We start from the raw sequence: 52,593 nt of genomic DNA, 5'->3' as shown, positions 1-52,593 counted from the left end.
TTTAAGTCTCTGAAACCTGACAGGAGCTTTTCTTAATACAAATAAATAAATAAATAAATAAATAAATAAATATCCACTAAGTTCCACCAATACAGGACTGATTTAAGTAAAGACCAGTATCTTCATACAATGGAATACCATAAAATTATCAACAAATAGTACACAGTATGGATGGTCTCTAGATCTTACATCGAAAAATCTCCAAGACCCATTCAGAAAAGCAAGAAAAAAGGAAGGGGGTGGATAAACTCTATCTGAGGTGCTTACGTATGCATTAAGAGGAATACAGAAGAAACTAAGAAGAGAAAGGTTGAAAACAGGGAAGATGGTGACAAGCAGAGGCATATCTAGGCCTGAAGCTTATACAATTTGGGGCAGCTTCTTTAAGAAAAAGAATGTGAATGTATGAGTGCAATATTAGTTCAGAGCTTTGGAAGGGACTCTTGGAAGGGGTTCTAAGCTTAAGCTTTGCTAGCTTCATGGTAAATCCACTACTGGGGACAAGTAGGAAAGGGAGAATATTAAAAAAAAAAATTTTGAAAGCTGATTGAAATCTGAGTCATTTATATCTATTCATAAAACTTAATTTAAAAAAATCAATGTATTTGCCAAAATAGCTCTGGAGAAAGAGAACTCACTAGGTGACCAGGCCTCATGAAAAATGTGGGTTCCTATAACCAAATTCATAAAAGGAACATTGCAAAAATGACAACAGTAACCACGGAAATATAACATTTCACCAATTACATTAGGAAAGTTAAAAAGTTTTAAAGGCTGGGTGTGGTGGCTCATGCCTGTAATCTCAGCACCTTGGGAGGCTGAGGTGGGAGGATCACCTGAGCCCAGGAGTTCAAGACTACCTTGGGCAACATGAGGAAACCGTCTACAAAAAGTAAAAAATCAGCCATGCATAGTGGTGAATTCCTGTGGGAGGCTGAGATGGGAGGATTACTTGAGCCTGGGAAGTCGAGGCTGCAGTGAGCTGTAATCACGCCATTGCCCTCCACCCTGGGCAACAAAGTGAGACTCCGTCTCAGGAAAAAAAAAAAAAAAAGTTTTAAAAATGCACAGTTAGTGAGAGCGTGGAGTGTCATACATTGCTGTAATTTGGTATAAATGACCTCCATGAAGAACAGTTTGCCAAAGTCTCCCACAATTACAAATGCACCATTTGACACAGCAATTCTACTTCCAGGAATACATTCCACAGGTAGACTAGCATGTGTGCTACGCAACAGATGTAAAGGTTATTCACTGCAGCATTGTTTGTACTACCAAACTACTGGGAAAAATGTCAATAGGAGACTACACCCACTCAATAAAATCTTGTACAGCTGAAAAATAAATAAGGAAGCTCTTTATGTGCTCATATAGAACAATCTTCAACCTATATTTTTAAGTGAAAAATGCAAGTTTTGAAATATTCTGTGGACTATCGTTGATGTAATATATTTCCGGCAAGTGCAAAATATTTTTGGAAGCATTTCACAAACAATTCGTAATACTGGGGCCTTGAGAGAAGATAATCGGATAGCTGGGAAACGTGTGGAGGGAGACATTTACTTCTGTGCTTTTAGCTTTTGAAGGATGTCAATGTGTAACTTTTTCAAAATATGTTTTGAAGATAAACACAGATCTTTAATATTTGCAAAATTCACACCAGCCCTAAATTCTAATCAAGCCTGAGACTGTTCAAAGGGGTGCCTAGTGAAGCCCCAAACCTTCACATCAATTCCACGTTTGATGCAGATCAAACTAGGGATAAGAAAGGTTGAAAACATTGGGCATTTTTTCCCCTCCACTGGAGGGTATACTACTTACATTAAAAAGACGGATTATTTATTAAATGATTCAATGATTTCATGATTCTAAATAAAACCTTTTCCAGGGACTTTTTTTTTTTTTGAGATGGGGTCTCACTCTGTCACCCAGTCTGGAGTGTAGTGGTGTGATTATAGTTCATTACAACCTCAAACGCCTGGGCTAAAGTGATCCTCCTGCCTTAGCCTCTGTTCCAGTTCTTCTGTGAGCTCCCTATCCAATGCTTTAGATTCTTAGATTCTCAATAATGAAGGGACCTCCTTTTCCCAAGCCCTGTATCAATGAACTCTATCAAGAAGAGAGGTGTCTGATTCGCCAGAGGAGACAGAAAAGAACATTGGTACCCAGTGAGTGTTCCTTTATTTAGAAGGCAAGATCCCTTGGGACATGGTTAAAATCCAAACCTGAGGACACACATTCTAAAAGAAATGAGTCTGAGATGGGAAGAATATTGGATCCTAAGTATGGTAATTATTCTAAAAAGAAGAAAGTTGCCACTGCCAGCCTGGGCAACATAGACAGACCCCACCTCTACAAAAAATTAGCTGGGTATAGTGGCACACTATGCTACTTGGGAGGCTGATGCAGGAGAATTACTTGAGCCTGGGACTTCGAGACTGTAGTGAGCTATGATCACACCACTGCACTCCAGCCTGGGTGACAGAGTAAGACCCTATCTCAAAAGTCAAACAAAGAAAGCTACAGCTGGTGGAGAATGCTAACTCCACCCTCATACAATTAGAATATATGAGAAGTCCTTTGCTACTAATAGATTGTGCATTCTAAGAGTGATTTAGAGCTACGAAGGCATATCAAGATTTACTTTTTTTTAAGATGACTAAAATTTTCAGAGCAAGCTTGTGATCTGATGCACTTATTTCCACAAGATGGTGCTATAGCTTCTGCTAAGTACAAAACTCACATTTCCTTTAGGAACTAGAAATACAAAATACATTTCTAATTGAGAACCAAATCTGCATGCACTCTGGCGAGTCTGTTAAAGAAACACATTGTGCAAAAACGTCCCGGTGGAGGTGGAGGTTGATTTGGGCCTAAAGGGTGAAGATGGTTCCAGGTAATAATACCTTCCACCACCTCCACACATACCTGAGTTGATGTCTCAAGGCTTCATGCAGCCTTCAGCTTCCTCTTTGTCCAAAATGCTGCTCCTCCTATCAGGTGTGTGTGTGTGTGTGTGTGTGTGTGTGACATGGGATTGAGGAGTGTGTGTGTGTGTGTGTGTGTGTGTGTGTGTGTGACATGGGATTGAGGAGTGGCCCAGAGCTCCCACCACCATAGAAATGCAGCTCCCACGGCCACCCACACTTCCACCCAGGGGAGATCAAGCCTCGCCCCTTCAATGGAGCCTTTCCTTGCCACTCTGTCCCATGTGAATCACACCTGCCTAGGGATACAAGTAATAATGCAACAGAATGTTTTAGAATACCATTTTTCCGTTTCCATCTAAGTGTGCCAAGTTTTGGCAGGGGGGCAGAGTCCATTTTACAGCCCACAGCAATGAGGATCCTACCTTGAATTTATCCAGTGATGCTGTCACAAACACTGGCAATCTTGAGTAAGTATTCAGTCACCTTGGTTGGCAGCCTGGGTGACTGGGAGGATGCTGGCCCCGGTTGGCCACTACTTGGACCTAGAAATATGCTAAGTCATCACCTCTTTGGAGTTGTTTGATCATCTCTAACAGGATAGGATTAAACTGTCCTGATTTTTCTTAATGTCTTGTTTTAATGACTTTAACATCTTCAGTATCCCTCTCCTGACAGAGTCATAGAAGTGAGAACATTTGTATCACAAGGGAAATAGAAGGATGTTCCTGCTAAAGTGAATGGCACCTCCCTTCCTATTCATCTTTATTCTTAAAAAAAAAAAAAAAAAAAATTTGGCCGGGCATGGTGGCTTACGCCTGTAATCCCAACACTTTGGGAGGCCAAGGTGGGTGGATCATTTGAGATCAGGAGTTGGAGATCAGTCTGACCAACATGGTGAAACACCACCTCTATTAAAATCACAAAAATTAGCCGGGAGTGGTGGTGGGCACCTATAGTCCCAGCTACTCAGGAGGCTGAGACAGGAGAATCGCTTGAACCTGGGAGGTGGAGGTTGCAGTGAGCTGAGATCACACCACTGCACTCCAGCCTGGGTGACAGAGCGAGACTCCTTCTCAAAAAGAAAAATTTTTTTTTTTAAATAGAGATGGGGTCTCACTATGTTTCCCAAGCTGGTCTTGAATTCCCGGGTTCAAGCAATCCTTCCGGCCTCCACCTCCCAAAGTGCTGGGATTACAGGAGTGAGCCACTACGCTGGCCTCATCTTTATTCTTGTCTCCATTTTTCTCTATTCTATTCTGTGTCTCTGTGCCTTGGCGGTCAAAAATGTGACATAGCTAAACAGTCAGTCCTCCTCATCCACAGGATCCACATCATAGCTTCAACCAACAATGGATCAAAAATATTCAGGAAAAAAAAATGGATGGTTGTGTCTGTACTGAAAATGTACAGGCTTTTTTTCTTGTTATTGTTCCCGAAACAACACAGTATAATGACTATTTTCATAGGATTTACATTGTAGTAGGTATTAATCTAGAGATGTCTTAAAGTATACAGGAGGATGTGCATAGGTTATAGGCAAAAACTAAGCCATTTTATGTCAGAGACTTGAGCATCTGGGGATTTTGGTATCTGTGGGGGGTGGGAAGGGTCCTTGGAATCAATCTCCTAGGATGACTGGACATGGGGGATCACTCCTGCTCTCTTTTGCTACCATATCCTCTCCACTGCCACAGAGGTAAGGGCAGGGTAAGTGGAAGCCTAGGACCACAGAGACAACAGGATACTCTAGGCTCACCATCAAGAGTAGAGGAGGAAACCTGTTGAGCTGCTCTAGGAGTAGAGGCTGCCTTTTGGAAGATGAGTGGATAACATGGATTAGGATGGAAGAGAATACTCATACCTAAGAACAATCACTGACTGGGGACTTTGACAGTGGATGGAACACCTCAAGAAATAGGCATCAAGGACCTGAGATGAGGGATGAGGCCAAAGACTTTCTATCAGCAAAAAGGAAGGACAGAGTTAGGCCGAACTAAGGACATTTCTGTGTTCAAAATAAATAGCATGCTGTTATTGGGTTTGTCTTATATTATTATGTCTATCAGAAGAAGAATACACAAAGATACAACTTACTTACTTATACATACTTATAACTTACTTATACAACTTACCTACTATGTCTATCCAAAGAATACACAAAGATACAATTTATTCTTTGAATAGCAGCAGATTTTAGTCTAAAATAGATAAGATACAAAAAAAAGTAACGAGTATTTTCTAGCTTCTCCCAAATAGAAAAAAATATATATATATATATGTATAAAATGATTTAAAAAAAAATTTGGCTTTAAGCCCTCATCACAGGAATTCTTGGAACCCTCTCTCTTCCGACCGATGTAAGATGCAGTATAAACATCTTCGTATGTGTCAGTATGTATTTGTGTGTTTTGGGTTCTCATCTGATACCAAAAAGAGTACAATATTACTCATAAATATATACACAGAGACACATACATTTAATAAAATAAATTCAAGACAGATTTTAAAATAGGGCAATAGAAAAATAAGAACAGAAGGTATAAAAGTTCACAAAATATACTTTACAATACATCTTTGAAAGGTAGGTTACAATTTTGCTATTCAATTCTATTCTCCAATTCAGAAGGGAAGTGTGAGCGGTATAAATTTTCCTCAGACTAGCCTTGCTTTCTCAGTTTATTCTAGAACTTATGCTAATACAACTTGTTGTTCAGATGCAATTTCCATAACCTTCTAACTTGAGAAAACAGAAGCACCATCTTCAAGGATAAAAGTCAGTTGAAATTCAGTTTCCCACTCAAATATACTTCCCACCAATAATTACCTAATGTCCTACAATTCACTGGGTGTGGGAATTTCTACTCTCTCCTATCTCAGGGTTAGTTTGATGCCTACCTGCAGTTTTCTTTCAGAGGTTAAAGGGTAATGACTGCCTCCCTTTATTGAATAATGTTAACTTGGATATTCTGGGGACTCATTTGTTTCTTATATAAAACCAAACCTTGACAGATTACCTTGATATGCAGTGAGTAGTGGAATTAGTGAGTCCCTAACTTTTGCAATGAATAGCACCCCCCCAAATGCCATAAAAAGTTAGAGATGAAACAGAAAGGAGAACAAAGACGAGGGTGATTGTATTAGTCCATTTTCACACTGCTGAAAAAGACATACCCGAGACTGGAGAGAAAAAGAGGTTTGATTGGACTTACAGTTGCATGTGGCTGGGGAGGACTCAGAATCACGGTAGGAGGCAAAAGGCACTTCTTACATGGCAGCGGCAAGAGAAAATGAGAGAGAAGCAAAGGCAGAAACCCCTGATAAACCCATCAGATCTCCTAAGACTTATTCACTATCACAAGAATAGCATGGGAAGGGCCGGCCCCCATTATTCAATTATCTCCCCCTGGGTCCCTCCCACAACACCTGGGAATTCTGGGAGATAACATTCAAGTTGAGATGTGGGTGGGGGCACAGCCAAACCATATCATTCTGTCCCTGGCCCCTCCAAATCTCATGTTCTCACATTTCAAAACCAATCATGCCTTCCAAACAGTCCCCCAAAGTCTTAACTCATCTCAGCATTAACCCAAAAGTCCATAGTCCAAAGTCTCATCTGAGACAAGGCAAGTCCCTTCTACCCATGATCCTGTAAAATCAAAAGCAAGCTAGTTACTTCCTACATACAATGGGGGTACAGGTATTGGGTAAATACAGCCGTTGCAAATGGGAGAAGCTGGCCAAAACAAAGGGGTTAGAGGCCCCATGCCAATCCAAAATCCAGCAGGGCCGTCAAATTATAACGTTCCAAGATGATCTCCTCCGACTCCATGTCTCACATCCAGGTCACACTGATGCAAGAGGTAGGTTCCCATAATCTTGGGCAGCTCTGCCCCTGTGGCTTCACAGGGTACAGCCCCCTGTCCTGGCTGCTCTCACAGGCTGCTGTTGAGGATCTGTGGCTTTTCCAGGTGCACGGCACAAGCTGTCGGTGGATCTACCATTCTGGGGTCTAGAGAATGGTGGCCCTCTTCGCACAGCTCCACTAGGCGGTGCCCTAGTAGGGATTCTGTGTGGGGGCTCTGAGCCCACATTTCCCTTCACAGTACCCTAGCAGAGATTCTCCATGAGGGCCCTGCCCCTGAAGCAAACTTTTGCCTGGGCATCCAGGTGATTCCATATATCTTCTGAACTCTAGATGGAGGTTCCCAAACCTCAATTCTTGACTTCCATGCACCTGCAGGCTCAACACCACACGGAAGCTGCCAAGGTTTGGTGCTTACACCTTCTGAAACCATGGGCAGAGCTGTACCTTGGCCCCTTTTAGCAATGGCTGGAGCAGCTGGGATGCAGGGCACCAAGTCCCTAGGCTGCACACAGCATGGGGACCCTGGGCCTGGCCCACAAAGCCATTTTTTCCTCCTAGTCTTCAGGGTCTGTGATGGGAGGGGCTGCCATGAAGACCTATGACATGCCCTGGAGACATTTTCCCCAATGTCTTGGGGATTAACATTCAGCTCCCAGTTACTTATGCAAATTTCTGCAGCCAGCTTGAATTTCTCCTCAAAAAAATAGGTTTGTCTCTTCTGCTGCATTAACTGGCTGCAAATTTTCCAAACTTTTATGCTGTTTCCCTTTTAAAACAAAATGCTTTTAACAGCACCGAAGTCACCTCTTGAATGCTTTGCTGCTTAGAAATTTCTTCCGCCAGATACACTAAATCATCTCTCTCAAGTTCAAAGTTCCACAAATTTCTATGGTGGGGCAAAATGCCACCAGTCTCTTTGCTAAAACATAACAACAGTCATCTTTGCTCTAGTTCCCTACAAGTTCCTCATCTCCATCTGAGACTACATCAGCCTGGACCTTACTTTCCTTATCATTATCAGCATTTTTGTCAAAGCCATTCAACAAGTCTTTAGGAAGTTCCAAACTTTTCCACACTTTCTTGTCTTCTTCTGAGCCCTCCAAACTGTTTCAACCTCTACTTGTTAGCCAGTTCCAAAGTTGCTTCCACATTTTCAGGTATCTTTTTAGCAGTGTCCCACTCTACGTGTACCAATTTACTGTATTAGTCCGTTTTCATACTGCTGATAATGACATATCCGACACTGGGAAGAAAAAGAGGTTTAATTGGACTTACAGTTGCACATGGCTGGGGAGGCCTCAGAATCATGGTGGGAGGCAAAAGGCACTTCTTACATGGTGACGGCAAGAGAAAATGAAAGAGAAGCAAAAGCAGAAACTGCTGATAAACCCATCAGATCTTGTGAGCTTAATTCACTATCATGAGAATAGCATGGGAATTCATCATTGAATCAATCATTGAAAAGAATGATTTGGTAGAGGTTTGGTAAATAAGCAGAGAAAGATAGGGAGAGCATATCAGATTCAATTACCTCCCTGTGGGTCCCTCCTATGACACATGGGAATTCTGGGAGATACAATTCAAGTTGAGATTTGGGTGAGGACACAGCCAAATCATATCAGGGACAGTCATTGTTTCTCTGCTCTCATATTTATGGCAAGATTCATTGTTCACTCATCTGGTCTCCATAGTTAGAACACTTCTTTGAAAATACTTTAACCAGATTCATAATATTTTATAAGACATGTTATAAACTGAATGTTTGTGTCCTTTCCTCCACCCTCCCATTCATATAGGAAGCTCTAACCTCAATGCAATGGTATTGGGAGGTGGGGCCTTTGGAAAATAACTGTGCTTAGATGAGGTCAGAAGGGTAGATCTCCCTTGATAGATTAGTGCCCTTATAACTAGAGGAAGAGACACTAGACCTTCCTCTCTGCAGAATATGAGAAGGCAGCCATCTGCAAGTCAGGAAGAGAGCTCCCATCATGAGTCAAATCTATTGGTATCTTGATCTTGGACTTACTAGCCTCCAGAACCGTGAGAAATAAGTGTCTGTTGTTTGAGCCAACCAGCCTATGGGATTTGGTTACAGCAACCCAAGATGACTAATATAACAACTTTACAACTGAGCAAATACATATATAAATTTACAGATGAATAGAAATATTATTTCCTTTTCTAGAACCACATGACCAGTATAGGATCAAAATCTCATTCTCTTCATGGTGAACTTACTCAATTATTTGTTCAACTTAGTCAATTATTTGCTAACTGATCGCCTACTCCATGCTAGAAGCTATGCTCAGCTTTGAGTCACAAAGATAGAGAATATACGGTACCAAATCCTAAGAAGCTTGCAATGGAAAATAAGCAGATAAGAAAATAAAAATAAATGTTACAATATCACAGCATTAAAAATGTACTAACAGAAGGCTATATTGAATATGTTATGGTGCCACAGAATGAAAGATAACCATTCTATTTGGAGAAGTCAGGAAAGGTTTCAGAGACAAGGTAACATGAATTCATCATTGAAAAGAATTAAGAGGTTTGATAAATAGACAGAGAAAGGTAGGAAGAGCATTTTAGACACAGAGAATACTGTCTAGCAAGATCCAGGAATAAAAAAAGAATTGGCATATAATGGTGTGACAAACAATCAGGTATGGCTTGAGCACAAAGCATGTACGGTAGAGACAGAAAAAGATAGTGACCAAAGGGGAGCCTGGGAATGAAGGCAGGAGTTAGACTGTGAAAGGCCTTCATATTGTACTCAGTACAATTTTTGTAAAATAAATGAACTCTCATTTTAAAAGCCTAACTTTCCTTTGTGTGTTGCCTTTGCCTTTGTCTAACATTACCAAGAGCACCTATACCTATGTGTCCCATCTTGCTCCAGTCCTAAGGGTAGCTGGGTCTTGGTATTCAAATTCTCTTTTCCGCTTTTAGGGATCCAAGCTGGGCTCATCAGCAGTTAGCAGGTCTAAGTGCTTGCTTCATTTCTGAGGAGAAGAAAGTACCAGGAAGACAACCAATCCTATGGTACTTCGTAACTATGGCTAGGAGAGCCAAGTCAAGCTTTTTAGTCTGACCACCAGTCTGGCAATGAAGGCTTCCAAAATGGATGTGTAAATTTGAGCTAAGAGTAGGTGTCCAGAAGAAGCCATAGTAAATAGCAAAAAGCTATGTTCAAAAACATCTATGTGGTATGAGGAAAACTGGGGAGGGTACCAGCTAAGGCTAATTGAACCACTTTGGGGAATTAATGGATCACACCCAGGAAGATAGTCATGTAAAGGAACAGGCTGCCCCTTCCCTTCGTCCTTGTGGTGGGGTGTCTACTGGAGCCGTCGTGGATGTTGCCATGAAGTCTGTATGGACCCAAATATCAGAGCAGCCCATTCTGCTTTATGTATCCTGCTCATTCATTCATTCATTCAACAAGCATTCATTGATCAGTTACCATGCGATGTTTTAAACACTGGGAATACAGAGACAAAAGATACAGCCTCTGCTCTTGAGAAACACAGCATAGTGAATAAATTAAAATCAAGAACATTTCTCTAGACAAGGAAAACTCACTAGAAAAACAGAATTGAAAAATAAGATTTAATTCACAATAGCATAATATAAAGTACTGATAACCTTATTTAATAAAAAACATAAAAAGTTTTAAATTAGTCTAAAGAACATATAAGATTAGAAGAATAATTGGGGAGACACTCTATACTTTTGGGAAGGATGGTTTATTATCATAAAATCTCAATTCTCCCCCAAATTAACCTCAAGTAAGATTTCAGCTGGGTTTTCTGAGGATCTCTGAAAACCTCTATAATCTACATGGAACAATAAAGGTCCACAAATAACTAAATAAATGTCAAGAAAGAGAAGTAAAGTAGAGGTAGGGGAGGGAATGTCCCAACCAAATCCATAGATGTACTACAAAGCCACTGTCCTAGAAACAATTTCAAGCAAGAACATTTAAACGGACAAGTAGAACAGAACAGAGAGCAAGCGACAGAAATAGACTGATCTACTTCTAAGTATGTAATACGTAATAAAGTTGGTAGCATAAATCAAGAAAAGATGAAAATTGGAGTTTAAAACCTGACATAATAATAAACTGACATAATTAAGTATCTACTCAATATCATTAGACTAAATAGACTCAGGATGGAAAATAAAGCTGTTAAGATAATATAGAAGAATTAGCGTGTGGCAAAATTGTTACACGTTTCTGTTCAGCTTACTAGGAGACAGTGTTTTCAATATCTAAAACTCCCAGACAACCAAGATTGAGATTATACAAGCGACAGGGCCAGATCTGCATCTCAAAAAGATCACCTAAGGGTGCAGCAAATTGTGTCTACTCTTTCTCTTCTTTTTCTTTTTCTTTTTGAGATAGGGTCTCATTCTGTCACCCAGGCTGGAGTACATGAATTCACCATGACATGAGTACATTGATCATGACATGATCATGGCTCACGGCAGCCTCAACCTCCTCAGCTCAAGCCATCCTTCCACCTCAGCTTCTGCAAGGCAAAAGAAAGTTTTGCAAGGATACAAGAAAGTTTTGCAAGGTAACAAGAAAATGAGAGTAACTCAACACAAAAGTAGACAAAGGCATGATAGGCAATGTGAACAATAACATGACAACAAATTTACTGAGATCCTCAACCCACTAGTAACTAGAGAAATGAAAATTAAACAGCAGCGAAATACTGCTTTGAAGCTACTCAACTGATCAAAATATGCCCAGTGTTGGTGGGGACATGGGGCTACAGAGACTTTTGCACCATAATGAACACACAGTCCGTGCAGCCAGTCTAGTGAGCAATAGCCAGGATTTGGCTAAATAAGCACACCATCGCTTTCCAACCCCAGAATTCCAATCCTGGATGTTCATATCCCAAAGAAATTCTCACACAGGTCCTTAAAGGATGTATACAAGGCTGCTCATCACAGCATTGCTTGTGATACAGGGAAGGTGAAAGGATTTGGGTGGCCACCACTGAAAGTGAGGATAGGTAAAATATGATGAATTCAGACTGTGGAACACCAAGCACTGGTTAGAAGCAAAAGACTACAGATACACAAAGGAAAATGAGTAGATGTTTAAAACTCATCCTAATTTTAAAAAGTAAAAAATGCAAAGTCGATAGAAGACAGTATTTATGTAAATTAAAAACACATACAAACAGTACAGAATTTGTTACAAGAAGAAAGGAATAAGTAAAATAAGGCAGAAGCCTTGAACAAACCAAAGAAACCAAACGATAGTGTGCATGAAGACTTCAAGTAATTCTATTTTCTGCATCTGCCCTCCCCCAATTTACCAAAATAGGTAAATTGTAATAAAACCTACAAAGTGCCTTTATAGAGATTAGCTCTAGTGCTCGCTTCAGCAGCACATATACCACATAAATTTATACACACACACACACACACACACGCATATAAATAGATTAGTTTAGCTCTAAAGGGTGTGGATGTTTGGAGAAGAGAATAAGAAAAGGCTTCACCAAGAAGGTGACAACAGAGATGGATCTTGGAGGACTTGTTAGAGTTTATAGAAAGTAGGGAAAAGGGGAGTGTAATCTGAGGGCAACTGTAAAAGCAAAGGTTTCTAAATACAAGCAAAAGATAAGAAAGGAGAGAATAGGCTGGGTGTAGTGGCTCATACCTACATCCCAGCACCTTGGGAGGCTGAGGTGGGAGGATCACTTGAGCCCTGGAGTTTGAGAGCAGTCTGTGCAACACAGTGAGACTCCAGGTCTACAAAAAATTTTAAAATGAGCCAGGTGTGGTGGTGCATGCCCGTAGTCCCAGCCATTTGGGAGGCCAAGGTGGAAGGATAGCTTTAGCCCAGGAGGTTGAGGCAGCAGTAGGCCATGATCAGGTTACTGCACTCCAGCCTGGGTGACAGAATGAGACCCCATCTCAAAAAGAGAAAGAAGGGAAAGAATTGATACAACTTGCTGCACCTTTAAGTGATCTTTTTGAGATGCAAATCTGACCCTGTCACTCTCCCTTAGATCCTTCAATGGATTACCTTGCCCTCAAAATAAAGATCAAATTCCTTAATATGGTCTACCAGGCCCACGTGATCCCTGGTCTCTGCTCACATCTTCAGTTTCATCTTGTGCTATGGTATTTCCACCTCTGTCCTCCAGATCTGAAATTCTCTAGCTTTCCTTCAATGACACTCCTACCTCCAAATTACAGATTTCTCAACCCTCCAGAAGAGGTCATTTCAGGTCTCAGGTTATATATATATATATAAAACTACAATTTTGATGGATGCTAAAAAGTGTGAACTCAAAAGTACCTGAGACAAGTCTCAAAGAAAGTTTAGAAAGCACTAATATATAGTAATATAATATATAGTATACAATACATACTATATATAATATAATATATGCTATAATATATACTATATAATATATACATTCAGAAATCAAAATAAAAATCTAAGGCCTCCTAACCATCTGAAAGGACCCCTCCTCTAGGCCAAGGGCATTCCAAAGTTAAGCTGCAAAACTGTTTCAGGCCATGATGGAAGTGGGAGTCAGACATGCCTCATTATGCCCTCCTCTTTTTTGCAATTCAAGGAAAAGCTGAGCGGCATTAACACCAACACAGACCTAAGGTCTGATAAGAAACATTTACCATCTATTCTCTCTGAAACCTGCTACTCAGAAGCTTCGTCTACATGATAATACCTTGGTCTCCACAACCCCTTAACATATCCCAGACATTCCTTTCTATTGATGATAATTATTTTGTCCAGTTACTAATCAGAAAATTTATAAATCTACCTATGACCTGCAAGCCCTCCTACGCCCACCCTCAAATTGTACCCACCCTTCCAGATTGAACCAATGTAAACCTTACATGTATTGGTTGATGTATTATGTCTCCCCAAAGTGTATAAAAGCAAGCTGTGCCCTGACCACCTTGGGCACATGTCATCGGAACCGCCTGAGACCGTGTCATGGGTGCATCCTTAACTTTGGCAAAATAAACTTTCTAAACTTTCTTTGAGACTTGTCTCAGGTACTTTTGAGTTCATACTTTTTAGCATCCATCAAAATTATAGTAATGGAATATTAAGTAATCATTTGTTTAATGTTTATGCAGGCATAATCTAGGTCCTTGAGATCAAGGACCACATGCACAACTATATCCCTAGCTCCTCATTCAACGCTTTGCACAATGTGGGTTGAGTATCCCTTATATGAAATGCCTGGGACCAGAAGTGTTGTGGATTTTGGATTTTTTTTTGGATTTGGGAATATTTGCAGGTACTTAATCAGTTGAGAATCCCAAATCCAAAAATCCCAAATGTCAAATGTTCCAATGAACACTTCCTTTGAGTATCATATTTCACAATTTGGAGCATTTTGGATTTGGGATTTGGGAATTCGGTCTGCTAAACCTACACATGAGTTGAATGATTGCATAAAGTAAAGAATGGAGTAGGAGTGCTTTGGTTGGGGGGGGAACAGGTGATTCTGTTTCAGACAGCTACCTGTGACAGTAGCATCTAAATAAGAGTTGGGGTCAATTATGGAACCACTGGCCCTGTTCTTTCTCTCAGTGTTCTACACAATGGGGTCCTCAGTGTATCCATTGGCGGAACGAGATAAAAATATTAAAACTTTCAATGACATTTATTCTTACCTCATTATTTCAAAACATGTGTGTTTGCATATCATACAGAATTACACATATATAATTCATAAATAAATAAAACATGCATATACTGAGGAGTGCCTGCTCAAAAATTTTTTATTGACAGGAGGTAGGATAAAAGGTGTTTAAAAATCACTGCTGTGCGTCAGAGGGTTTCCACTATTATTATGCATCCAAATCAGCAAGGAGCTATTTTGAAATACTTCTGCTTGACCCCAAACCTACAGAATTAAAACTCCATGGGTTTAGGGCAATGGCAAATTCAAAATGATGATTAGATTATTATGATGGAAGCCTCTGCCAAAGAACCACCGCTTTTCTATCAGGATTCCTAAACCTGGCTTCTCACCCTAATCATAATCATCTTAAAAACAAACAACAGTCAGACCCAGTGACTCATGCCTGTAATCCCAGCACCTAGGGAAGCCAAGGGAGGAGGATCCCTTGAGGCCAGGAGTTCAAAATCAGTCTGGGAAAATAGAGGGTAGTGAGACCCCATCTCTACAAAAAATTTAAAAATTAGCTGTGCATGGTGGTGTATACCTGTAGTCCCAGCTACTAGGGAGGCTGAGGCGAGAGGATGGCTTGAGTCCAGGAGTTCAAGGCTGCAGTGAGCTATGATCATGCCACTGCACTCCAGCCTAAGTGACGTAGCAAGACCCTGTCTCATAGATAGATAGATAGATAGACAGATAAACAGATAGTTTTTTCTTAAGGAAATTTTGCTGATTTGCCAGGTTTGGGAGCCACTGTGTCAGAAGTGTTCAAACCAGAGGGACTCCATCATAAATAGCGACTTGGTAAAATAAAGCCGAGACCTACAGGGCTACATTCCCAGGAGGTTAGGCATTCTTAGTCACAGGATGAGATAGGGGGTCGGCACAAGATACAAGTCACAAGGACCTTGCTGATAAAACAGGATACAGTAAAGACACCAGCCAAAACCCACCAAATCCAAAATAGTGATGAAAGTGACTGGTCATCCTTACTGCTCATTATACGCTACTTATAATTCATTAGCATGCTAAAAGACACTCCCACCAGTGCCATGACAGCTTAAAAATGCCAGGCAGTGTCTGGACTTTAGACCCAGTAGGGTCTAAAGTGGAGAGGAACCCTCAGTTCTGGAAACTGCCTGTCCCTTTCTTAGAACACTCATGAGTAATCCACCCCTTTTTTAGCATATAATGAAGAAATAACTGTAAGTATACTCAGTCGAACAGCCCATTCTTTTATTCCTTTGTTTTCTTAATAAATTTGCTTCCACTTTCCGGGCTTTCCCCGAATTCGTTCTTGTGCGAGGCCCATGAACACTCCCTTGGGGTTGGGTTCAGAACCTCTTTCTGGTAACAATTACAGGAGAGCCAGAACTCCATTAAATGAAACGTACTGGTTATAGTCTCCTTAAGAACAGGAATTGGGCTGGGCACGGTGGCTCACACCTGTAATCCCAGCACTTTGGGAGGCTGAGGCGGGCAGATCACGAGGTCAGGAGATCGAGACCATCATGGTTAACATGGTGAAACCCCGTCTCTACTAAAAATACAAAAAATTAGCCGGGCGTGGTAGCAGGCGCCTGTAGTCCCAGCTACTCAGGAGGCTGAGGCAGGAGAATGGCATGAACCAGGGAGGTGGAGCTCGCAGTGAGCCGAGATCACGCCACTGCACTCCAGCCTGGGTGACAGAGCGAGACTCCATCTCAAAACAACATGAATTGGCTGAGCACAGTGGCTCACGCCTGTAATCCTGCCAGCACTTTGGGAGGCTGAGGCAGGTGGATCACTTGACCCCAGGAGTTTGAGACCAGCCTGGGAAACAAAGTGGGACCCTTATTTCTATAAAACAATACAAAAATTAGCCAGGCATGGTGGTGTGCACCTGTAGTCCCAGCTACTCGCAAGGCTGAGGTGGGAGGATCGCTTAAGCCTGGGAGGTGAAGACTGCAGTAAGGTGTGATAGCACCACTGCACTCCAGTCTAGGCAACAACACGAGACCCTGTCTTAAAAAAAAAAAAAAAAAAAAAAAAAACTAAGGGACAGGGATCGTTCCCATCTCCATCCCTATCTTCCAAAAATTTTGGATGGGGAAATTTCCAAAACATCCCAAATCCAAACATTTCAAAAGACAAAAAGCAAGACAACCTGAATAACAGTGCTTCCAGGGATTGCTTGCCATAGGACAGGCAGGCAAGGACCCACTCTCTCTTAAGACTGCAGCACCTCACCATAGCTATAACCAGCCTCCAGGAGGACCCAGGCATTTTCAGACATCATTTACCAGACATTTTGGAGATGTTCAATTGAATGAGATTTGGAAGCATACATATTTTTCTATGATATATGCACTCAAGTTAAAAATGTCTTTGTATAGGAGATTCGAGAAATATGAGCCTCTAGTCTAGAGACCTAGGAAGAGCGCTGGTGTAACTGCTGACCTATTGGCATCACACAGAGGCATCAACACTTTGGCACTGGTTTATAAACTCACCGACAAGATAATCTTTTCCTCCTCCAAACTCCCATGGCACCTCTAGCATAAAGTGCACTGCACTTCAATATTGTTGTTCATCTGTCACGTCCATTACACTGTGAGCTCCTTGACATCAGGGTAGGCAAACTATTCATGTCTTAGAACCCAGCAGAGCTGGTAAGAGGCTGTTCTTTTTTTGAAATGGAGTCTTGTTTTGTTGCCCAGGCTGGAGTGCAGTGGTGCAATCTCAGCTCACTGCAGTCTCCACCTCCCAGGTTCAAGCAATTCTCCTGTCTCAGCCTCCCGAGTAGCTGCAATTACAGATGCAAGCCACTGCGCCTGGCTAATTTTTGTATTTTTTTTAGTAGAGACAGGGTTTCACCATGTTGGCCAGGCTGGTCTTGAGCTCCAGACCTCAGGTGATCCGCCCACCTTGGCCTCCCAAAGTGCTGGGATTACAGGCATGAGCCACCACACCCAGCCGGGGCTGTTCTTTTTTTTTTTGTTTTTGAAGGCAGTGGCACTCTTTCCCGCTCTCCCTCCTGACCATTCCACCAAACATCTCCCACAGACACAAACCATGGAGAATATCAAGCATTTAAACTTTGCTAATCAATTCTTTAAAATGATAGTCCATTTCAGAACTCGAACAAATATTTACTATACCATTGACTGACCCCAAGTTGGGCTTTCCTCCTCTTAAAGAAGTTCAATGAACTACAAGAATATGTGGATTAAAAAAAAAAATTTAACCCAAAGAATCCTAGTGACCTTTGCTCGAGCTAACACAGCATCTCTTAATCCAGCTCTAAAGGATGTGAAGAGCTCCAGGCCTGAGGCACCGTGCTGTGCAGCAATTTACTTCTTCATTGCACCAGGCCCATCCCTCATTGCCCACAGCATCCAGGGGTAAACTCGGAACAAAAGATAGCTTACACTTTCATAACTTCAAAAATTACATCACACATGCATGTCCAGTGTTAAACTATAACCGATTACACGTACTGTCTAAAGAAATTGTTGAATACTCGCTCTGCTTTTCTCCCTGTTGGCCTTACAATCCTTGTTTCTAATTTCCTTCCATCCTCGGGTCATAAAACTTTACACCCAGTGGCCTGGCACAAAACTTTCTTTTCTTATTTCCCTAATATCCTTAAAGCAGGCATTGTAGTCCTCTGTACTTCTTCCTTCTATACAAGCTGGAACATCCTGAGTCCTAAGCTTTACTGTGCTTAAGAATGACCCGTGGGAGGCCGAGGCAGGTGGATCACGAGGTCAGGAGTTCAAGACCAGCCTGGCCAGTATGGTGAAACCCCACCTCTACTAAAAATACAAAAAAAATAGCCAGGCGTGGTGGCGGGCGCCTGCAAATCCCAGCTACTTAGGAGGCTGAGGCAGAGAATTGCCTGAACCCAGGAGGCGGAGGTTGCAGTGAGCCAAGATCATGCCACTGCACTCCAGCCTGGGCAACAGAGTGAGACTCCATCTAAAAAAAAAAAAAAAAAGATTCACAAAGTGAATTAGAGACTCCAGTGCAGGTGTACCACAAACTACACTTTGATCTATGGTGTGGCAGATGAGATGTCACAGCCAGATCACCCACGCATCCACAAACTACACTTTGAGACCCTCTGCACACTTAGTTGTTATATATGTTATTAATAATTCACAAGTGAACACAATTGTGAATTATTAAAAACACACCATTCATTCATTCAGGTCGAGGTGGTCTCTTTCGCTTCTTAAACTCCCATCCTTTTCCTACACTCATGACTTAGTATCTCTGACAATGAGTGAATTTCTAAGCGTCTGAATTAACAGAAACATTCCTTTTACAAGCAAAACAGATTATTTCCTCGGTAACCCTTCCCAGAACCACCCATCTTACCACTACTGATTAAAAAAAAGAAAAATAGGTAGTCCCGACTACACCAGGCAAGCTGAAGCCCATGGCTCCTGGACACAAACGATGACAGCTGTGACTAAACTCCTAGGCAAGGCTCTTTCAGGTGTTTATCTAGCCAGTAGGCCTCTAAATCTTGAAAGCAAAGTAGCTACCTTGAGAAAAAAAGGGTGCCAGGCTGTGAAATGCAAATTCAAAGCAAGCAGTAAAGTATGAATAGTTAAGCTTCTTTCTGCGAATAAAACACAGAGCTCTAGAGGCAGCCTCTGCAAAGGCAAGAGCAGAACTCCTCGAGGAGTCCTCTCACAGACAGAGAAAGTACTCAGAGAGCACATAATTTCATTCACCTCCAACAGCCAATTCTTAAAATCGGACTCAATCATTTTATCTTCAAAAAAACAGTCAGCACAATACTAAAGTCCATTCCCTGCTTATTTTCCCATCACCCTTGCATTCGTTCATCTTCTTTTCTTACCTACATGCCTACAATATCCATCTAATTGCTACAATAGCTATCTGATTGCCTTCCTTGCCTCTCCACTTCACTACCCACACCAGTCCATTCTCTACGCTGCCTCCAGAGCTTTTCTTTTTAATCTAACCTTATCATCTGATCTCATCATGACCTTGCTTGAAACCCTTCCAAGGAGGCCCATCCCCAGAAGAATAAAGTCCAAACTCAGTAGCAGGAATGGCCTACAAGGCCTTTCATGATTTGGCTGCCCAACTACCCTTCCAACTTCATTCTCTGCCATTTCTTCACCACATCTCATGTTAAACTCACACTATTTGCACATCCCTGAACAGAGGGCACTCAGGCTTGTATTTTTGCATATTTCACTTCAGCTGTTGGTATGCTTCTCATATATCCTCCTCTATACCAGGTAACAGAATTTTTTTTTTTTTTTTTTGAGACGGAGTCTTGCTCTGTTGCCCAGGCTGGAGTGCAGTAGTGCGATTTCGGCTCACTGCAAGCTCTGCCTCACGGGTTCATGCCATTCTCCTGCCTCAGCCTCTCAAGCCTGGCTAATTATTTTTGTATTTTCAGTAGAGATGGGGTTTCACTGTGCTAGCCAGAATGGTCTCAATCTCCTGGCCTCATGATCCGCCCGCCTTGGCCTCCCAAAGTGCTGGGATTAAAGGCGTGAGCCACCGCGCCCAGCAAGTAACAGAATATTTTTAAAAGACAAGTCAACTCAAATCTCACCTTAGCTGGGCGCGTTGGCTCACACCTGTAATCCTAGCACTTTGGGAGGCTGAGGTGAGTGAATTTCTTCAGTCAAGGAGTTTGAGGCCAGCCTGAGTAACATGACAAAACTCTGTCTTTACAAAAATATACCAAAAATTCGCCAGGTGTGCATGGTGGTGCACGTGTGTACTCCCAGCCCCAGAAGGCTGAGGTGGGAGGGTCACCCGAGCCCAGGAGTTTGAAGCTGCAGTGAGCCATGATCACCCCACTGCGCTCCAGCCTAGGTGACAGAGTGAGACCCTATCTCAAAAAGAAAAAACTATATATAATCCATCTCATCCATTCAGGCTTCTCTGATTCCCCAAGCAGTGCCACCTATTCTCTCCTTTATGCTTCCATTGTACTTTGGGTCCATCTCAACATAACATTTACCATGCTCTGCTGTCATTATTTGCTACCTGTTTCTTTCCTCAATCAGATTGAGAGCTTCTTGAAAGCGGAGATCTTGTCTTCGTATATCTGGTTTCTAAGAATGCATAGAGTAAATGAATAGAAGAAAAAATGAATGAGGCAATTAGTATGTATGCCTTGAATGGCACTAAATTTAGGCTCATGCCAATCAATGTGCAAAGACTGAGAAAATAAGTAAGGGGAAGCCAAGGATAGAAAATAAAACTATGCTCATCAGAATAGAAGAGGATGGGCTGGGCGCGGTAGCTCGCGCCTGTAATCCCAATCACATGGGGTCAAGAGTTCAAGACGAGCCTAGCCAACACAGTGAAACTCCATCTCTACTAAAAACACAAAATTAGCCGGGTGTGGTGGCATGCACCTGTAATCCCAGCTCCTGGGGAGGCTGAGGCAGGAAAATCACTTGAACACAGGAGGTGGAGGCTGCAGTGAGCCTAAATCGTGCCACTGCATTCTAGCCTGGGCTGGACAGAGCAAGACTCCATCTCTGAAATATAACATAACATAACATAACATAACATAACATAACATAACATAACATAACATAACATAACATAAAATGAAATAAAATAAAATAAAATAAAATAAAAATTAGAATAGAAGAGGATAGCTAAGAACCACAACGGCCAAGCCAGCCTGGCTTCAACAGAGACTAATGGAGAGACCACAGTCAGCCCCATTAACAGAAGAACTGCAGCCAGGCACAGTGGCTCACGCCTATAATCCCAGCACTTTGGGAGGCTGAGGCAGGTAGATCACAAGGGCAGGAGTTCGAAACCAGCCTGACCAACATGGTGAAACCTCATCTCTACTAAAAATACAAAAATTAGCCTGGTGTGGTGGCGTGCGCCTGTAATCCCAGCTACTCAGGAGACTCAGGCAGGAGAATCGCTTGAGCCTGGGAGACAGAGGTCACCATGAGCTGAAATAGCACCATTGCACTCCAGCCTAGCAACAGAGTGAGACTCAATCTCAAAAAAAAAAAAAAAAAAGACAAGAACTGAGTTAAAAATCAGTTTCAAAGGTTCAGTGTTGGGTTACAGGATCAGGCAAAAAGCAGAGGCAGAAAGGCCTTAGGAGTGTTCCCAGAACTAGCACTGGACCAGCTGAGAGTCAGAGAGAGTTCACCGTGGGAACAATGCAGCCAGTAATGTGGGATGGTGGCACCATGACATTATCTAGTCAGGACAATGACAGCCCCAGGGATAACGCTGATGAGTTCCTGCTTCAAAAAAGGTCATTGTCATTCCTTTAGTCCTGATACCTCGACTACACAGGATCATTCCCTGCCTCTCCCCAAGCCCTATAACTTGATCTTAAAGGCATTATTGTCAATTAAAGTAGTCTCAAGTTCTAGAAGCTATTTTTATTCAGCCCCATCTAATACAGCTTTCATTTTAAAATAGCTTTATTTTGCATCTATTTACTGTTCCTAGCCCCTATCACTTTGTTCTTATAAATGTATTCATTCAACATGCCTCACTGACAGGCACTGCTAGGAAAGGAAACGAACCCAGGCTGACCATCTTTACACATCCGGTACTTATACTAAGGTGATTTATATATAGGACATTATTGAATCACCACAATAATCCAGTGATGTAGGTATTATTACATATTATTATCCCCATTTAAGACATTAGGGAAATGAAGTGTAGGAAGATTCAGAGAAAGCACAGGAAGGTAAATATGCCCAAGATTTCACATGAAGTAAACGGAAGGCAGGATTCAAATTTACCCGTCTGAATCTAAACCTCATTCTCTTTCCATTGCGTCTTTCTCTCTCCTCTCTAGGCCTTTATATAGAGGAAATATAGGCCCAAACAAAATATAAAAATCTCAGGATAGGATGACAGGCCTGATTAAGAAACCCAGTCACCAAGACCAAGCAGTAAGAAATGAAAACGAAAAAAAAATAAATAAAATGCTGAGAACCATAGTCTGCAAAGTAAAGGAAGAACACCTGGAAGAGCTAGAGTGACCTCCACATGCAAACACACCCTGCAGACAGGAACAGGCTTGATGGGAAGAGCAAACTCCCTAAATGGTCGGTTGTAACTTTCCTACTAGTTGAAGTCAGGAAAAGCCTTGTGTGCTAACTCTCTGGACAAGTGCACAAGAATCAAGGGTTGTGACTTCAAAAACCAAAATATGCTCACAAGTCAGAGCTGGCAGAACAAGAAGAGGTTGAGTTGATGAGACCTGAGGTTCAGAGAAGAAAAAGAGAGAGAGAAAGAGAGAGAGAGAGAGAGAGAGAGAGAGAGAGAGAGATGTAATCAAGGAGAACCAACTGAAGCTGGAGGGAAGCAGAAAGAATAGCCAGGCTGGTTCAGGAGGCAGTTTTGGCACTTCTGACCCCATTGCCCACCCACCGTAGGCAGCATGAAATATGCCAGAGGTCAACAATTTTCTGGGTTTTTTTTAGATACAGTCTCGCTCTGTCACCCAGGCTGGACTGCAGTGGTGCAATCTCAGCTCACTGCAACCTCTGCCTCCTGGGTTCAAATAATTCTCAGCCTCCCGAGTAGCTGGGAATACAGGTGCCCACCACCACGCCCAGCTAATTTTTGCATTTTCAGTAGAGAAGGGGTTTCGCCATGTTTGGCCAGGCTGGCCTCAAATTCCTGACCTCAAGTGATCCACCAGCCAAGGCCTCCCAAAGTGCTGGGATTCCAGATGTGAGCCACCACGCCCGGCCCAGAGGTCAACAGCTTCTGCCCTAGATCAGAAGTTTACTCTGCTCACTCGTTACAAATCAAAGGCCTTCTCATACCTGGGAATGAGTTTGGTATTCTAGCCTAGAAGTAGAGCCAGCCCCAGTTTGAACTTTTTGCCTTTCTGTACTCCCAGTTCTTACCCCTTTGCTGGGCCTAGGACACACGCTGGGCATGCCCTTCTTAATCCAGATTTTTGAGTCTTAATCTCAGTTTTTCCTATTGTTTCCCATACACTCCACGGCAGCTTAGAGTGGGCTGAAAACTGCTGAACTGTTTAAGACTTAATCCTTCAGAGTAACACGGCAGAAGTAGCATACTCTTTGAACATAAAGCTGTTCAGGACTGTATTAGAGAAGAGGCTTAATACTTCCTTAATTACATTCTATTCTACAGTCACCTCAGAATAACTAGTGACCACGTTCAACCAGGATCATTGGCAACAGTAAATGGGCACGGTGATCTGGAAATGGTATAACCAAGCTGTTTGGGCTGTAGACCATGGCATTCCTAAGAGCAAAACAGGCAAGGAGTCCATTAATATTTTACTTGACTTCTGTCACCATGGAAACCCTTGGAGTAGTGAATGGCTTTGGGGGGTGGTCAGACTCAACCAAAAATATAAAAAATCTCTGTCCCTGAGGCAAAGGATGCCTACTTTGTGTGTGTCTGTGTATGCACACACGCACGCTCAAGAGACTTTTGGCATTCTTTGAAGTCACTGGAGGGGCACAGACATAAACCATTCAGCCTCAGCCTCCAAGACTAACAGAACACAAGGTTTCCCTGAAAGAATAAAAAAAAAATACAGGCATAAGAAAACACACAAACATGGGCTTAGAGATTTAAATACACACACACACACACACACACACACACACACACACACACAGAGGCCCTAGAAAGCACACAGAAGGAACATACACCCTGAGATATGCACTCATTCTAAAATAAACTCAGGAATACAGAAGGACACCGGCATGTCCTTTCAGAGACCACACCTCTAGGCCTTAAGTAGGAGAAGAGGGAAGAGGGAAGAGGGAGGAGGGAGGGAGAGGGAGAGGAGGAGGGAGAGAGAGAGAGAGTGGAGAGAGAGAGAGAGAGAGAGAGTGGAGAGAGAGAGAGAGAGAAAGGAAGAAGGGGGCGGAGGAGGAGAAGGAGGAGACACTCTTTATTCTATAGGAGGAGATATCACAGAAGAGAAATTACCACTGAGGCCTTGGCCAGGCGCGGTGGCTCACGCCTGTAATCCCAGCACTTTGGGAGGCTGAGGCGGGCGCATCACCTGAGGTCAGGAGTTTCCAGACCAGCCTGGCCAACATGGCGAAACCCGGTCTCCACTAAAAAATACAAAAATTAGCCGGGCCTGGTGGCGCGGACCTGAAATCCCAGCTACTCGGGAGGCTGAGGCAGGAGAGTCTCTTGAATCCAGAGACGGCGGTTGCAGTGAGCCGAGATCGCGCCATTGCACTCCAGCCTGGGCAACAGGGCGAGACTCCGTCTCAGAAAAAAAAAAAAAAAACAACGAACAAACAAACAAAAAACCACTGAGGCCTGAAGATAAAAACACTTGTACAACCACGGATGTCAGACTTGCAGAGGCACGACCAAGGCAAAAGACAAACACATACAGACGGCAGCAGGCAGACAGGCCGGGTCCAGAGTCAGGCTCCGGTGAAGCTCCGAAGAAACAAACACGCAGGGAGATTTCGGAGGCGTCCGAGGACACCGCGGGGCCCGGCCGGCTCCCTCTGTCTCTGAGCGCGACCCTTCCCCGCGTCACCCCGCCTACGCCCGCCCTGCGCCCGCCCTGCGCCCGCGCACCGCGCCCTCGGGGCTCCCTGGGACAGCCCGCGGCCTGGCCCTTGCGCCCGGGCTCCCCTCCCCGCCGGCCCGGCACTTCCCAGCTCTGACGCGGGAGCTTCTTTCACACCAATGGGGCTCGCGCGCGGAGGGGCCCTGCCCCTCCTCCGGGAAGGTGTGTCCCTGTTTCCTCACCTGAAACTTCCTAGGAGAACCCGATCCCTCCCTCCCGTCGGGCGGCCAGGGGCGGGCCGCGGGTGGGGCGGCCGGGCCTGCGCTGGGGACGGCGCCGGGGACTGCGGCCGGCGCCGGGACCTGGAGGGGACGCTGGGGCCGAAGCAGCATGTGACACCGACCAGGTGGGTGCCCTTTTCCCGTCTCGGCCCTGGGCTCCCGGCGGCCGTGGAGCCCGGCGGAGGTGGGGCAGGCCCAGGAAGGAAGAGGAAGCCAGGCCTTCCCCAGGGATCAGCCCCCGCTGGGTCCGGGGCGCAGGCTCCGGAAATGGGGGGGGCTGGGCCTGCAGGCAGAGCTCGGGGTGTGTGGCTGAGGACCTTGGTGGGGAAGAGGAGAGGAACTGAAGGAAATGTTGCCTAAAAGTTTGCTTCCGGTCGGGTCCCGCCTAGGAAGTGGGCACCCTGCCCCCAGACGTTCCCCGGGCCAATAATCAGGGCCCTTTCTTCAAAGTCGGCGCCCTGGGGTAAACTAAGCCGTATCAGAAGGAATAACTGAGATTCCCTTTCTAAGCTGTTCCTTACCTGGAGAGGTTTTATCGGCTCCTTTTCCTTAACCAGGCGGGGGCCTTTCCTTATTTATCTCCATAGGTATTTGCATACTGTGTGAGTCTATGTGTAGCTTCTCTCCGTGTTATCCAAAGCTGTGTAACCTGGAACAGTGACTCCTGCCCTGCCCCTCACCCCAGTTCCCTACATATGGGGAGCCTCCTAAAGCTTGATGTGAATCACAACATTGCATGCTTAGCAAGGTGGAAAGAAGTTATTTAGAGCTGCGGGCTGAGGTAGGGGTGGGGGTGCTAGAATGGGGACTCAGCGCTCTAGAACCCCTGAGCATCTTTTGCAGTTGCCTTCCGGCCAGACTGCCCGAGGAGAGCCAATTGTGATACCACGTCATTTCCAGATCTCAGTCCCTTTCTTCCCTTCCTGGATCTTGGGTTCCAAAGACAGATTTGCCCTCCTGTCTACCTAGAAGTGAACTCTGGCCAGGACTCTTGTCTGGTTGAGAGAGAAGGGTGTGTCAAACAGACCAGAGAGGGTGGTTTTCCTTTCGAGCTTCCTTCCTGGCTTGCTCCCCCACTGCACTCCACTGTCTCGCCTTGCATCTTGGACCTAATCCAGAGATCCCAGCTCCCAGCTCAAAAGCTCCTGATGTGGCCTCTGTCTCAGACGTCCTGTTTTATCCACACTTGGAGCATGAAGAAGCTCCTGGTATAGGCCTTAGCAAAATAGGTGTCATTTGTGAACCAATCTGTGGGCCTAAAACTGAAGCCATGGCTAGTGAAGGAGTCCTGAGGAGCTGGGAAGATGGGATGAGGGTGTGTCAGTTCTGCATGAGACAGTTGTGCAGGAGGAATGTATGTCATGGTCCTACTGGGGAGGAGAGAGAAATCAGGAAGAGTGTAAAGGAATCCCTCTCATCAACAGAATATAGCGATTCTCAATAGAGAGAAGAGTCTTCATATATCAGAGGTCCTGAGAATGTATCGCTGCCTTTAACGCGGTCTGTCTGAGGTTCTTTGGCCACATTACGTGTGGTGTCTGTGGGATAGACAGGAATACGTCATTTGTGGTGTCTGGAGAGATCAGTCGCTATGTGGTATGGACAGGAATGGTGTCACTCATAGGGTCTTGGGTTCAACAGGAGCAGCATGACTCAAGTGTCAGTGGTGTAGACTCAAACAGGCGACCAACAGTTCTGGTGTAGATAGGGACTGGGTCACTCACAGTGTCTGTGGAGTAAGCAGGAGCTGATGGCTTCTAGTGCCTGCAAGGTAGACTGGAACAAAGTCACCCTCAAGGTCTATGTTAATACACAAACATGTCACTTACACTAATATTATCTGTGTGGATGCCACCAGGGCCACAGATGAGATTGTGGAGTGTAAGTCAGCATTGATACTAATAATGTTCTTATAGAAACCATCTGGTCTATAAGGCAGTTGGTGTGACATTTTCAGACATTAGGGAATAGATAAGTGTTTATTACGGCTTTCACTGGCATGGTGGGACTTTCCTACAGTGGACAGAACACACGTTGTAGTAGTCAGTGGTCCAGAAAGCTACCCCTATTTTGATATCTTTGTAGTATCGAGGGCAGTGATGTCAAACAGTGAATAAGGTTATATATCTATGTGGTGATCTTATTTTAACCTCAATATTATTTTAGTGGTTTGTAGGTCAGAATATTTGAAATCGACGTTGCTAGAAAATCCAGGAAGCATGGTCCTCAAAAATATATATGGCACTGAGCCTCAGTTCAAAGAATTGGCAGTTTGATTGGGGAGGGGTTGTATCCTTGAAATACAGTGTTGTTTCTAGTGACTAGAAATAGACAAGACCTAAGGTGTTGGGGGTGGGGGGGCTCTAGGGAAGATGGCGAGCTCTGTCATACATTGTGTTAAAGGGATGACTTGAAGCTTTGCCTCTCAAGAAGTCACACGTGGGTGAGGTTATGTGGATGCGAAATGTCTGTGGTCTGAAGGAAGGCCATATCCCCATGATCCCATGCCCTGGCTGTGCCTGTACACAGATAAATGGTGATTATTCACCCTCGGTGGAGAAGGAGGTGAGGATGTTTGCACTCTAACATAATGAGCATTGCAGAAAAACTCTCTCCTGATGCCTTTACGTGAGTAAGACCATGATTTACAGATTTCCTTTCACTTCGTCACATTTTAGCTTTGTCATGCCTGATTGCAACAGGATCACTGAGATAGGATCAAGTATAGGGAACGTGGGGTATGTTCTCCCTTTGCGGTAACTGGTGGCTGAGCAGGTGACCACTGATATTTCCAAATGAAAAAAAGACAGTTGGAAACAGTGTCAATGGGTTTGCAGAGGCAGGCATGCATGGTGCCACTAGATTGGAACAGAAAATGTCCAGGTAGCACATGGTATTTATAGATATACCCTAGATATGGCAGAAACACACATATTTAGAGGCTACTTGTTTTGAGGACGTGATGGTGTATATGAAGGAGAGGGCCTGAACCATACAGATGTAGGTGAGGAGAGACTACAGGTTTAGTCCCATGGTCTCCTTAGGCAGGAAGGAGCCAAGTTTCAGAAAGTGTCTTACAGTGAGCAAGTATATTATCCGATGTGTGGTTGAGAGAATAGGGTCACATCACAGAATCACCCATAGGGATTATACTATTTTGTACTTAAGGGCTAGACATAGGGAGCCAGTCGCACATGGTGTCAATTAACTGGAAAAGGACATAAAAGTCCTTCTGCCTATGTACAATTATGTCAGGCATACCTCTTTGCCCCACATAGATGGTATCTGTGTCTCTGGGATGGCCAGAATCTTGTCACATACTACTCTGCAGTGTGCTGGGGACCTGCCTGTTTGGTTATGTTAGGCTCTATTGCAAGAGATTGTAAGGATGGCTCAGTGTGTGTGTGTGTGTGTGTGTGTGTGTGTGTCTGTGTGTGTGTACATAGTGGCTCAGCAGGACAGTATTCTGAGCAGGTGAGTTTTCAGTTTAAGCCTGGACCAGACAAGAAAGGTGCAGGGTCAGGTGCAGCATTGGGTCCATAGAATTCTGAGGTCTGCTCTGGACCGATGCCCTGCCAGCTTTCTTTCAGTGGAAACTCTAAGTGCTTACAGTAGACTTAAGCGACTTTGCTTCAGGTTTGCTCATACCATTCGCTTAGGAGATTTGAGCAAGGGTCTAGGGTCTTTGACCTTTAGTTTCTTCATCTGTAAATTGAGCAAAGTTTCTGTGTGTCTCTGAAGGTCCTTCCGGCTTTATGAATCCTATGCTTCTCTCTTACACTTATTCTCTCTCTCTCAGATCAACAGTATTTACGATAGCCACCATTTCTATGACCCTTAAAGATAACAGTGTACATTTTTATGTTATTTAATCTTTACTAGAACTGTGAAGGAGTTTTTTAAAGATAAGAAATTAGATGTTCAAATAAATTAAATGGTTTCTACAATTGTCATAAAACCAGCAAAGATACCAAAGAGGTACAATCAAACACTGAGCCATACTCTTTTCAGTCTATATTCTTCCACCATTCGTTCATGCAATACATCTTTGTTGAGGACCAACTAAGCTTCAGGCAGAGGGGGTTATATGGCAGTGTTTGTGCCTTCATGGTGCTCATGATCTAGCCTGGAAAACAGACATTAAATATGGCATGACAAGTGCAACGTGTGTTTGAGGAGAAGCAAAGGATTATCTGTTGCAAAAGAGGATTCCAGGCAGAGGAGCAGTGTCTGCAAAGGCCTACAGGTGAGAGACAGGGAGAGAAGTGAGCTAAAGACACTGAAAGCCAGTGAGAGAGGGGGGATGGGGGCAGGGACAGATGGTGACAGGTGAATAGGCTGCTGGAGAAGAAGGCAGAGCCAGGTTATGCACGGTGTGTAGCCCATGCTGAAGATTTAGATTTCATCTCAAGAGCATTCAGAGGTTACAGAAGAATCTAAGCTAGAAGTGGTGCTTTTGAAGCTCACTTAGGTACTGTATGGAGAACGGATTGGAATAGCACAAAATGAGTGGAGGCCAGTGCCCAAGCTGTGGCCGGACGAGGCAGTGGCCGGGTGCAGTGGCCGGGCGAGGCAGTAGCAGCATGCACCAGTGGAGACGGATGGGACAGAACTGGACAGTCTTAAGGGATACTTAGCAGATGAGGTAAATAGCACATGGTGATTGATTAGATATGGGGAATCTGGGCCAGGAGGGAAACAAGAATTTTATTTTATTTTATTTTTATGTATTTATTTAATTATTTATTTAGAGACAGGGTCTCACTCTGTCACCCAGACTGGAGTGCAGTGATGTAATCTTGGGTCACTGTACCCTCTGCCTCCTGGGCTCAAGGGATCTTCCCATCTCAGCCCCCGAGTAGCTGGGACTACAGACACGTGCCACTATGCTCCACTAATTTTTGTATTTTTTGTAGAGACAGGGTTTCACCATGTTTTCCAGGCTGGTCTCAAACTCCTAGATTCAAGCAATTGACCTGTCTCAGCCTCCCAAAGTGTCAGGATTATATATATAAAGTGCATTGGGAAACTCAGTTTCTCATCTGTAAAATGGGCAGAATAATGGTACCCATCTTATATGATGACTCTTAGATATATGGCATATACATATTTAAAGAAGTGTTTCATTATTTTTATGAATGAAATGTCATATTTTTAGTGACATGTATGCAGGAAAACCTTAATGTTTCAGAATGAAAAATAAGAAAAATTAATTTGGTGTGTATACAGCTCTAAATGTTTAAAGTTCTGTGTAAACTGTTAATCATTATTTTAGGAAAAGGTGGGCATTTTCCATTGAAGTAAAAGGATCACATTTTATTCTGGCCTGAATTTTATTCTTTATGTGAAAAATATTTATTAAACACTTAATTTAGGCCAGTATTAGGCTAAGTATGGATCATTGAGCAAGTCATAGTTCTTAATCTCATAAAATTTACCATCTATGGGTTGCAATAGAGGGTAAATCAAAATACACATATCATTATATAATTATAATTGTATAAATGCTACAAAGGAAAAGTAACTGAATTATAGTTGCAAAGTGCTACAAAGAGAGGTACAGTTTAACCTAGTTAAAAGATCAGGGGAAGCCGGGTGTGGTGGCTTACACCTGTAATCACAACACTTTGGGAGGCCGAGGCGGGCGGATCATGAGGTCAGGAGATCGAGACCATCCTGGCCAAAAGGGTGAAACCCCATCTCTACTAAAAATACAAAAATTAGCTGGGTGTGGTGGCACACGCCTATAATCTCAGCTACTCGGGAGGCTGAGGCAGGAGAATCACTTGAACCCGGGAGGTGGAGGTTGCAGTGAGCTGAGATGGCGCCACTGCACTCCAGCCTGGGAGACAAAGCGAGACTCTGTCTCAAAAAAAAAAAAAAAAAAAAAATCCGGGGAAACTAAAGGGGTAAAACCAGGAAAATGTAATACTACAAGTAACAAGAGAATATTTCTAACCTCAGTAGTGTCAAATACTGACAAGAACTACCCAAAATGAAGATCTGTAGGGTCTTCTTTGGAATTAACAACATGTAGATTGTAGGGAATATTGACAGAATGCTGCTTATCAAAGCTGGGTTGGAGGCACGTGAGATGTGAGAGTATGAAGACAGCAGATAAGAGCAACTCCTTCTAGTCATTTGGAAGATGAGAAGAATGTGGGAATGCTTCCATACCCCAGGGGTTGTTCAGCAGGTATGTTGAAAGTATGAGTGCACAGGGCTCCTGGAGAAGCAGGCTAGAAGTGACAGAGCATGGAAAGGAGAGATACATCTTTTCCTGACTGAGGGCGGAAGACAGAAAGAGTGGAAATACAGGTTGCTTTGGATCGCTAGAAATTGAGGTGAGAGAAACCCAGTTCCATCAGTTTCTATTTTCTTTGCAAAATAGGAGATGAGGCGTTCTGCTGGAAGTGAGAGGAAAGGCAGGAAGGTTGAAATCCAAAGACAGGAAGGTCAAAAGAATTCATGAGAAGAGTTCGTATGGATACTGAGGCCAAGAGGAGAGTAAGATGATGCAGAAGTCACCCTTCTGTGGTCCTCCTTGAAGGTGGTAACCTGTCTAGTTCAACACTAATCCAGTAAGACGGTTATCATCCCACTTTACAACAGCTGCCTCTAGAATTGGAAACAAAACTGTTGGTTAGTTACAATGCTGTAGTAGACACTATGGAAAATAGAAAGATGAGTCAACTCCAAACCCTCTCTAAAGAAGATGAAACCATAGCACCTCGCACATTGGCTATCATAGCCTGGCCTATTTTAACTGATGTCCACAGCTTAAGAGGAAGACCCCCCTCCTGACACTGCTTCTCTGGCCTAATAGATCAGGGGTGTGTCCTGTGCCGTGTCTGGGAGTTATATGAGGCTGAGTCACTCCTAGTGTCCGAAGAGTAGACAGGGAGAGACAGAAGATGACATAATGGAGTCTAGAGAGAACTGACAACGAGGAGCTGCTTGGCACTCTCTGCCAATGGTCCTCTGCTATAATTTAATTGTTCATTATGACCTGTTTCCCTCACGAGACCACAGGCTCCATGACGACAAGATCTTTATCTCATTCACTACTGAATGCCCCACACTTAACAGGGTCGCTAGGAAAATATTTATGAAATAAATACATCAATGACAAGTTTTATAGAGCCTATTGCTTATTTTGTTGAGAACCTGTTGTCTCAAAGACTGACCCTAAATGGAACCAAATAAATGCATCACTCTTCTTTTTTACAGTCTCTTCCTCTGATAGGTAAAAGCGGAGTTATTAGAAACCTTTGTCTTTGATTCCTCCTTAGGACTCAGCCCTGATGGAGGCTGAGGAGGCCCAGCATGGAGCCTCTCCTCCCATCCCTGCCATAGTAGAACTCAGCATTATCCCTGAGGCTTCCATGAGGAGCAGCCAGGTGTCTGCCTTGGGGCTTGAAGCTCAAGAAGATGAGGACCCATCCTATAAATGGAGAGAGGAATACAGACTCTCAGCAACCCAGCAGAGAGAGTTAAGGGATGTGTGTGACTATGCTGGTGAGATGATGCCCTCTTTTCCCAAGGAAGGTTCTGCAGATGTGGAGCCCAATCAGGAAAGCCTTGTGGCTGAGACCTGTGACACTCCGGAACACTGGGAGGCAGCACCCCAGAGCCTGGCAGGCCGACAAGCAAGGACTGTAGCTTCCCCAGAGCTCTGGGCCTGCCCCATTCAGAGTGATCATCTAGACATGGCCTCATTTTCCAGTGACCTGGGAAGCGAAGAAGAGGAGGTAGAATTTTGGCCAGGACTTACTTCTTTGACACTGGGATCTGGACAGGCAGAAGAAGAAGAGGAAACCTCTTCAGATACCTCTGGTCAGACCAGATTTTATTCTCCCTGCGAAGAGCATCCTGCAGAGACCAACCAGAGTGAAGGCTCTGAAAGTGAGACTATCAGGCAGGGGGAAGAGCTGCCATCCGAGGAGCTGCAGGAAAGTCGAGGGCTCTTGCATCCCCAGGAGGTCCAAGTTCTGGAGGAGCAGGGGCAGCAGGAAGCAGGATTTGCAGGGGAAGGAACTCTGGGGGAGGATGTTTGTGCTGATGGGCTGTTGGGGGAGGAACAGATGATACAGCAGGTTAATCGAGAAAAGGGAGAACAGAAGCAAAAACAGGAACAGGTACAAGATGATGTGATGCTTGGGAGACAAGGAGAAAGAGCGAGGCTCACTGGGGAACCAGAGGGTCTGAATGATGGTGAGTGGGAGCAGGAGGATATGGAGAGGAGGGCTCAGGGTCAGGGAGGTCCAGAACAGGGAGAAGGGAGAAAGAGGGAGCTACAGATGCCAGAAGAGAATAGGGTGGACTCTCAGGATGAGAAGAGTCAAAGCTTTGTGGGAAAGTCAGAGGAAGTAACTGGAAAGCAAGAAGATCAAGGTCTAAAGGAGAAAGGGGTGCCAGTCAGCGGGCAGGAGGAGAAAGAGCCAGGGAGTTGGGATGGGGGCAGGCTGGGGGCAGTGGGAGGAGTGAGGAGCAGGGAAGAGGAGAATGAGCATCATGGGCCTTCGATGCCCGCTCTGGTAGCCCCGGAGGACTCTCCTCACTGTGACGTGTTTCCAGGTGCCTCATATCTCGTGACTCAGATTCCCAGGACTCAGACAGAGTCCAGGGCTGAGGAACTGTCCCCTGCAGCTCTGTCTCCCTCACTAGAGCCCATCAGATGCTCTCACCAGCCCATTTCTCTATTGGGCTCCTTTTCGACTGAGGAGTCACCTGACAAGGAAATAGCTCAAAACAGCCAGCAAGAGGGATCCAGGCTGAGGAAGGGAACAGCGTCCAGCCAAGGGACTAAGGCAGTCTTTGCCAGTGCATCTGTGACTCCTCCAGGGACACCAGATTCAGCTCCTCCCAGTCCTGCTGAAGCCTCCCCCATCACACCTGCCTCGGTATCTGCCAGGCCCCCAGGTGCCTTTCCCAGGAGGGAAATCTCTTGTGCTGCACATGCTTCAGAAACTGCCAGTGCCCCTCTCTCAATGGATGACCCATCTCCCCGGGGGACTTCGGAGATGTGCCCGGCTACCCTCCATGGCTTCCCCTCTGCCGGGGCCAGCCCTCCCAGGCCCCCAGCCAACTCCACAGGCACCGTCCAGTACTTACGGAGTGACTCCTTCCCCGGTTCTCACAGGACAGAGCAGACTCCAGACCTGGTGGGAATGTTGCTTTTCCACTCCCACTCAGAGCTGCCCCAGAGGCCCCCCAAACCTGCCATCTACAGTTCTGTGACCCCAAGAAGGGACAGAAATAGTGGTAGGAACTGCAGCACCGTTTCAGAATCCCCTACTGCCTTATCCACTCCGAAGCAGGACTCTCAAGGATCCATCTCCAATCTAGAGAGGCCCAGCAGTCCTCCCAGCAGCCAGTCCTGGGGCTCCCCACATAATCCAGCCTTTGCCGCAGAGTCTCCCGCCTATGGTTCTTCCCCATCCTTTGTCTCCATGGATGTGAGGATCCATGAACCTCTGCCCCCTCCTCCCCCAGAGAGGAGGGACGCCCATCCCTCCGTGGTGGAGAGAGATGGCCATCCTCGTGTGGTGGTTCCCACACTGAAGCAGCATAGCCACCCTCCTCCATTGGCCCTAGGTTCAGGGCCATATACCCCCCATAAAGGCCCACTTCCCCAAGCCTCTGACCCCGCTGTGGCCAGGCAGCACCGGCCTCTGCCATCTACCCCAGACAGCTTCCACCATGCTCAGGTCACCCCCAGGTGGAGATACAACAAGCCACTACCCCCTACCCCTGATTTGCCGCAGCCCCACCTTTCTTCCATTTCTGCTCCTGGTATCTCAAGGATCTACAGGCCTCTACCCCCGCTACCCATCATAGACCCTCCCACCGAACCACCTCCATTACCCCCAAAGTCCAGGGGGAGGAGCAGGAGCACTCGGGGAGGACATATGAACTCAGGGGGTCATGCTAAAACAAGACCTGCTGGTCAAGACTGGACAGTCCCCATCCCCACCTCTGCTGGACGCACCTCCTGGCCCCCGGCCACAGGTAGATCAACAGAGTCTTTCACTTCCAGCAGCAGGAGTAAGAGCGAAGTGTCCCCTGGCATGGCTTTCAGCAACATGACAAACTTCCTATGCCCCTCTTCCCCTACCACTCCCTGGACTCCGGAGCTCCAGGGATCCACCCCTAAGGATGAAGCAGGAGTCTCAGAACATCCTGAGGTCCCTGCAAGAGAACCTTTGAGAAGGACAACCCCTCAGCAAGGAACCAGTGGTCCAGGGAGGTCATCTGTGAGCCAAGCAAGGCAGCCAGAAAAACCCAGCCATCTGCACCTGGAGAAGGCGTCCAGCTGGCCCCACAGGCGGGACTCAGGGAGGCCACCAGGGGACAGCAGTGGACAGGCTGTGGCTCCTAGTGAGGGGGCCAGCAAGCACAAGGGCTGGAGCCGGCAGGGCCTGCGCAGACCTTCCATCTTGCCTGAGGGCTCTTCAGGTGAGCAAGGACCAGGACCACAGTGACACATCAGACCAGGCTTTTCCCAGCTCTTCCCACCTTATCCCATCTTCTGTCCTCAGGGTTCCTAACATTCCCTCTGCTGGCTTCACTCACACGTGTGCCTAACCTCAACACAGAGCCCCGAAACGCCCTCCAAGCTCCTTGGGATGCTCTTCCTTCTTCCCCTCTATCTCCCTGTCTCTCTCTCAACCAGCACCTTCTTTGGATGTCCCAAGGTTGTTTTGGACTCCCCTCTACTCTTCAGTTACAGTCCCCAGCTTGCTCTCCTCCTGGGTGGTAGAAAAGGCCTCCTGTACTTGTCCCAGTCCCATCCTGACCCGTGGCTGGGGACGTTGCTGGTACTGGTCTCCTTCACACTCTCTGCTTTGCCACTTTCTTCCCTCCCAGTTTCCCAATAGAGCCCATTTTCCCTTCTGGACCCCTACATCTCCTGCTCTAGGTCTTACCTTCTTTGGCTGTCTCTATCCCTCTGAAATCTCAGTTATCTTCCGCATTTCCACTTTTAGATTCAAGAGGTCCAGCCATGGAGAAACATCTGGCACCCTCAGACACTGTTGTTTTTCGGTGAGTCACCCTCTCCCCTAACAGCCACATGTACTCTCTTTACTTGGGATACTGAGATCCCCTCATGAGAATTTCCGTTGATAAGGGTTCTGAGACCCTGAATGGCTCATTCCTGTTTCTTCCGGGTGTAAGGAGGAGAAGAGAGAGATGCCGGGATACCAGGGTAGGGAGATTGTCTTTATCTACCTCATTCGGTCAGCTGAGCCTACAAGTCATCCGTCCTCCCAAGCCCTATGGCCATGAACTAAACCCCAAAAAAGCTCCATGTTAGCCCAAGTGGGTCAAGCTGCAACTCTGCCTCTCCAGGGGATTTGGTCTTGACATCCCAGCACGCATCCCAGAGGTCAGAGACTTTGTCCCCCACAGTCGCCGGGGTTCTCTGTGTCTAATGGCCAGTAGGTACCCCAGAGCTCTTCTTTACTCCACAGGGAGAAAAAACCAAAGGAGGTCATGGGAGGCTTTTCAAGACGCTGCTCCAAGCTCATCAACTCCTGTGAGTACCTTGACATGGAACTGTAGACCCAGGTGGGCATTCTGCCCAGCACTGGAGAGGGGCTTGTGACTGTCAGCAGTGGGGTAGGGATGTCCCTAGTGAGAAGGCATTGCAGAAGATCTGTTTCCCCACCTCCACTCACGTCCCTTCTTCCTGCTTCTCTTCCTTCCCATGCTTCTTTGCCCTGCAGCCCAGCTGCTTTACCAGGAGTATAGTGATGTTGTCCTGAATAAGGAGATCCAGAGCCAGCAGAGGCTGGAGAGCCTACCTGAGACACCTGGGCCTAGCTCTCCACGGCAGCCTCGGAAGGCCCTGGTCTCGTCCGAGTCGTACCTGAAGCGGCTCTCCGTGGCCTCCAGCGGCTCCCTCTGGCAGGAAATCCCCATGGTGCGCAACAGCACCGTGCTGCTCTCCATGACTCACGAAGACCAAAAGCTGCAAGAGGTACTAGGCAGGCCGCGGTGGGGAGGGGGCTATAGAAAAGATGACTAGGTCTCGTGTGCTAGCATCCTTCTCTCCTGCTCACCACTGCCACCAAGAGTTGGCTGTCCCCACCACACAGGCGCGTGTACATGCCACAGCTGTGGGTCATGTCCGTTCTGAAGAAGTTGAATTGTTTTCTGCATTTCACCACCTCCCCTTTTATTCTCACCTCCTCATGCTATAGGCCACTTACTCCTACCTGCTGTTGGTCTGGGCTATACAGGGTGGCCATTGCGTCTGAATTTGTGTGGAAGAATGTGGAGTTAATCCCATCATCACTGCTGTTTCAGGGTAGAGGAAAGCTTCCCTTTTCAACCAGGGTTTCAGGCTACACTACAGTTTTCCTCTTTAGCCAAGGCACATTCAGGGGCTCTTTGTCGGGTCCCTTGAAGAGCGCCCCTTGCAGCTGTCCTATGGTCCATCAATCTAACAGGGGCCTTAGAATGAGCGTCAGTCCCTGCTTGGTTGTTACTCCCAACAGCAAGACTGAACTAGAGGCTGTTTGCCTGATTCTAAGCTATTACCATTAGTAATAGTTTTACATGGAGAGTGCCTCTTAATAATTTGTCTGAAATATGGGGTAAAACCTTTCTTCCTATAAAGACCATATGGAACAATGGAATAGAATAATGTTTAAGAAATTAGGTTCTGGAAGAAATTACCTGGATATGAAACCCACTTTTTTTTTTTTTTTTTAATTATTAATTTATTAGAGACAGGGTCTTGCTCTGTCACTCAGGCTGGAGTACAGTGGTACAATCATTGTTCACTGCAGCCTCAACCTCCTGGGCTTGAGCAATCCTCGCGCCTCAGCCTCCCAAGTAGCTAGGACTACTGGTATGTACTACTATGCCTAGCTGATTTTTTAATTTTTTGTAAAGATGGTGTCTCATTATGTTGCCCAGTTGTCTCGAGCTCCTGGGCTGAAGCAATACTCCTGCTTCGGCCTCCCAAAGTGCTGGAATTACAGGCATGAGCCACTGAGCCCAGCCACAGAGCCCACTTTAATATTTCCAATTTACCTTTGGCCAAACGACATGATATTTCTAAGCCTCGGTTTCCTCATTTGTAAAACTGAGATACAAACAGTTAACCACAAGAATCAAGAAACATGAATGCCTGGTACATAGTAATTTCTCAAAAAATGTTGACTTTTCATTTTAAGTAAGCCAGACCTAGGTTTGAAACATGACTTCACCATTTACTAGCTTAGGCAGCCTTATAACTTCACTAAATCTCAGTTTCCTCACTTGCAAATTGAGGATAATAACGCCTACCTTTCAGGGTTGCTGAATGGTTTAAATGAAATAATGCATATCTAATTTAGCAATAATGTTTGATGTATAGTTTGATAAATATTAGTGCCATACTCTCTGCCTTTCAGAGGCAGGGAGGAGTAAAATTTGGGCCAGGAGGACTTATGGATAGACAATGCTTTTACCGAGTCAGAGACAGAATACATTTTTAGACTTTGCAAAGTTCAGACTTGAGAGCCCTGTTCTGGCTACAAATTTTTAAGTACAGAGAAGATATTTAGAAAATAACTGATCTTCCCCATATTTGTTGACCAAACAATGGGAGATGACACGAGTTCTAGCTCTCTTTTACCAACTCCAGCATACTGGGAAGTCCATCGGGGCTCCTGTTCCAGCCCTGGTCTCATGTTTGTGAGAAGAAAGGGCTTTACATTTCTCTCTCTGAAACACACATAATTCATTTTATAAAGTAGCCCCTCTGGGGTCCACAAAGTACTTTCACAGACTCCATTTCTTTTGACTGTCGCATCTTCCACAGTGAGATGGGGGTCACTATATCCACATAAAAGGACAAGAAAAGTGAGATTCAGAGAGGTTAAATGAGCCACCCACAGTCAGTCGTGTAGTGAATGTTAGAGCAAGAATGCAAATGAGCCCTCAGTGTCCCTGTTCAGGGTTGTTGTACGGGAGGGTCATCTGGCTGTGTCATTGGTCATCCAAGTCATCACCAGGGTGTGTGTGTCTCCTTTCTCTTTTCTATCCAGGCATCTCTCTTGGGGCCTCATGCTTTTCATCCAAGCTAGAGGCATGGTCATGAGTCATGGCGCACCTTGCTGGAACCTCTAGACAAGTTCTCACATGCTGGGCATGCATTAAACCACAGCTGCGCCATCTTGTTCTCAGATATCCTCCTTCTGTCTCCTGCTCCTCATCTGTCCTCAAACCTCAAACTGAGCTCATCACCTTCATCCCCTAAATCTATGCCTTTTTCAAGGTTCTCTGGCTCAGTAAATTACTCCATCATTCACTCAGGTGCCCAACTCATAAAGCTTTTGCTTGAGTACAAAACATTAGCTTTGAACCGTCCTTCTCTTTAAGGCTCCATTTCTAGCAAATAATCCAACCCTTCCAATTCTACCTCATAAATAATTATAAAATTAATCTACTTCTCTTCAGCTCCATGGCTATTCAGGCCTTCATCTCTCATGTGGAATTATTACAACAGTTTCTTAACATGGCTCTTGCTTCTTTTCATCTTTTATTCTCATTCTGCTTAGAAATAACTTTATAAAAAAACAGGCTGGGCGCAACAGCTCACACCTCTAATCCCAGCACTTTGGGAAGCCAAGGAGGGTGGATCAACTGAGGTCAGGAGCTCAAGACTAGCCTGGCCAATATGGTGAAACCCCGTCTCTACTAAAAATACAAAAATTAGCTGGGCGTGGAGGTGCATACCTGTCATCCCAGCTACTCAGGAAGCTGGGGCAGGAGAATCACTTGAACCTGGGACACGGAGGTTGCAGTGGGTTGAGATCATGTCACTGCACTGCAGTCTGGGTGACAGAGCGAGACTCCATCTCAAAAAAAGAAAAACAAAAAACTTTATAAAAAACAAATCTGGTTAAGTTATTCTCCTATGTAAAGCCTATTTTCATTGTCCCATTGTCTTAAGTCCAAACAATTTTACATTGTTTACATTACCCTTAAGGCCTCCTCGACTGCTGCAACTTCATCTGTTGCCACTACTGCTGTACACTTGGTTCAAAACATGCTCAATTTAGTTTAGTTAGTTAGTTTGTTTGTTTTGAGACGGAGTCTCACTCTGTCGCCCAGGCTGAAGTGCAGGGACGCGATCTTGGCTCACTGTAACCTCACCTCCCAGGCACAAGCAATCCTTCCACCTCAGCCTCTCAAATACTGGGACTACAGGTGCATGCCACCATACCCGGCTAATTTTAGTATTTTTCGTAGAGACAGGGTCTCTCTATGTCGCCCAGCCTGGTCCTGAACTCCCGGACTCAAGCGATGCACCGACCTCAGCCTCCCAAAGTGTTGGGATTACAGGTGTGAGCCACTGCGCCCAGTCTACTTAGTTTTTTTAATATAGATTTTATTGTGTATATTCAAGATATATAACATGATGTTATGGGATACATATAAATAGTAACACAGTTACCCTAGTGAAGCAAATTAACATATTCATCTGATTTTGTTATTCATTTTTTGTTCTTGTTTTTGTGTTATTTAGATTTCTGGAAAGCATAGTTTTCTTACACCTTTGAAGGACTGTACCTGTGCTTCAACCCTAGATTAAATGCTACTCAAATGCTCTTCCCCTGTCCCCGCAGATCAACTAAGGTTCTGGTGTGACTGTGAACCATAAAAGGATCTTGCCCACCGCTCTACCCCTAAAACATTACACAGTGGCTGGCATATTCCAGGGGGTAAATAAAATTCTTAGTTAATCTTCCTCATCTCCAACCTCCTAGGTCAAATTTGAGCTGATTGTGTCAGAGGCCTCCTATCTGCGCAGTCTAAACATAGCTGTGGATCATTTCCAACTTTCAACCTCACTCCGGGCCACACTTTCCAACCAGGAGCACCAATGGCTCTTCTCTCGTTTACAGGATGTGCGAGACGTCAGCGCCACGTGAGACCCCCCTTCTCTCAAATCCCACTCACTCAGCCTCGCTGTTGTGAGGCTTTAAATGTTCCACTGTTTTTTTCCCCCGTTAGAAACCCTCTCATTTTCTTATGAGATGGGATGAAATTGGGCCTCAGTTTCTTCCATGATTCCTGATGGCTGTAGGAAAAAGAATAGCAAGAAGAGGAGAGGGCCTGTGGGTGGATAGATCCATTAACGGGGAAGTAAATGAGCAATGCTTCCTGGGTTGAGGTGAGGTGGAAAAACCATCTAAAGATCAGAAAACCTGAACAGGGTCAAAAGAAGAATGAGAAATGGAATATTAGAATAAAAGTGTTATATTAGGCTCAAACTCAGGACAGTTTTGGAGAGAATTCTAGTGCATAGCAAGGAGCACAGAGCAGAGGAGAGTCAATAGAAGTTATTGGCTAATGGAGTGAAGAAGTCACTAGCTCAGTGTACATCAGGGGCCAGTCAACTGCTTAACTGAGGCCCAGAAGTCTCATGAGACTTGTTTAAATCCTGTACAGGTTCCTTTCAGACCTGGAAGAGAATTTTGAGAACAATATCTTCTCCTTCCAAGTATGTGATGTAGTCCTGAACCATGCCCCAGACTTCCGCCGGGTCTACCTGCCTTATGTCACCAACCAGACCTATCAGGAACGCACCTTCCAGAGCCTGATGTGAGACTCATCCTCCATTCAATCCCCATGTAGGCCTGCAGTGACCATGCACCAGTCCCCAGCCCAGCGGGCTATCCCGAGAGCACACTTCCCCATCCCGCCCTCCGTGTTGGTTCCCCCAACCATCACATCTGAGCGCCCTGTACATCAGCTCCCACTGCTCTTTCCCAACCCACAGATATTCCACTGAGCTCCCTTCCCCACACCTTCACTGCATCCCCATTGCTCCCCACATCCCCCCTCCCCTAAGGCTCACTCTCCATGCAGGAATAGCAACAGCAATTTCCGAGAGGTCTTGGAGAAGCTGGAGAGCGACCCCGTCTGCCAGCGCCTTTCCCTCAAGTCCTTTCTGATTCTGCCCTTCCAACGCATCACCCGCCTCAAACTGCTGCTCCAGGTAGGGCAGATGCTACCTTGATCCTCTCCCCTTAACTCAAAGGGATGCCCTCAGGAAGACCCATAACAAAGGACCAACCATTCTTCTGCCAGATCTCCACATCCTGTCTCCCTGCTGCCCACTGCCTGATTGCTTAGAAATGTTTGCTGCTGAAATGGGGTCCCTGGGCTTCTCCATTCACCAGCCCCCAATCATTTCTTCCTGTTTCCCGTTTCTTCTTCCCCTATCACTCCTGCCCGCTGTCTGTTCAATAGAACATTCTGAAGAGAACACAGCCTGGCTCCTCGGAGGAGGCAGAGGCCACGAAGGCGCACCATGCCCTGGAGCAGGTAGGCAGCCACCACCTCCAATCTGACCCTCCGACCCTCTGTGTGTTCTTCCCAGAGAGGTCTTCCCCGCCTAGGCCCGTGACTCCAGGGAGCATGGGAGGTGGGACTCTGTTGGGAGAGCTCAGCCACCTCCCTGCATCCACCAAACTTCCAAACATACACACCCCACGGCCACCTGTCCCACACTGAGCACACTCCACATCAAGGGACTGTGCCCTCTCCACCATCGCCCCCACATTCAATCTCATTTTTACTCAGTCCAAGAATGTTCTTCCGGGTCATGCAAAGTTGCCCAGGACTTGTGCTTGATACTGCCTGCCCAATTCCAGCCTGGGAGAAATGACCGAGGCTGTCATAACCTATTTCCAGATTGCTTGCAGGGGACTCAAAGGTCAAAGCCTCTAACACGGTGCCCTTCCCCTTTCCTCACTCTATGCACCCCTAGCTGATCCGGGACTGCAATAACAATGTCCAGAGTATGCGACAGACAGAGGAGCTAATCTACCTGAGCCAGAAGATTGAGTTTGAGTGCAAAGTGAGTCGGTCCCATGCATACCATCCCTGCCCATGAACTCCCTCAACATGTCCTGCAGATGACCCCTAACCTGGAGCCACCTTGCTCACATTATCCCCAGCCCCTCCCCTCATTTCTGCCCAACTTCTGTTCTGTCCTATTTCTGAGAGGCCTACTTCGGTCTCCAAGACATATTGCTAAGTGAAAAGAGAAGGTAAAGAAAAGTGTGTGTATTATATCACCTTTGGTATAAAAGTGGGAGGATACAAATACATACAGGTATCTGCTTGTGTGTATATACGGAAACTCTGGAAGGAGAATAAGAAAAAAAGGAATAGTGGTTACCTGAGGACAAGGGGGTGCATTTGAGAAATGGGCAGATAAGAGAGAACTTTTCAGGATGAGCCTTTATAAAACAATGTTTTGGTGCTTGAGTCATTTATTACTTTATCAAATCTCTTTCTAGTCTAATCAAACCTACATAAGATTGGATCCAAATTTAGGACCAACATCCTTCATCGAAATACAAATCTAAAATAGACATTCCACATTCGAATTCCAACTTAGAACAGATTTTTTTTTTTTTTTTTTTGACAGAGTCTCACTCTGTCGCTCCAGGCTAGAGTGCAGGGCTGCGATCGGCTCACTGCAACCTCCACCTCCAAGGTTCAAGCGATTCTCATGCCTCGGCCTCCCGAGTAGCTGGGATTCCAGGTCTGCACTACCATGTCTGGCTGATTTTTGTATTTTTAGTAGAGATGGGGTTTCACCATGGTGGACAAGCTGATCTCCAACTCGTGGCCTCAAGTGATCCACCCACCTCTGCCTTCCAAAGTTCTGGGATTATAGGCGTGAGCCACCACGCCCGTGGTTAGAACAGATACTATCTTTACACTCCTGAAAAAGAAAGAAAATCCCTTATTCACATACTAAGCATAGACCACACCCTCATCTATAACCAAATTCCAGCTCCAAGACGCCCCACCTGGTTCTTCTTCTCACCCCCACGTTTGATTCCAACTGCTCACATATCTCTGGTATAATAAAAAATGGAATTGATACCAGACCTGCCTCTAATATTTTAACCTCTAAGACACATACAGTGTTCACTGACTTGTTCCATCACATACCCTGATTGGACTCTTCCATCCCTCCTTCGGTTCAGGTTTCTAGGGCAGAGCTGTCCCACACACTCACTATCCTGAGTGGGACCATAGGCATCTTCTGTTTACCTGAGCATACAACCATGGGATCCACACACCAGTGGACAGTGGTAGTTAGAGGGTTCAGAGAGAAAGAGAATCTAAGTGATGGGTTATGAGCCAGAAGGCAGATGTGGAAGAGATGCTTGTTCGAGGTGGAACTTGCATGGAAGTGTCATGGCGAGGAGGGTGGGACCAGGAGCAAACCTCATGCTTCTCCCATATGTGACACTGCCTTCTCTCTCTTCCTCTGCCCTGTAGATATTCCCACTCATTTCTCAGTCACGCTGGCTGGTGAAGAGTGGGGAGCTGACAGCCTTGGAGTTCAGTGTTTCCCCAGGGCTGCGAAGGAAGCTGAACACACGTCCAGTCCACCTTCACCTCTTCAATGACTGTCTGCTGCTGTCTCGGCCCCGAGAGTCAGTGACTGGAGTGGCAGGCCAGGGCACAAGAGAGGAAGGGGATGAGGCAAGAGGGGGTCGGAAAGGGAGAGAGACAGGTCATGTTCCTAGAAGAGCCCTTGTCAATGGCTTAACCCATAGAGCCCAGGTCATAGCCTACAGAAGAGAAAAACAAGCCCAAAGCAAAAAGGGGATCCCATCAAACTATGTCATGAGACCACATGGCAGGACATGTACTGTGTTACAGACACAGAGCAAAATGTAGCAAATTAGCTTATCACGTTCTCATATCAGTCTATTTGTGGCTTCTTTGGACTAGGCTCAACCTACTATTCTAGAGATACTTAGCTAATTCCAGATCTTAAGTCTCTGGTCTTAAGGTTCTTGGGAAATGTATATTAATTCTACCTCTTCACCTCTTTAAAGTGGTAATGTATCCATTGCACTAGGTGTGTGGTTTGCCAGACTAGTGACAAAGCCCTAAGGACCCTGGAGCTACCATCTTGGGAGCAAGTTAGGACCATCTTGTGGTTTTTATGGGAATTTGCAGGCTGCAGATGCAGGAATTTTGAATCCAAGGTTATGAGGGTAGGTGAAGTATGGAAACTCTAGAATCAGGTTGAAAGGATTTGTATTTTGCAGGGGTAGCCGGTTCCTGGTATTTGACCACGCTCCCTTCTCCTCCATTCGGGGAGAGAAGTGTGAAATGAAGCTACATGGACCTCACAAAAACCTGTTCCGACTCTTTCTGCGGCAGAGCACTCAGGGCGCCCAGGCCGAGTTCCTCTTCAGCACGGAGACTCAGTGAGACGGGGCTGGGCAGAGGAGTTGGGGATGGGGGAAGATGGGCAGCCTAGAAAAGAAGTGGCACCAAGACAGAAAATGTGTCCAGAAAACAGCCACGGCCTCGTTTAACCCATTCTGGACTGGGGACCACCATAGAGAAATCCAAACGCCTAGAACTAACGGATAACTTGCAGGAGATTGCGGTGGGAGAGGATACAAAGTCACCACCGAGGCCTAGCATGTATTTTACACTCTTTACTCAAGAAGGACCAGGTCTGTGTGGTATCAGAAAGGAGAAGGACTGGTATGGAGTGAGCAAGGGATTGGAATACTGATATCTGTGGGCACCTGCCTCCATGCCTGAGGCAAAAACCCTTCTATGCCCTAGCTGGTGTGCACAGATGTGAATAAGACAAGTGCCGGGTGACTTTCGCTTTCTGTGCTCCCATCTTCCAACCCAGTCCTCTGTTGACCAGAAATCCATAGTGTTGAGAATGCTTATTTGCTCATGTTTTCAATAATAATAAAATAAAATGCATTCACACAGACATACATTTTTGAGAGTATTAATAGGACCTATAAAATCTGGAACACAGTGCCTGCAATCATGAACATATAAAAGCCTGTAGCTGTTATTGCTATTATAAAAGATATATGAACAGTCATTTAAAAGTTTGACATATCTAAGTGTTTGAGGATCCCTATGTTGTAGACACTTTTTCAGTTTTGTCCCTTGGAAGATACTTCAGAGTGGGACCGACAACACCTGTTCTCATTTATTGAACAGAAGGACTAGTAAAGGAGTTTGTGTGCGAAATAGCACATAAGTCAAGTAATCAGATGCAGATGCATGTTGTTGGTTTGCTGCTTTGAACAGTGTTCTGGAACAGTAATAGTGTCTGGGCTCAGTTACCTAGGCACAACTGAGCGCAGAGGCAAAGAGAATGTAAAAACCTTCAAATGATTACAAACTTAGGCTTGGATTACACTATGCAACAACAACAAATAAAATAGATATATCTCCCTGATCTAATTATTATTATGAAACAATGCTCATCTCTGAGATATTTGGTTGGAGGGAGATAGGCAAGGGAGTATCAAGAATCATGCAAAATGGTGGAGGGACTCTAAACTGAGATGGACGCTTCACTTAGCACAATTTCCGAAACAGAAAATCTATAGACTTTATGACTAACGGACTTTATGCCCCAACTTGGAAGATATGAGAAGCCATAAGGAGGATAATTCTGGAAAGAGAAGAGGAAAAGTAAAGTGTGACAAGACACATTCACATATAGTTCAAGATTGTGTCATGTTTCCAACCAAAAAGAGTCCTATATAGTTTTGTGGTAGAAGTCATGGAACTAATAAGTCCTTCCCACAGTCTTTTGCCATCCCCATCCTTGGCCCTCCTCCTACACCCCCACAGTTGACGCTATGACCCTGCTTTGTTTTCTCAGAAGTGAAAAGCTTCGGTGGATCTCAGCCTTGGCCATGCCAAGAGAAGAGTTGGACCTCCTGGAGTGTTACGGTGAGTGAGGGTCTAAAAGGGAGAGAAAAGCAAGCAGGGTCAGATGTGACCTTTGGATACAGGGGTTTAAAGGACTGGGTGGGAACTCTAGGCTTCCATTTATTGATATTCTGTAAAATGTCAGGGTGGAAGATTGGCCTCTAGAGCTTAAATGCCTGAAACGTATCGCCTAAAACTGCTCGTCACCATGGCAGTCCCCCTTCCCTATACACGCCCTTCCTTGGGCAATAGTTTGCTCTTTTTAAAAACATTTGTCCCCTTAAGTCTAAGCTGACATTACTTTGCCTAGATTTTACCTACTTGAAGGTCTTGCGAGGGTAGGGGAAGAAAGCCTGACGGTGGTGGGAGGTGTGCAGGAGGGTAGCACCCCAGATCTGTCTTGACCACACTTCTCCTTAGAGGGTGACCTGAGGTCACCTACCCCAGGCTTCTGGGTGCCCATGGGGAGCCGCAGGCGCACACACATTATGTATGTGTCTGCGTTCACGCCAAGACTGGACTTCTTATGCCTCTCATGCCAGCCCCACAGTTGTCCTCCAGCAAAGATTTCCTAATTTAAAACAGAGAATCTGATCTCAACACTGGACCTTTAGTGACTGAAAAGAACAAACAACTACAAGGAACCCTGGGAATGAAGTAGGAGAGCCGTGTAGTAACTGAGCTCTGCTAACTTGCTCTCTGTGTGCTCCATCTGCTGGCTTCAGTTCCCCAGTGGGTGAGGAGGGCAGGAGCACTCTTCCTCCTTCATTTTGACCTTGTGAATGGCCAATGGGGAGGATCTTGAGAAAGCAAATAGTAATGCAGTATTCCGTTTGTTTTACAAGAGAATCAAGGCAGTGTGGTAACATAAAAGAGCCATAAACCCACATACGATGGAATACTGATAGGTGAAGCATTCTCTGAGGCTTGTTTTCTTGAGCTTCAGCTCTATGGACATGTCCCCTGGTTCTCAGAAACATAGAAATAGAGAAATCCTGAATGTCCTCAAGAGTCATCTGATCAACCTTGATCAATAACCATCTTGATCACTGATAGAAGAGGAAACTGAAGCTCCAGGGCATTCAGTCTCTTGCTTAGGTCAGACCTGGGTCCCCACTGGTTAAGTCTTTCTTGGTTCCACATCTGGTTCCTGGAAGAAAATGAACAATAAGACACAGACTCAGATTTTATAATCCAGTTGGAGAGGCAAAACATGTCCATGTAGCAGTTAAATAAGGGATAAATGCCTTGGCATGAACAAGCAGTCTTAAGAGTTCAGAACCCATTGAAGATTAGAGTCAGGGAGGGTTTCAGAGGGAAGATGGGTCATTAGCTGGATCTCAGGTATTCGAGATGAGGAACTAAAGGTGGTCACAATGTATTTCTCAACCCATCTCCTCTGGAGAAGTGGAATTTTTGGTCCATTTCATTTCTGGTATGTCTATTTCTTTATTAACCATTTTCAAATTTCCTCTTTTGTCTGTGACTTTCAACAGCCCAAACCCGTCTCTATCTCAAGTCCTCCCACGCCACCCCCCTCCAAGTCCCTGTCTGTGTTCCAATCCCCTGCGTCTCCTAACCTTTCTTCACACTCTTCTCTTCCAAAGACTCCCCCCAGGTACAGTGCCTTCGAGCCTACAAGCCCCGAGAGAACGACGAGTTGGCACTGGAGAAAGCCGACGTGGTGATGGTGACTCAGCAGAGCAGTGATGGTAAGCGGGAGGACGTGTGAGCAGCAGGCCAGGCACTGCAGGCAGGGCAGCGCTGGGAATGTGTTCACTTCCTGCAGCTGCCGTAACAAAGTACCATGGACTGGGTGGCCTATGGCAACAGAAATGCATTCTTTCACAGTTCTGGAGGCAAGAAGTCCCAAATCAAGGTGTGGGTAGAGCCATGTGCCTTTTGAAACCTCTAGGGAGGATCCTTCCATACCTTTTCTGGTCTGGTTGTCCCAGCTGTTCCTTGGCTTATGGCAGGATCTCTCCAGTCTCTGCCTCTGTCTTCCTGTGGCTGGCTGCCTTCCTGTGTCTGTGTCCAAGTTCTCCTCCTTTATTTATTTTATGTATTATTATTATTTATTTATTTATTTTTTAAGGCAGAGTCTTGCTCTGTTGCCCAGGCTGGAGTGCAGTAGCGCAATCTCGGCTCACTGCAACCTCTGCCTCCTGGGTTCAAGTGCTTCTCCTGCCTCAGTCTCCCAAGTAGCTGCGTAAGCCACCACACCTGACTAATTTTTGTGTTTTTAGTAGAGATGGGGTTTCACCATGTTGGTCAGGCTGGTCTTGAACTCCTAACCTCAAGCAATCCACCCCCCTCAGGCTCCCGAAGTGCTGGAATTACAGGCGTGAGCTACCACGCCCAGCCCAAGTTTTCCTACTTTATATAGACACCACTTATACTGGATTAATAGCCACCTTACTCCAGTATGACCTCATCTTAACTTTATTAATTACATTTGTGACAACCTCATTCCCCATAAGGTCACATTTTGAGGTACGGAGGATTAGAACATCAACATAAATGTTGGGAGGGACGTGATGCAACATTAACAGTGATGAAGGCTCAGGAGTGGACAGCTGTAGACTTGGCCACACCCAGGGCCGCCATGTTAGGACACTTGGAGGCTGGGTTTATGCTGGAGGATCCCCAGTTCACTCAGCCTGAGGATTCAGAAAAGTCTCCAGGAAGGTGATCCAGGGAAGCAAGAGAGCCTTTCCCAGGTAATTCTTCCCACTCACCCTGTGCCCACAGGCTGGCTGGAGGGCGTGAGGCTCTCAGACGGGGAGCGAGGCTGGTTTCCTGTGCAACAGGTGGAGTTCATTTCCAACCCAGAGGTCCGTGCGCGGAACCTGAAGGAAGCTCATCGAGTCAAGACTGCCAAGCTACAGCTGGTAGAACAGCAAGCCTAAGTCTTCTCTGAGAGGACTTTCCTGAGCTGAAGAACAAGCTGCTCGTGGCAAGGGCTGGCCCCAGAACCCTGCAAGAGAGGCCTTCTGTGGACAGAGAACTAGGCCTTCTCAAAGCTCAAGGACAAAATCTAGCTAAGCCGGTCCCTCGGCCCAGGCCTCCTTTTGTGCTTTGTGCTTGGTGGAGGGATTTCGAGGGACTTTGCACTGGACACTGGGAACCTTTTATCATTTAAAAAAAAAAAAAGGGGGGGACCATTGGGGCCTGAGCCAAGGAACTTTCCTTCTACTGCGTTACAGTGCTTAAACATTCTCCGCCTCCAGGGTGCAGATTCAGAGCTGGCCAGAGTTTCTCTGATGGCCGTATGTTAAACAGAATCTGACCTCAGTCTCCTGGAGGGAGATGTTTAAGAGGGGTTAACACATCACATGGGAGGGTCAGCCCGGTGACCTCTAAGGTAACTTCCAACCTAGAAGTTCTCCATAATTATGGTGCGAGGTCAGTGTGTCTCTGAGATCTATGTCTATTGGTGGCAATGTGAGGGTAATACTCTCTCACTCTAATAAACTTGGCACTTCTCCGAGTATTTTCTTCTCAAACTCCTCAGCACTGAAAAAGGTTCAAAACATGGAATCCCAAGAGTTCCAGCCTGTTGGGTTTAGGTGTCATAAAAGACTAAGGTGGTGCCTAGGTGATGGCAGTTCCTGATTCCTGCTTTCTGACCCCTGAGAGTTTGAACAGCTTTTCTGCTTGTTACAGCTTCAGAGGTTGTAGAAAAAGTTAGAAATAATTGACAGGTGATGAAAACCTCATGTGTGCTGTACTCATAAGGTATAGGTATAGGATGATTTGGGTGGATTGGGCAGATCCGACTCGGACCATCCATGATTTTATATTCTGACCTGAATTACTGTGAAAATATCTTCTCAGCTGCTTTAGCTTTCTTCTTTGTGAAAGGCAGGATGGAAAGAGGCCTGGGATCCATGTCACAAGACCCAAACTGCAGGCCCCACGCTGCCACAGTTCAACCCTTCTGTGTCTCTGTGCCCTTAAATGTAAAACGTGGGCTTGAACCAAGTAACGTCCAAAGCCCTGCTTAACTCTAACAAATGTGTTATTCTCTAGTTTCTTTCAGGTTGCCTGTCTTGGTTGAAGAATATGACTAAATTTTTTTCTCATTAGTGTCCTTATAAAACAATACCATAGTTATCTTTTATGCCATCTTTTCATCTATAATAGTCCTTCCTTTGACACTCTACTACTCTGTTTCGTGTTTAGGAGGCTCAGAAGTAGAATTGCATTGCAGCTTTGTACAAAGGTAAGAATGATGCTATAAAGTTTGTCCTAGGCCCACTTAACAATGATGTGACATAATTGTCATCCTTTTAATAACATACTATGTTTTCAGTGTATCCTAACATATGTTAGCTTCCTTAATTTTTTATTTTGTTAATGTTTTAAGTTTAATTAATTAATTTTTTATAGAGACAGGATCTTGCTGTGCTGCCCAGGCTGGTCTCAAACTGCTGGCCTTAAGCAATTATCCTGCCTTGGCCTACCAAAGTACTAGAATTACAGGTGTGAGCCACTGTGTTTGGCCAGTTTACTTAATATTGAAAAAAATTATCACTGTAGTCATTAAGATGTGGGCTAGGCTGGGTGCAGTGGCTCACGACTGTAACCCTAGCACTTTGGAGGCCAAAGCGGGCAGATCACCTGAGGGCAGGAGTTTGAGACCAGTGTAGCCAACATGGTGAAACCCCGTCTCTAGTAAAAATACAAAAATTAGCCGGGCATAGTGGCGCATACCGGTAATCCCAGCTACCTAGGAGGCTGAGGCAGGAGAATTGCTGGAACCCGGGAGGCAGAGGCTGCACTGAGCCAAAATCGTCCCACTGCACTCCAGCCTGGGCAACACAGTGAGACTCCATGTCAGAAAAAAAAAAAAAAAGATGTGGGCTAATATTATTTTATCATAAGCAAGATGACATTGCAAAAATATCAAAAATTGGATGGTTTTAGAGAAGTTCAATTGAGGTTTTTCTCTCTTTTCAAAAAGCCAGATTTTTAAAGTAGATAATATATATTATTTGTATGTGCTATAATTTGCACAAACTAACATATAAAATAATAATTGATTCATATTGATTGCAATAACAATAATTATAATCCAAACTATTTGTGCAAACCAGTATTTGAATACTGGCCCTATGGCTCAAACAGTTCCATATTCAGCCCTATATTATTTTCAAGGCAAATTCTCCATTATTTTCTCAGAGAGATACAATATCAGCTTCTGAATGCAAATAATTTTTTGAGTTGCATGACTGCTTCTTTGCTTGAAGTTATTAAGGCTTTCTCTTCCCTTTGAACATAAGTTCTGTAAGACTTCTAAAACCATTTTTTAGATTTTTAATATGTATTCATTTAATTGGGTTATGCTCACCTAATCTGGGATATTAGAAAGCATTAGGCTTTACCTGTCTTTTAAGTCCTTGGTTAAAAAAAGAAAAAGAGAAATTTAGACATGAGTAATGTCTCTTCAGTTGAATTACTAACTATGCTTTAGGTTTGGAAAAATTTAATATAGGTTCACTCACTGTCCCATCCGTCTTCAAATTTCCAGAATTGAACTCAACTTCTTCAGTGATTACTGGCACCATTA

General features: G+C 45.1%; 1 protein-coding gene across 1 annotated transcript; it reads left to right on the top strand.

Moving 5' to 3' along the window:
• The first annotated feature begins 25,245 nt into the window (after window positions 1–25,245).
• ARHGEF5 (Rho guanine nucleotide exchange factor 5) lies at window positions 25,246–50,514 on the top strand. Its single transcript, XM_031665053.1, has 15 exons — window positions 25,246–25,402; window positions 32,570–35,735; window positions 36,266–36,323; window positions 36,752–36,816; window positions 37,007–37,260; window positions 41,045–41,205; window positions 41,730–41,882; window positions 42,150–42,279; window positions 42,534–42,608; window positions 43,054–43,143; window positions 44,586–44,743; window positions 45,368–45,529; window positions 46,972–47,042; window positions 48,629–48,733; window positions 49,773–50,514. The coding sequence occupies exons 2-15, from the start codon at window positions 32,582–32,584 to the stop codon at window positions 49,928–49,930; spliced, it is 4,794 nt and encodes a 1,597-aa protein (XP_031520913.1). The 5' UTR covers window positions 25,246–25,402; window positions 32,570–32,581; the 3' UTR covers window positions 49,931–50,514.
• The last annotated feature ends 2,079 nt before the right edge of the window (window positions 50,515–52,593 follow it).

Source organism: Papio anubis, chromosome 4 (genome assembly GCF_008728515.1).
Source record: "Papio anubis isolate 15944 chromosome 4, Panubis1.0, whole genome shotgun sequence".
In the NCBI taxonomy this organism is placed as follows: Eukaryota; Metazoa; Chordata; class Mammalia; order Primates; family Cercopithecidae; genus Papio; species Papio anubis.
The sequence above is the reverse complement of the archived record's forward strand: the minus strand, read 5'-3'. Positions and strand labels throughout refer to the sequence as shown.

What these genes read in the sequence shown, in the direction of transcription:
- ARHGEF5 (XM_031665053.1), top strand. Translation starts at nt 32,582, where the DNA reads ATGGAGGCTGAGGAGGCCCAGCATGGAGCCTCTCCTCCCATCCCTGCC. An exon ending in AAGACCAAAAGCTGCAAGAG is followed by an intron (nt 37,261 to 41,044) that starts GTACTAGGCAGG and finishes CCAACCTCCTAG; the next exon opens with GTCAAATTTGAGCTGATTGT. An exon ending in CTCTTCAGCACGGAGACTCA is followed by an intron (nt 45,530 to 46,971) that starts GTGAGACGGGGC and finishes TTGTTTTCTCAG; the next exon opens with AAGTGAAAAGCTTCGGTGGA.